Genomic DNA, 72,089 nt, shown 5'->3' on the forward strand with positions numbered 1-72,089 from the left:
GGTTAGTCCCAAAAATAATATAAAAGTGTATAATAAAGCCCATAAACATCCAAAACAGATAATATAATAGCATGGAACAATCAAAAATTATAGATACATTGGAGACGTATCACGCATCCACAGCCACGAGTTTTTCACCAAGTCGGTTCATCGCGCCCATCGCCTCCCGAAAGAGCTCATGGCGGACGACATTCCTTTCGTGCACCGATTTGCGCATACTGCTGACTCTGTCCTCCGCCGTGGGGACCGCTGATGGGGCCCGAAGCAGCTCGCCCCCTTTCAGCGCGGGCCTGGGGATTGGCGCCCGCCCAGTTGCAGGCCAGGCCTCGCGAGGAGCCCGAACGAGTGGAGGCCCGCTGCTTGAAGAGGAGCCCAAGACCGAAGCCAGCCAGCCGCCGTCCATGACCAGGGGAGGAACCCTTGGCATGCTTGTTGTGAAGGAAATATGCCCTAGAGGAAATAATAAAGTTATTATTTATTTCCTTACATCATGATAAATGTTTATTATTCATGCTAGAATTGTATTAACCGGAAACATGATACATGTGTGAATACATAGACAAACATAGTGTCACTAGTATGCCTCTACTTGACTAGCTCGTTGATCAAAGATGGTTATGTTTCCTAACCATAGACATGAGTTGTCATTTTATTAAGGGGATCACATCATTAGGAGAATGATGTGATTGACTTGACCCATTCCGTTAGCTTAGCATTTGATCGTTTAGTATGTTGCTATTGCTTTCTTCATGACTTATACATGTTCCTATGACTATGAGATTATGCAACTCCCGTTTACCGGAGGAACACTTTGTGTGCTACCAAACGTAACAATGTAACTGGGTGATTATAAAGGTGCTCTACAGGTGTCTCCAAAGGTTCTTGATGGGTTGGCGTATTTTGAGACTAGGATTTGTCACTCCGATTGTCAAAGAGGTATCTCTGGGCCCACTCGGTAATGCACATCACTATAAGACTTGCAAGCATTGTAACTAATGAGTTAGTTGCGGGATGCTGTATTACAGAACGAGTAAAGAGACTTGCCGGTAATGAGATTAAACTAGGTATTAAGATACCGACGATCGCTCGGGCAAGTAACATACCGATGACAAAGGGAACAACATATGTTGTTATGCGGTTCGACCGATAAAGATCTTCATAGAATATGTAGGAGCCAATATGGGCATCCAGGTTCCGCTATTGGTTATTGACTAGAGAAGTGTCTCGGTCATGTCTACATAGTTCTCGAACCCGTAGGGTCTGCACGCTTAACGTTCATTGACGATATAGTATTTATGAGTTATGTATGTTGGTAACCGAATGTTGTTCGGAGTCCCGGATGAGATCACGGACATGACGAGGAGCTCCGGAATGGTTCGGAGGTAAAGATTCATATATTGGATGATATGGTTAGGCCAAGCGGTCAGGCCCACGGGGCTATAAGTCGGTGCAAAAGGAGTTTTGCGGAGGCCAGGGGGGCCCCATGGCATCTGGGCCAGACAGCAAGGATTGTGGCGTTTGGCCCTGGAGTCCGAGAAGGACTCTTTCTTTTCGGGTGAAACCGACTTTGTGGAGGTTTTACTCCAAGTTTCGACCCCAAGGCTCAACATATAAATAGAGGGGTAGGGCTAGCACCTAAGACACATCAAGAAACACCAAGCCGTGTGCCGGCTACCCCGTCCCCTCTAGTTTATCCTCCGTCATAGTTTTCGTAGTGCTTAGGGGAAGCCCTGCGGAGATTGTTATTCACCAACACCATCACCACGTGATAACCCACAAGTATAGGGGATCACAACAATTTTCGAGGGTAAAGTATTCAACCCAAATTTATTGATTCGACACAAGGGGAGCCAAAGAATACTCTCAAGTATTAGCAGCTGAGTTGTCAATTCAACCACACCTGGAAACTTAATATCTGCAGCAAAGTGTTTAGTAGCAAAGTAATATGATAGTAGTGATAACGGTAGCAAAAGGTAACCGTAGTAAAAGTAATGTTTTTGGTATTTTGTAGTGATGATAGCAATAGCAATGGAAAAGTAAATAAGCGGAGAACAATATATGGAAAGCTCGTAGGCAATGGATCAGTGATGGAGAATTATGCCGGATGTGGTTCATCATGTAACAGTCATAACCTAGGGTGACACAGAACTAGCTCCAGTTCGTTGATGTAATGTAGGCATGTATTCTGAACATAGTCATACGTGCTTATGGAAAAGAACTTGCATGACATCTTTTGTCCTACCCTCCCATGGCAGCGGGGTACTTATAGAAACTAAGGGATATTAAGGCCTCCTTTTAATAGAGAACCGGAACAAGGCATTAACACATAGTGAATACATGAACTCCTCAAACTACGGTCATCACCGGTAAGTATCCCGATTATTGTCACTTCGGGGTTAACGGATCATAACACGTAATAGGTGACTATAGACTTGCAAGATAGGATCAAGAACACTCATATATTGATGAAAACATAATAGGTTCAGATCTGAAATCATGGCACTCGGGCCCTAGTGACAAGCATTAAGCATCCCTAACGAAACTAACTCAATTACATGATAGATCCCATCCAACCCATCACCATCCAGCAAGCCTACGATGGAATTACTCACACACGGCGGTGAGCATCATGAAATTGGTGATGGAGGATGGTTGATGATGACGATGGCGACGGATTCCCCTCTCCGGAGCCCCGAACGGACTCCAGATCAGCCCTCCCGAGAGGTTTTAGGGCTTGGCAGCGGCTCCGTATCGTAAAACGCGATGATTTCTTCTCTCCAATTTTTTCTCCCCGAAACACAATATATGGAGTTGGAGTTGGAGTCGGAGAGGCAACAGGGGGCCCACGAGGTAGGGGGCGCGCCCCCCACCCTCGTGGAGAGGTGGTGGGCCCCCTGGCCTTCATCTTTTGCGGGTATTTTTCATATTTTCTGAAAAGTTGCTCCATGAAGTTTCAGGTCATTCTGAGAACGTTTGTTTCTGCACATAAATAACACCATGGTAATTCTGCTAAAAACAGTGTCAGTCTGGGTTAGTTCCATTCAAATCATGCAAGTTAGAGTCCAAAACAAGGGCAAAAGTGTTTGGAAAAGTAGATACGACGGAGACGTATCAACTCCCCCAAGATTAAACCTTTGCTTGTCTTCAAGCAATTCAGTTGATAAACTGAAAGTGATAAAGAAAAACTTTTACAAACTCTGTTTGCTCTTTTTGTTATAAATATGTAAAGCCAGCATTCAAGTTTTTAGCAAAGATTATAACTAACCACATTCACAATAATGCATAGGTCTCAAGTTTACTCATATCAATAGCATAATCAACTAGCGAGCAATAATAATAAATCTCGGGTGACAACACTTTCTCAAAACAATCATAATATGTTATAACAAGATGGTATCTCGCTAGCCCTTTCCGAGACCGCAAAACATAAATGCAGAGCACCTTTAAAGACCAAGGACTGACTAGACATTGTAATTCATGGTAAAAGAGATCCAGTCAAGTCATACTCAATGTAAACTAACAGTAATGAATGCAAATGACAGTAGTGCTCTCCAACTGGTTCTTTTTAATAATAAGATGATGACTCAGCATAAAAGTAAATACATAGGTCCTTCGCAGAGGGAAGCAGGGATTTGTAGAGGTGCCAGAGCTCGGTTTTGAAATAGAGGTGAATAATATTTTGAGCGGTATACTTTCATTGTCAACATAACAACCAAGAGATGGCGATATCTTCCATGCTACACACATTATAGGCGGTTCCCAAACAGAATGGTAAAGTTTATACTCCCCCTTCCACCAACAAGCATCAATCCATGGCTTGCTCGAAACAACGAGTGCCTCCAACTAACAAGAGTCCTAGGGGGAGTTTTGTTTGCAATTATTTTGATTTAGTTTGCATAAAGCATGGGACTGGGTGAGGGAGTCCTGGATTAGGGGGTGTTCGGGTAGCCGGACTATACCTTCAGCCGGACTCCTGGACTATGAAGATACAAGATTGAAGACTTCGTCCCGTGTCCGGATGGGACTTTCCTTGGCGTGGAAGGCAAGCTTGGCGATGCGGATATTCAAGATCTCATACCATTGTAACCGACTCTATGTAACCCTAACCCTATCCGGTGTCTATATAAACCGGAGGGTTGTAGTCCGTAGGCAATCAACTCCATATACAACAATCATACCATAGGCTAGCTTCTAGGGTTTAGCCTCCTTGATCTCGTGGTAGATCTACTCTTGTACTACCCATATCATCATTAATCAAGCAGGACGTAGGGTTTTACCTCCATCAAGAGGGCCCGAACCTGGGTAAAACATCATGTTCCCTGCCTCCTGTTACCATCCGGCCTAGATGCACAGTTCGGGACCCACTACCCGAGATCCGCCGGTTTTGACATCGACATTGGTGCTTTCATTGAGAGTTCCTCTATGTCGTCGCCTTTAGGCCCGATGGCTCCTCTGATCATCAACAACGATACGGTCCAGGGTGAGACTTTTCTCCCCGGACAGATCTTCGTCTTCGGCGGCTTCGCTCTGCGGGCCAATTCGCTAGGCCACCTGGAGCAGATCGAAAGCTACGCCCCTGGCCATCAAGTCAAGTTTGGAAGATTAAACTACACGGCTAACATCCGCGGAGACTTGATCTTCGACGGGTTCGAGCCACGGCCAAGCGCGCCGCACTATCTCGAGGGGCATGATCTAGCTCTGCCTCCGGACAGTGTCCTAGAGGCCGCACACGCATCGGTTCCGACCCCTAACTCGAAGCCTATTGCACCAATCGAGGATGAGCGGTTGGACGTCACCTCGGGGGCTTCAATCTGAAAGGCGATCGAGCCGAACGCTAGCCTCGCACTCTGCATGATCCGTGACTCCGAGGATCCGGACTCCTTTCCGAACTCCGAACCCCCCGCGCCCCTGCCGATCGAATCCGATTGGGCGCCGATAATAGAGTTCACCGCCGCAGACATCTTTCAGCACTCGCCTTGTGGCGATATCCTGAACTCTCTCAAGTCTCTCTCCTTATCAGGAGAGCCCTGGCCGAACTACGGTCAGCGAGGATGGGATACGGACGATGAAGAAATTCAAAAGCCCACCCACCACCCACTTGGTAGCCACTGTCGACAATTTAAACGACATGCTCAACTTCGACTCCGGAGACATCGACAGCATGGATGACGATGCAGGAGATACCGACGAACCAACGCCCATAGGGCATTGGACAGCCACCTCATCTCACGATGTGTACATGGTGGATACCCCTAAAGGAAGCGACAACGAGGAAAAAGGGGATGGGACGGGAGATCAACCCCTCGAAAAGCAATCAAAGCGTCGGCGTAAACGCCGACCCAAGCCCCGCCTCGACAAAAACCCAGCCATAGAGCAGGACGAGCCGGTAGACGACGAGCAGGCCTTAGAGCAACCGTCCGAACAGGGCAACACGGATAGAGAAACCGAACATCCCTCCTCCGGCGAAAACGGCATTCCGGACGACCTCACGCCGAATAAACCTATGGAGCAGAAGAATCTCCACGAGAGGCTCGTTGCAACTGCACGCAGCCTAAAAAAGCAGAAGTGGAAGCTAAAAACAGTGGAAGATGCACTCCGGATTAGATGGAGCAAAGTAATCAATACCACAGATAAGTACGGCGACAGTCGCCACACTAAAAGCTATCCGAAAAGAAAGCTGCTGCCTGAATTCGACGAAGAGGCCCTAGAGCCCTCGCATTCAAAAAATGAAAAAGCCACACGGTCGGATAGACGACCCCATAAAGCGGCAAGCGGCACCGCACCTAAATCGGCATGCGACCCACTTAAGGATTCGCATCATGGCCCAGTCAGGTCCATTTATGGGCCAAGAAAGCAAGCTCTCGTAAGCAACGCTATGAAGCCATCATCAGAATCCGGCACACCCAAATATAGGGGCGCCGCACACCCACTATGTTTCACCGATGAGGTCCTGGACTATGAATTCCCAGAGGGATTCAAACCCATAAACATAGAGGCATATGATGGAACAACAGACCCTGGAGTTTGGATCGAGGATTATATCCTCCACATACACATGGCTAGAGGAGATGATCTCCACGCCATAAAATATCTACCCCTTAAGCTTAAAGGGCCAGCCCAGCATTGGCTTAAAAGCCTTCCCGTAAACACAATTGGAAGCTGGGAAGAGCTCGAGGATGCTTTCCGAGCAAACTTTCAAGGGACCTATGTCCGCCCTCCGGATGCAGACAATCCTAGTCACATAACTCAACAACCCGGAGAATCAGCTCGGCAGTTCTGGAATAGATTCCTCACTAAAAAGAATCAGATAGTCGACTGTCCGGACGCCAAAGCCTTAGCAGCTTTCAGGCATAACGTCCGAGACGAATGGCTCGCCAGACACCTGGGCCAAGAAAAGCCAAGAACAATGGCCGCACTAACAAGCCTCATGACCCGCTTTTGTGCAGGGGAGGACAGCTGGTTGGTAAGGTGCAGCCCCAGCGACCCAAGTACATCCGAAACTAGGGATGGAAATGGAAAACCGCGACGCAACAAGGACCATCGCTGGACTAAGGACAAAAGTCCGAAGAGCACGGCAGTCAATGCCGGATTCAAAGGCTCACGACAAAATCAGGAAAAATCGCCCCCGAGGATAACAGGGACGATCCATCCAACCTAAATAAAATCCTGGACAGGATATGTCAGATACACAGTACTCCCGGGAAGCCTGCTAACCATACCCACAGAGACTGTTGGGTTTTCAAACAATCCGGCAGACTCAATTCCAAACACAAGGGGCTCGACACACCAAGCGAAGACGAGGACGAACCCCAAAAGCAGAGCACCAGGAAACAAAAGAACTTCCCACAAGAAGTAAAAACAGTGAATTCACTTCACATAACAAAACGTGCAGCGCCCGTAAAGGTACGCACCACACGGCCCATACCCAAAGGGTCCTGCCACTGGTTGTCAAAACCGATCATCTTCGATCAGCTAGATTATTCTAGGAATATCAAGAATGTAGGCTGGACTGCCTTGATACTCGATCCAATAATTGGCGGACTCCAGTTTTCAAATGTCCTTATGGACGGCGGCAGTGGACTAAACCTGATATATCAGGATACAATCCAGCACATGGGGATAAACCCAGCAAGAATCCGCCGCAACAAAACCTCCTTTCAAGGGGCAATACCTGGTCGGGACACCCATTGTATGGGTTTTCTCCGGCTCGAAGTCATATTCGGCTCTGCTGATAACCTCCGCCGCGAAAAGCTGACCTTCCATATCGTCCCATTCTCAAGTCGCTATCAAGCACTACTGGGATGCGAAGCTTTTGCTCGCTTTAACGCAATACCGCATTATGCATCTCTTACGCTTAAGATGCCCGGTCCACGAGGCATCATCTCTTTGAAGGGGAAGCACTAAAGTGCGCCTCCCCAAGCGGAGGACTGTGCGGCCGCTTTGACAGCCCCACAGCAAAATGGCCTCACCGGCCAAAAAACTTCGAAATAGGTCATTCAAGACCACGAACGCGGATAGACGAGTTCGGTGCAAAATCATCATTGATGCAGGCCTAGAAGCCATATACCCCCGCACTAGGGGCTCCACGCATATACAATAAAAGACAATAAAGCTCAATCTTATATATCTTACTTTATACTTTGCTTATTTTAAACTTTTTCGGCACGACCCGTTTTCAACTCAGTTCCTCTCTTTTACAGATGAACGTCGTGCGGCGCCCGTCCAGGATACGGCACAACGGAGACACAGGCGCAGACGTGCAGTAGGGACCCATCCTAAAGGATTCTTTTTAGATTAAGACCCTGCGTAATCCTTTTTTACTGTGTCTTGTTGCTACACATCCCCTGGTTTTTTCCTTTCTGATATAACCAAGGAGGAGGCTGGCGTCTTGGCATGTGGCCATGTCAGAATTTTTGCACGTACCTGGACACTAGGGGCTTTTTTAATAAAGAGTGTTGTTTCGCCCGCACTCATAAAGTCCGAACACCTTAGGGAGTGTTCGGCGTCGCGAGTTTTGGCATTATATGCATCAGCTCCGAATCATGTCTTTGGTCAAATGTTGGGTTGCCCGGCTCCTGAGTTCGGCTACCTTACGTTCCGCTCTATCAGCTAAGGTAGCACCAGGAGAACTACTGCGATTGTGCCCCGGTTCGGCCGGGCGAGCACCTCAGTAGAGAAAGCCGAAAACTGACTGTCATGATGTAGAGTGAGACTGGTCAGCCACTCGATGACCTATCGGAATCTATCGGATTCCTCCGCTTTAACGAAGAGCCGCTTCCCGGTCAGGCACATACGCGCCCCGAACTCGGACGAGCGCAGTTGCCACCAAGGGGCTACCTAAATAGTCTCACTGTCAAACTCCTATGGCTAAGTGAAAATGTTAAAGCATTATAGTCCGGTTGCCTGGCCCGCTGCGCTATCACCTCCTTTGTAGGACCAAGACGTTGGGTTAAGTGTGAAAATGCGTCTTCTGCGAGCACCCCCGCACTATGTGCGTGGGGGCTGAAGCCAACGACTGCCATCTTTCAGATTCTATATATATATATATATATCTTAAAACGGCCGCACAGGAGGTGTTCCCAATACTTCGAGGCACAAGTATAAAAAGGCCACTACAGTTTATCAAAATAATACTTTATAATTACATATGCTATCATAACATAGCATCTTTCGGGCACTGCGTCTCTATTACACGAGCGCCTTCAAGAACTTCCTGAAAATAGTGCTCGGAGGGTACTCGGCTTTTGTCCGAATCTCGGAACGCAACAACGGTGGTCTCCATCTCTGCCTAGTATGTCTTAACACGGGCAAGAGCCATCCTAGCGCCCTCAATGCATGCTGACCTCTTCATTGCATTTATGCGCGGCACCGCGTCAAGGAATTGCTGCACCAAGCTGAAATAACTCTTCGGCTCCGATCTCCCCGGCCACAGGTGACCCATGACGTACTTCATGGCGAGTCCAGACAACCTATTCAGTTCGGCCCATTGAGCCAAACGATCATCCACTGCCAGTGGACGCTCTGGATTGTGAAACTGCGACCAGAAAAGCTTTTCCACTTCGCGATCTTTCTGATCTCGAAAGTGTTCGGTCGCATCAGCAGCACTCGCTGCCAAGTCCAGATAGGTATCCTCCACACTCCACATCCGGTCCAACGGAGCAAACTTCGGATCACAAAATTTCCTTCGCAGCATAAAGGGCTTTCCAGCCGCAATCTGTTCGGCCTGACGCAGCTCCTCCTTCACAGCTCTCATCGCAGAGCGCGCGTCCTTGGCATTGGCAACGGCCTTCTCTAAGTCCGTCTGTTTCGCCTGGTCTTCTTTTTCAAGAAGTCTGCAACGGTCTGTAGCGCTTTTTAACTTTTCGGCCATCTCGGCCATCTCTTCCTTGCTTTGGCAATGAGCAACCTGTTTGGCTCTCAGCTCTTCAAGGGCTTTCCTGGTGGCCGCATCACTTTCGCTGGCTTGTTCTTTAGCTCGGGCAAGTTCTGCCCTAAGACTCCCCACAGCGGCCGCACCATCTGCGTCAAGCACACACATCGTAAGACACAGGCATAAAACTGTTCTTACCTGATGCCGCCCGAGGATTTACATACCATGAGCCTCATCAAGCCACTTATTGACAAGCGTGATGTCGGCATCTGCCGCGTCCAGTTGCCGCTTTAGTTCGGCAAAATCGTCAATTCGGCTCGATTCCGGACACCCTGCCGCCTACATTCAAAGGCGACATCTTAGACCTGGGATTATGATCCTCCGCGTGCCGTCATTTCTTGACGACGCGCAGAGTCTCAGGGGCTACTATCTACACAGGGCGCATCTTACTCATGCGCAACTGACAAAAGTATACATTATCTAATGTACCTCGAAACCCGTCAGTAAACTTTTGATGGCCTCATACAATCCGCTCTCTATGGATGAAATCCTTTCAATCACCGTGCCCATCAATGCGCGGTGCTCCTCTGAGATAGAAGCTCACCCCAGCAGAATCTTTAGCTCCTCCGGCCGAGCACCACATGGTGCCGGGCTCGTCCCATGACCTCTTTCGAAGGCCGGACGCGGAGAACCTCGGGGGGGCGCATAGCCACCTTCCGCCCCTGCCGGATTTGGAGAAACCCTCCGCGACGACACCTCAGGGTCGCCCGCCTCGCTAGGCGGCACGGCAGGGGGAGGCGTCCCGCTCTCCATCATCTCCAGAAGGAGATCCCCCAAAGACGAGCTCTGCTGAGAAGGGCTGAGGTCCGAGCTACAAGATAAAGGTTTGGTTAATCTTCTCAGATATAAATCAAGGACTTCCCTCATCCCTCAAAAGGAAAAACTTTTCTCCACTTACGGCTCGCTGGAGGGCTGATCCCCTTGAGGGCGTAGTCCGGCCGAGGAACTCCCCGGCGTCGGACCCTCTGACAAGGATTTTCTCCCCTGTTTCGAGGCCATGGTTTCCGGGTCGTCAGAGGCGGCTCTCTTCTTCCCCTTAGGAGAGGAATTGTCGGTTCCTCCCTTCGGAGCAGCCTCCTTCGAGGAGGCCATAGCTTCCTTGTCCTCCCCCTCCAAAGGCATTATCTCCAGCATCCTGACCAGCACGGGATCTGGCCTGGTTTCAGGAAGGGGAGCCGGACACCTGATCAGCTTTGCCTTCGTTATCCACTCCTGTTTAAAAGGACGGCTCTTTTAGGGGCAAGTTTATGACAATTATACGGATAGAAGGTCCGGGCACAAGGTTGCTTACTTGAGTATCCGGGCGATTGCAGCTTAGGCCTGCGTCCTCGGTTAAATCCGGACACATCTCTTGTGATCCGAAGAACAGTCTATACATCTCCGCGGGAGTTGCGCCCATAAAGTTTTGGAGAGCTCGCGGTCCCTATGGATTAAACTCCCACAGGCGAAGGGGGTGACGTTTGCCGGGCAATATTCGGCGAATCAGCATGACCTGCGTCACCTTGACCAAGCTGAGGTCTCCTTACAAGAGATCCTTAATTCGGCCCTGTAACAGGGGCACGTCTTTGGGCAAACCCCAATCTAACCCTCTGTTAACCCATGACGCTAGCCGTGGTGGGGGACCCGAGCAAAAGGCAGGAAGCGCCACCCACTTGGTGCTCCGGGAAGCGGTGATATAAAACCACTCTCGTTGCCACAAGCCTAGCTCCTCTTGAAAAGAGCCCTCGGGCCATGGAGCATCAGCATTTTTGCTTATAACAGTGCCTCCGCACTCTGCGTGTCGTCCCTTGATCATCTTCGGCTCCACTTTGAAAGTCTTGAGCCATAATCCGAAGTGAGGGGTAACACGGAGGAACGCTTCGCATACAACGATAAACGAGGAGATATGGAGGATGGACTCCGGAGCTAAGTCGTGGAATTCTAGCCCGTAATAAAACAGCAGTCCCCTCACAAAGGGGTCCATCGGGAAGCCTAACCCCCGAAGGAAGTGAGACACGAACACTACGCTCTCACCGGGTTGGGGACTGGGGATAGCCTGCCTTTGAGCAGGCAACCTGTGCGAAATTTCGGCGGTCAAGAACTTAGCCTCTCTCAACTTTAGCACGTCCTCCTCCGTGATGGAGGAGGGCATCCATCGACCTTGAAGGTCGGAACCGGACATTGTCAAAGGTCTGAGGCGCCCGGAATCTGGAGCCTAGGGTGTTGGAACTCGAGGCGACGGGCGAACTTGTTTTGGGATTGGAGAAAAGGAGTAAGGCCCTGGTCTCTTTATAAGAGGTTGAATACCAGGAGCCCTCCCCGTAACCGTTTGGTACTCGCCTTTAATCGAGAAAACATGCTAACGGGCACGATTGGGTTACCCACGTCCGTATTGATGAGAATCCCGTAAAAGGGGGGCACACGATCTCTGCTTTGACAAGACGTGCCAAGGAAACCGCCTCGCAAAACACACCGAGGTGGAAAAGTGAAAACGATTCGAGTGAAGGACTTGGCTGTAGTGTGATGACGCACTGCGGAATACGTCAGCAGATTTGATATTATTCTCTCTGTGGCAATATGTGGAAGCTTATTTTGCAGAGCCGGACACTACTCTTGGTGTTTACAATCTTCTATGAAGGACTTGGAGGAGGAACCCGCCTTGCAATGCCGAAGACAATTTTCGCGCCGGACTCGTCGTCATTGAAGCCTGGTTCAGGGGCTACTGAGGGAGTCCTGGATTAGGGGGTGTTCGGGCAGCCGGACTATACCTTCAGCCGGACTCCTGGACTATGAAGATACAAGATTGAAGACTTCGTCCCGTGTCCGGATGGGACTTTCCTTGGCATGGAAGGCAAGCTTGGCGATGCGGATATTCAAGATCTCCTACCATTGTAACCGACTCTATGTAACCCTAACCCTATCCGATGTCTATATAAACCGGAGGGTTGTAGTCCGTAGGCAATCAACTCCGTATACAACAATCATACCATAGGCTAGCTTCTAGGGTTTAGCCTCCTTGATCTCGTGGTAGATCTACTCTTGTACTACCCATATCATCAATATTAATCAAGCAGGATGTAGGGTTTTACCTCCATCAAGAGGGCCCGAACCTGGGTAAAACATCGTGTTCCCTGCCTCCTGTTACCATCCGGCCTAGACGCACAGTTCGGGACCCACTACCCGAGATCCGCCGGTTTTGACACCGACATTTATCTCGTGAGTGAGGAGCGGAGTCCACTCCTCTTGAGAATAACCCGCCTAACATGGAAGATACAGACAGCCCTAGTTGATACATGAGCTATTCGAGCATACAAAATAGGATATTTATTTGAAGGTTTAGAGTTTGGCACATACAAATTTACTTGGAACGGCAGGTAGATACCGTATATAGGTAGGTATAGTGGACTCATGTGGAATAACTTTGGGGTTTAAGGGATTGGATGCACAAGCAGTATTCCCGCTTAGTACAGGTGAAGGCTAGCAAAAGACTGGGAAGCGACCAGCTAGAGAGCGACAACAGTCATGAACATGCATTAAAATTAATCAACACCGAATGCAAGCATGAGTAGGATATAATCCACCATGAACATAAATATCATGAAGGCTATGTGGATTTTGTTTCAACTACATGCGTGAACATGCGCCAAGTCAAGTCACTTAAATCATTCAGAGGAGGATACCACCCTATCATACCACATCATAACCATTTCAATAGCATGTTGGCACGCAAGGTAAACCATTATAACTCATAGCTAATCAAGCATGGCACAAGAAACTATGATCTCTAGTTGTCATTGCAAACATGTTTATTCATAATAGGCTGAATCAGGAACGATGAACTAATCATATTTACAAAAACAAAAGAGGTCGAGTTCATACTAGCTTTTCTCATCTCAGCCAGTCCATCATATATCATCATAATTGCCTTTCACTTGCACGATCGAATGATGTGAATAATAATAATAGTGCACGTGCATTGGACTAAGCTGGAATCTGCAGGCATTCAATAAACAGGAGAAGACAAGGCAATATGGGCTCTTTTGTCAGATAAACAATAATGCATATAAGAGCCACTTCAACAATTTGATTATGGTCTTCTCCCATCGACCCCCAAAGAAAAGAAAAGAAAAGAAATAAAACTATTTACACGGGAAAGCTCCCAACAAGCAAAAGAAGAACAGGAAATATTTTTGGGGTTTCTTTTTAATTACTACTACAAGCATGGAAATTAAACTGATTAAAAGCTACAACTAATTTTTTGGTTTTTCTTAAGGTTTATTAAACACACAAGAAGAAAGCATGAAAAAGGAAATAAACTAGCATGGATGATACAATGAAAAAGTATGAGCACCGACATCTAGCAATGAGTGTGTGAACATAAATGTAATGTCGGTGGGAAATACGTACTCCCCCAAGCTTAGGCGTTTGGCCTAAGTTGGTCTATGGCCATGGCTGGCCTGGCGGATATCCATAATAGTAGCTGGGGTCGTACTGCGATGCAGCGGCTATCGCCTGCTGGGCTGCAGCGTGGCGACGAGCGGCCTCCGCTCTCCTCTCGTACTCATCAGCCTCCTCTCTGGTAATGGTATACCTTCCTATTGCCTGATAATCAAAGAAGGCAGGAGCAGGGAGAGTAATATGGACAGCACGGCGTCTGTCAAAGATTAGTCGATACTGGAGAGGTGATTCATTCCTCTCAACAAACTGGTGGTGAACCATAGCATTAAAGTCTAGGTAAGCAGGTGGTAATTTAATATCATCTTCGCGTATGGCTACACCAAGAAACTTAGCTATGCGGGTTGCATAAATTCCTCCAAAGAAATCTCCATTAAATCTATTAAGATGCAACCTACGTGCAACAATGGCTCCCAAATTATAAGATTAGTCTCTAACACAGCACTCCTAAGAATACTGAGATCGGGGACACACATGTGACATGCCTCATCTTTACCATTGATGCATCTACCTATGAAGAGAGCAAAATAATGTATAGCAGGAAAGTGATGCTCCCTATGGTAGCTTGTGTAATATCTCTAGATTCTCCCACCGTTATGCTAGCAAGAAAATCTCTAAATTCAGATTTGCGAGGATCCCTTATACTACCCCATTGTGCAAGTTTGCACGCAGTGGTAAAATCCTCTAAGTCCATAGTGTAAGAATTATCATAAAGATCAAACAGGACAGTTGGAGAATTTTTATTTTCGGGGTATTTTTATATTGCATGGATAATCAGATAAGAGACAGAAAAATATTTATTTTTATTTTATTTAATATAAATAATAGAAAGTAAAAGTGGGGTATAGAAGGTTGTGCCTTCTAGTTTCATCCATCCCATGGTCATCAAAAGGAATCCACTAACAAGGTTGATCAAGTCTTGTTAACGAACTCATTCCGAATAACATGGAACTGGAGAAATTTCGAATAACACTATGTTACCTCAACGGGGATATGCACATCCCCAATAATAAGAATATCATATTTCTTCTTGACAGTAGGAAGAGGAAATTCAAAACCTCCAAATATAATCGATGGAATTTTTCCAATAGAGTTGATACTATGAACTTGAGGTTGTTTCCTCGGAAAGTGTACCATATGCTCATTACCATTAACATGAAAAGTGACATTGCCTTTAGTGCAATCAATAACAGCCCCTGCGGTATTCAAAAAGGGTCTTCCAAGAATAATAGACATACTATCGTCCTCGGGAATATCAAGAATAACAAAGTCCGTTAAAATAGTAACATTTGCAACTACAACAGGCACATCCTCACAAATACCGACAGGTATAGCAGTTGATTTATCAGCCATTTGCAAAGATATTTCAGTAGGTGTCAACTTATTCAAATCAAGTCTAAGATATAAAGAGAGAGGCATAACACTAACATCGGCTCCACGATCACATAAAGCAGTTTTAACATAATTTCTTTTAATGGAGCATGGTATAGTTGGTACACCGAGATCTCCAAGTTTCTTTGGTATTCCACCCTTAAAAGTATAATTAGCAAGCATGGTGGAAATTTCAGCTTCCGGTATCTTGCTTTTATTTGTAATGATATCTTTCATGTACTTAGCATAAGGATTGGCTTTGAGCATATCAGTTAGTCGCATATGCAAAAAGATAGGTCTAATCATTTCAGCAAAGCGCTCAAAATCCCCATCATCCTTTTTCTTAGATGGTTTGGGAGGAAAAGGCATGGGTTTCTGAACCCAAGGCTCTCTTTCTTTACCATGTTTCCTAGCAATAAAGTCTTTCTTATCATAACGTTGATTCTTTGATTGTGGGTTATCAAGATCAACAACAGGTTCAATTTCTATATCATTATCATTACTAGGTTGAGCATCATTATGAACATTATCAATAACATTACCACTAGTTTCAGGTTCATTACCAGATTGTGTTTCAGCATCAAAAATAGAAATATCATTTGGATTCTCACGTGTTTCAACAATAGGATCACTAGAAGCATGCAAAGTCATATCATTTTTCTTTTTCTTCTTTTTAGAAGAACTAGGTACATCTATATTATTTCTCTGAGAATCTTGCTCAATTCTCTTAGGGTGGCCTTCAGGATACAAAGGTTCCTGAGTCATTCTACCAGTTCTAGTAGCCACTATAACAACATTATCATTATTCTTATTATTTAATTCATTGAGCGAATCATTTTGAGCTTTAAGTACTTGTTCTACTTGAGTGGTAACCATAGAAGCATGTTTACTAATAAGTTTAAGTTCACCTTTAACATTAGCCATATAATCACCCAAGTGTTCAAGCATATTCGAATTGTATTTCAATTGTCTACCAAAATAAGCATTAAAGTCTTCTTGCTTAGCCATAAATTTATTAAACTCATCTAAGCATGGGCTAGCAAATTTAGTAAATGGGATTTTAGCTTTATCATGCCTGTAGAGAGAGTTTACCTTTACTGCCTGTGTCGGGTTATCAAGACCATGAGTTTCTTCAATAGGTAATGGATTAAGATTATATGTTTCTTCAACACGCGGTAAATTAAGACCATGTATTTCTTCAATAGGAGGTAAATTGTTAACATCTTCAGCTTTAATACCTTTTTCTTTCATAGATTTCTTTGCATCTTGCATATCTTCAAGACTGAGAAATAGAATACCCCTCTTCTTCAGAGTTGGTTTAGGAATAGGCTCAGGAATTGGCTCCGGAGGTGTCCAATTATTTTCATTTGTCAACATATTGTTCAATAGAATTTCAGCTTCATCCGGTGTTCTTTCCCTGAAAACAGAACCAGCACAACTATCCAGGTAATCTCTGGAGGCATCGGTTAGTCCATTATAGAAGATATCAAGTATTTCATTTTTTAAGAGGATGATCAGGCAAAGCATTAAGTAATTGGAGAAGCCTCCCCCAAGCTTGTGGGAGACTCTCTTCTTCAATTTGCACAAAATTATATATATATATATATCCCTTAAAGCAGCTTGTTTCTTATGAGCAGGGAAATATTTAGCAGAGAAGTAATAAATCATATCCTGGGGACTACGCACACAACCATGATCAAGAGAATTAAACCATATCTTAGCATCACCCTTTAATGAGAACGGAAATATTTTGAGGATGTAAAAGTAACGGGTTCTCTCATCGTTAGTGAACAGGGTGGCTATATCATTCAATTTGGTAAGATGTGCCACAACAGTTTCAGATTCATAACCATGAAAAGGATCAGATTCAACCAAAGTAATAATATCAGGATCAATAGAGAATTCATAATCCTTATCAGTAACAAAGATAGGTGAAGTAGCAAAAGCAGGGTCAGGTTTCATTCTAGCATTTAGAGATTGCTTACTCCATTTAGCTAATAACCTTTTGAGTTCATTTCTATTTTTGCAAGCTAAAATAGCTAAAGAAGCTTCTTGATCAAAAACATAACCCTTAGGAATAACAAGTGATTCTTCATCATCACTTTCATCAGTATCATCAGATTCAATATTTTCAATTTCTCTAGCCCTAGCAAGCTGTTCATCAAGAAAATCACTAAGTGGCACAATAGTATCAGGCATAGAGGTAGTTTCACCATAAGTATCATGCATAGCAGAAGTGGCATCATCAATAACATGCGACGTATCAGAACGAATAGCAGAAGCAGGTGTAGGTGTCGCAAGCTTACTCAAAACAGAAGGTGAATCAAGTGCAGAGCTAGATGGCAGTTCCTTACCTCCCCTCGTAGTTGAGGGATTGATCTTGGTTTTTGGATCTCTCAAGTTCTTCATAATGATAAGCAGATATATATCCCAAGTGACTCAAAGAATAGAGCTATGCTCCCCGGCAACGGTGCCAGAAAATAGTCTTGAAAACCCACAAGTATAGGGGATCGCAACAGTTTTCGAGGGTAAAGTATTCAACCCAAATTTATTGATTCGACACAAGGGGAGCCAAATAATACTCTCAAGTATTAGCAGCTGAGTTGTCAATTCAACCACACCTGGAAACTTAATATCTGCAGCAAAGTGTTTAGTAGCAAAGTAATATGATAGTAGTGATAACGGTAGCAAAAGGTAACCATAGTAAAAGTAATGTTTTGGGTATTTTATAGTGATGATAGCAATAGCAATGGAAAAGTAAATAAGCGGAGAACAATACATGGAAAGCTCGTAGGCAATGGATCAGTGATGGAGAATTATGCCGGATGCGGTTCCTCATGAAACAGTCATAACCTAGGGTGACACAGAACTAGCTCCAGTTCGTTGATGTAATGTAGGCATGTATTCCGAACATAGTCATACGTGCTTATGGAAAAGAACTTGCATGACATATTTTGTCCTACCCTCCCATGGCAGCGGGGTCCTTACGGAAACTAAGGGATATAAAGCCTCCTTTTAATAGAGAACCGGAACAAAGCATTAACACATAGTGAATACATGAACTCCTCAAACTACGGTCATCACCGTTAAGTATCCCGATTATTGTCACTTCGGGCTTAACGGATCATAACACATAATAGGTGACTATAGACTTGCAAGATAGGATCAAGAACACTCATATATTGATGAAAACATAATAGGTTCAGATCTGAAATCATGGCACTCGGGCCCTAGTGACAAGCAATAAGCATAGCAAAGTCATAGCAACATTAATCTCAGAACATAGTGGATACTAGGGATCAAACCCTAACAAAACTAACTCGATTACATGATAGATCTCATCCAATCCATCACCGTCTAGCAAGCCTACGATGGAATTACTCACGCACGGCGGTGAGCATCATGAAATTGGTGATGGAGGATGGTTGATGATGACGATGGCGACGGATTCCCCTCTCCGGAGCCCCGAACGGACTCCAGATCAGCCCTCCTGAGAGGTTTTAGGGCTTGGCGGCTGCTCCGTATCGTAAAACGCGATGATTTCTTCTCTCCAATTTTTCTCTCCCCGAAACACAATATATGGAGTTGGAGTTGGAGTCGGAGAGGCAACAGGGGGCCCACGAGGTAGGGGGCACGCCCTACGGGGGCAGGCGTGCCCCCACCCTCGTGGAGAGGTGGTGGGCCCCCTGGCCTTCATCTTTTGCAGGTATTTTTCATATTTTCTGAAAAGTTGCTCCGTGAAGTTTCAGGTCATTCCGAGAACGTTTGTTTCTGCACATAAATAACACCATGGTAATTCTGCTGAAAAAAGCGTCAGTCCGGGTTAGTTCCATTCAAATCATGCAAGTTAGAGTCCAAAACAAGGGAAAAGGTGTTTGGAAAAGTAGATACGACGGAGACGTATCACCACGCCATCATGCTGCCGGAACTCATCTACTACTTTGCCCCTCTTGCTGGATCGAGAAGGCGAGGACGTCATTGAGCTGAACATGTGCTGAACGTGGAGGTGCCGCTACTTGATCGGGACGGATCGTGAAGGTGTACGACTACATCAACTGCGTTGATAAACGCTTCCTCTTATGGTCCACAAGTGTACGTAGACAACACTCTCCCCTCTCGTTGCTATGCATCACCATGATCCTGCGTGTGCATAGGAATTTTTTTGAAATTACTACGTTCCCCAACAGTGGCATCCGAGCCAGGTTTTATGCGTAGATGTTATATGCACGAGTAGAACACAAGTGAGTTGTGGGCGATACAAGTCATACTGCTTACCAGCATGTCATACTTCGGTTCGGCGGTATTGTTGGATGAAGCGTCCCGGACCGACATTACGCGTACGCTTACACGAGACTGGTTCTACCGACGTGCTTTGCACATAGGTGGCTGGCGGGTGTCATTTTCTCCAACTTTAGTTGAACCGAGTGTGGCTACGCCCGGTCCTTGAGAAGGTTAAAACAACACTAAATTGACGAACTATCGTTGTGGTTTTGATGCGTACGTAAGAACAGTTCTTGCTCAGCCCGTAGCAGCCACGTAAAACTTGCAACAACAAAGTAGAGGGCGTCTAACTTGTTTTTGCAGGGCATGTTGTGATGTGATATGGTCAAGACATGATGCTATATTTTATTGTATGAGATGATCATGTTTTGTAACCGAGTTATTGGCAACTGGCAGGAGCCATATGGTTGTCGCTTTATTGTATGCAATGCAATCGCCCTATAATGCTTTACTTTATCACTAAGCGGTAGCGATAATCGTAGAAGCATAAGTTGGCGAGACGACAACAATGCTATGATGGAGATCAAGGTGTCGCGCCGGTGACGATGGTGATCATGACGATGGTTCGGAGATGGATATCACAAGCACAAGATGATGATGGCCATATCATATCACTTATATTGATTGCATGTGATGTTTATCTTTTATGCATCTTATCTTGCTTAGATCGACGGTAGCATTATAAGATGATCTCTCACTAAATTTCAAGGTACAAGTGTTCTCCCTGAGTATGCACCGTTGCGAAAGTTCTTCGTGCTGAGACACCATATGATGATCGGGTGTGATAAGCTCTACGTTCAAATACAACGGGTGCAAGACAGTTTTGCACATGCGGAATACTCAGGTTAAACTTGACGAGCCTAGCATATGCAGATATGGCCTCGGAACACTGGAGACCGAAAGGTCGAGCATCAATCATATAGTAGATATGATCAACATAGTGATGTTCACCATTGAAAACTACTCCATCTCACGTGATGATCGGACATGGTTTAGTTGATATGGATCACGTGATCGCTTAGAAGATTAGAGAGATGTCTATCTAAGTGGGAGTTCTTAAGTAATATGGTTAATTGAACTTTAATTTATTATGAACTTAGTCCTGGTAGTATTAGCATATCTATGTTGTAGATCAATAGCTCGCGTTTTACTCCTTTGTTTTATTTTTGATATGTTCCTAGAGAAAACTAAGTTGAAAGATGTTAGTAGCAATGATGTGGATTGGATCCGTGATCTGAGAATTATCCTCATTGCTGCACGGAAGAATTATGTCCTTGACGCACCGCTAGGTGACAGACCTATTGCAGGAGCAGATGCAGACGTTATGTACATTTGTCTAGCTCAATATGAGGACTACTTGATAGTTTACTGCACCATGCTTAACAGCTTAGAATCGAGACTTCAAAGACGTTTTGAACGTCATGGATCATATGAGATGTTCCAAGAGTTGAAGTTAATATTTCAAGCAAATACCCGAGTTGAGAGATATGAAGTCTCCAACAAGTTCTATAGCTAAAAGATGGAGGAGAATAGCTCAAGCAGTGACCATGTGCTCAGATTGTCTGGGTACTACAATTGCTTGAATCAAGTGGGAGTTAATCTTCCAGATAAAATAGTGATTGACAGAATTCTCTAGTCACCATCACCAAGTTAGTAGAACTTCGTGATGAACTAAAGTATGCAAGGGATGAAGAAAATGATTCCCAGGCTTTTCATGATGATGAAATCGATGAAGGTAGAAATCAAGAAAGAGCATCAAGTGTTGATGATTAACAAGACCACTAGTTTCAAGAAAAGGGCAAAGGGAAAGAAAGGGAACTTCAAGAAGAACGACAAGCAAGTTGCTGCTCAAGTGAAGAAGCCCAAGTCTGGACCTAAGCATGAGACTAAGTGCTTCTACTGCAAAGAGACTGCTCACTGGAAGCGGAACTGCCCCAAGTATTTGGTGGATAAGAAGGATGGCAAAGTGAACAATGCTATATTTGATATACATGTTATTGATATGTCATTTACTAGTGTTTATAGCAACCCCTCAGTATTTGATACTGGTTCAGTTGCTAAGAGTAGTAACTCAAAACGGGAGTTGCAGAATGAACAGAGACTAGTTAAGGGTGACGTGACGATGTGTGTTGGAAGTAGTTCCAAGATTGATATGATCATCATCGCACACTCCCTATACTTTCAGGATTAGTGTTGAACCTAAATAGTGTTATTTAGTGTTTGCGTTGAGCATGAATATGATTTGATCATGTTTATTGCAATACGGTTATTCATTTAAAGTCAGAGAATAATTGTTGTTCTGTTTACATGAATAAAACCTTCGATGGTCATACACCCAATAAAAATAGTTTGTTGGATCTCGATCGTAGTGATACACATATTCATAATATTGAAGCCAAAAGATGCAAAGTTAATAATGATAGTGCAACTTATTTGTGGCACTGCCGTTTAGGTCATATTGGTGTAAAGCGCATGAAGAAAATCCATGCTAATGGGCTTTTGGAATCACTTGATTATGAATCAGCTGATGCTTGCGAACCATAACTCATGGGCAAAGATGACTAAGACTCCGTTCTCCAGAACAATGGAGCGAGCAACTGACTTATTGGATATAATACATGCTGATGTATGAGGTCCGATGAGTGTTGAGGCTCGCGGTGGGTATCGTTATTTTCTGACCTTCACAGATGATTTGGGCAGATATGGGTATATCTACTTGAAGACACATAAGTCTGAAACATTTGAAAAGTTCAAAGAATTTCAGAGTGATTTGGAAAATCATCGTAACAAGAAAACAAAGTTTCTACAATCTGATCGCAGAGACGAATATTTGAGTTACGAGTTTGGTCTTCAATTAAAACAATGTGGAATAGTTTCACAAACTCATGCCACCTGGAACACCACAGCGTAATGGTGTGTCCGAACATCATAACCGTACTTTATTTGATATAGTGCAATCTATGATGTCTCTTACCGATTTACCACTATCGTTTTGGGGTTATGCATTAGAGACAACTGCATTCACATGAAAAGGGCACCATCTAAATCCGTTGAGACGACACCGTATGAACTATGGTTTAGCAAGAAACCAAAGTTGTCGTTTCTTAAAGTTTGGGGTTGCGATGCTTATGTGAAAAAGTTTCATCCTGATAAGCTCAAACCCAAATCGGAGAAATATGTCTTCATAGGATACCCAAAGGAGACAGTTGGGTACACCTTCTATCACAGATCCGAACGCAAGATATTCATTGCTAAGAATGGATCCTTTCTAGAGAAGGGGTTTCTCTCGAAAGAAGTGAGTGGGAGGAAAGTAGAACTTGATGAGGTAATTGTACCTGCTCCCTTATTGGAAAGTAGTTCATCACAGGAATCTGTTCCTGTGACTACTACACCAATTAGTGAGGAAGCTAATGATGATAATCATGTAACTTCATATTAAGTTACTACTGAACCTCGTAGGTAAACCAGAGTGAGATCCACACCAGAGTGGTATGGTAATCCTGTTCTAGAAGTCATGTTACTAGACCATGACGAACCTACGAACTATGAGGAAGCGATGATGAGCCCAGATTCCGCAAAATGGCTTGAGGCCATGAAATCTGAGATGGGATCCATGTATGAGAACAAAGTGTGGACTTTGGTTGACTTACCCGATGATCGGCAAGCCATAGAAAATAAATGGATCTTCAAGAGGAAGGCAGACACTGATAGTAGTGTTACTATCTACAAAGCTAGACTTATCAAAAAAAGGTTTTTGACAAAGTTCAAGGTGTTGACTACGATGAGATTTTCTCACTCGTACCGATGCTTAAAAGTTTGTCCGGATCATGTTAGCAGTTGCCGCATTTTATGAAATCTGGCAAATGGATATGAAAACTACATTCCTTAATGGATTTATTAAAGAAGAGTTGTATATGATGCAACCATAAGGTTTTGTCAATCCTAAAGATGCTAACAAAGTGAGCAAGCTCCAGCGATCCATCTATGAACTGGTGCAAGCATCTCGGAGTTGGAATATATACTTTGATGAGTTGATCAAAGCATATAATTTTATACAGACTTGTGGTGAAGCCTGTATTTACAAGAAAGTGAGTGGGAGCACTACAACATTTCTGATAAATATATGTGAATGACATATTGTTGATCGGAAATAATGTAGAATTTTCTGGAAAGCATAAAGGAGTATTTGAAAGGAGTTTTTTCAATAAAGACCTCGGTGAAGCTACTTACATATTGAGCATCAAGATCTATAGAGATAGATCAAGACGCTTGATAAGTTTTTTCAATGAGTACATACCTTGACAAGATTTTGAAGTAATTCAAAATGGAACAGTCAAAGAAAGAGTTCTTACCTATGTTACAAGGTGTGAAATTGAGTAAGACTCAAAGCCCGGCCACGGCAGAAGATAGAAATAGAATGAAAGTCATTCCCTATGCCTCAGCCATAGTTTCTATAAAGTATGCCATGCTGTGTACCAGATATATTGTATACCCTACACTGAGTTTAGCAAGGGAGTACAATAGTGATCTAGGAGTAGATCACTGGACAACAGTAAAAATTATCCTTAGTGGAATAAGGATATGTTTCTCGATTATGGAGGTGACAAAAGGTTCGTCGTAAAGGGTTACGTCGATGCAAATTTTGACACTGATCCAGATGACTCTAAAGTCTTAATCTGGATACATTTTGAAAGTGGGAGCAATTAGCTAGAGTAGCTCCGTGCAGAGCATTGTTGACATAGAAATTTGCAAAATACATACAGATCTGAATGTGGCAGACCCGTAGACTAAACTTATCTCACAAGCAAAACATGATCACACCTTAGTACTCTTTTGGTGTTAATCACATAGCGATGTGAACTAGATTATTGACTCTAGTAAACCCTTTGGGTGTTGGTCACATGACGATGTGAACTATGGGTGTTAATCACATGGTGATGTGAACTATTGGTATTAAATCACATGGCGATGTGAAATAGATTATTGACTCTAGTGCAAGTGGGAGACTGAAGGAAATATGCCCTAGAGGCAATAATAAAGTTATTATTTATTTCCTTATATCATGATAAATGTTTATTATTCATGCTAGAATTGTATTAACCGAAAACATGATACATGTGTGAATACATAGACAAACATAGTGTCACTAGTATGCCTCTACTTGACTAGCTCGTTGATCAAAGATGGTTATGTTTCCTAACCATAGACATGAGTTGTTATTTGATTAGCGGGATCACATCATTAGGAGAATGATGTGATTGACTTGACCATTCCGTTAGCTTAGCATTTAATCGTTTAGTATGTTGCTATTGCTTTCTTCATGACTTATACATGTTCCTATGACTATGAGATTATGCAACTCCCGTTTACTGGAGGAACACTTTGTGTGCTACCAAACGTCACAACGTAACTGGGTGATTATAAAGGTGCTCTACAGGTGTCTCCAAAGGTTCTTGTTGGGTTGGCGGATTTCGAGATTAGGATTTGTCACTCCGATTGTCAGGGAGGTATCTCTGGGCCCACTCGGTAATACACATCACTATAAGCCTTGCAAGCATTGTAACTAATGAGTTAGTTGCGGGATGATGTATTACAGAACGAGTAAAGAGACTTGCCGGTAACGAGATTAAACTAGGTATTAAGATACCGACGATCGCTCGGGCAAGTAACATACCGATGACAAAGGGAACAACGTATGTTGTTATGCGGTTCGACCGATAAAGATCTTCATAGAATATGTAGGAGCCAATATGGGCATCCATGTTCCGCTATTGGTTATTGAACAGAGAAGTGTCTCGGTCATGTCTACATAGTTCTCGAACCCGTAGGGTCCGCACGCTTAACGTTCGTTGACGATATAGTATTTATGAGTTATGTATGTTGGTAACCGAATGTTGTTCGGAGTCCCGGATGAGATCACGGACATGACGAGGAGCTCCGGAATGGTCCCGAGGTAAAGATTCATATATTGGATGATATGGTTAGGCCAAGGGGCCAGGCCCACGGGGCTATGAGTCAGTGCAAAAGGAGTTTTGCGGAGGCCAGGGGGCCAAACGCCGGAGACCCTGGCGTCTGGCCCTGGGCCAGACGCCGAGGCCCATGGCGTCTGGGCCAGACACCAAGGATTGTGGCGTTTGGCCCTGGAGTCCGAGAAGGACTCTTGCTTTTCGGGTGAAACCAACTTTGTGGAGGCTTTTACTCCAAGTTTCGACCCCAAGGCTCAACATATAAATAGAGGGGTAGGGCTAGCACCCAAGACACATCAAGAAACACCTAGCCCTGTGCCAGCTACCCCATCCCCTCTAGTTTATCCTTTGTCATAGTTTTCGTAGTGCTTAGGTGAAGCCCTGCGGAGATTGTTATTCACCAACACCGTCACCACGCCGTTGTGTTGCCGGAACTCATCTACTACTTCGCCCCTCTTGCTGGATCAAGAAGGCGAGGACGCCATCAAGCTGAACGTGTGCTGAACGAGGAGGAGCCGTACATTCGGTACTTGATCGGGATGGATCGTGAAGGTGTACGACTACATCAACTGCATTGATAAACGCTTCCGCTTACGGTCTACGAGGGTACGTAGACAACACTCTCCCCTCTCGTTGCTATGCATCACCATGATCCTGCATGTGCATAGGATTTTTTTTGAAATTACTACGTTCCCCAACATGTTGTATTCCAAGCAAGACCGCGAAGGAAATACGGCGAGGGTGTGAGCTCAAGACGCCTTGTCAACGGGCTGGCCTCCCCGGTTGACTCCACGTCGTGAGCACCGCGCGGTCTTGCAGCTCTCAAGTCTAGCGGGAGAAATGAGGCGAGAGGAGGTTGCTTCTCAGGAGATTCCGCGGCCTTGGCAGAAGGGATCCTGAAGAGACATCGTCAGGAAGGGAAGCAACACGCGGAGAATCACCAAGATAAGGTACTTACTTGTCAACAGCGATGTACTTTCTCTGTTTTAACGGCCCGAAGGTGCCGCTGCCGCGGCTTGGGGACCCCTTCCTCTTGCGGAGCTCTTCGAAGTCCACACAAAGCCGACCGAAGCGCTGGACATGGCGGCCAACACGAGGCACAACCGGAGAAGCGCTCGAAGGGGCAACCTCGGGAGCGTCAAGCTGAGGGGAGCTATCGGGCTCTGCCTCGCAGCGACCTGCCGAGGCCTCAGGAGCCTCGGCCTCGGGAGTCGCGGGCTGCATCGCCCCCTCAACTGTCGCCCCAGGGCAAGAATCACGAGTTCCCGAGGATGACGCCTTGGGAGCCCTAGGCGGCATCAACACCTCGGCACCTGCGCCATCAGCCTCCAGCGGTGCTCTCCCCCCTGCATCCACACTTGGAGCGAGCTCGACGCCAGCGGCAAGGAGGGGAACCACGTCGACGGGGTTCTCACGGGGCCCCACCAGACCGACTGGACGCAGCCCCTACTCATCGAAGGAGGGCATACGCTCCACAAATTCCACCTTGTTCAAGCAGCGATACAGCAGGAAACTCTTCACCGGCATGTCATCTGGCAACGGGACACCCGTCAGGACCTTGAGCACCGTTCGCCGCGCCTCAAGGGGGAGCCCAGACTCCTAAAGTCTCATGTGGTCCTTGCTGCTGAGCAAGGCCCGCATTGGTCGGGAATGGCGCTGAAGCGGAGCAACCCGGCGCCGGACGAACTCCTTCACCACCAAAGGCGCAGTCACGCCAAGGTCTTTTAGCCCCTTCAGCTTGAGCCAGACAGGGACAAGGCGCGAATCAGCGAGCCTTTGATGGCACCAACCGGAGTTGGGAATGGCAGGCGCCAACGGGGAATGGAGCAAAGGGTTGAGCACTCCGACATCAACAAATACCCACCGTGTCCAAAACTCGCTCGTGGATGGTGGAAGCTCAAAGTCAATCCCCGCGCCTGCCGTCGCCGCCACGGCCTGGAAGCTCAGGCACCCCGAGCTCTGCCGAGGATCAATCAAGTGCAACGAGAAGAAGTGGCGGAGAAGGGCCACGGAAGGAGCAATGCCCACCATGGCCTCGCAAACAAAGGCGAAGACGACAAGAAGGGTCATAGATTGGGGATCAAGGTGCAGCATGTGGATCTGATAATGGGCAAGCACTGCGTTGAAGAAGGCGGAGAAAGGTGGAACCAGGCCAGCCCAAAGGGCGCCGATGAAGAATGGGACCTCGGTGGTTGTCCGGTCGATACAAGCACAAGACGCAGGCCAAGCCACCACCCTCCCCACTCATTGAAGCTGGAGGCGAGCATGGGACACACCTTGTCCATGGCTTCTTGGTTGAGCACCAGTGACCTGCCAATGACAGGCTCAGTGGCCGGGCGTAGCTCGACGGAGGACAGGGGACTCTTCCCTTTCTCCGATTGGTCCAGTGCCATGGCAATGGGAGCATTGAGCTCAGATTGGATCGGGGGAAGAGGCTGAGCTTCGAGGAAGCAGAAGAATTGGGGAGTGCGCCGCAACAACGAGAGGGAAACCGTGTAGACCGCGGTGGCCGCCTAGCTAGGCGGGTATCAAGGCAGCGTGGGGAAGCAGAGACGCCCATGTCCAATCAACTGCCACACGTCGACCATGGCCACAGGCTGTTGGGGCCCGCGGCGCTCCGCACTTGCCCTTTGGCTTCGCCTCGAAGCCAAGCCCGAGCGCGCCTTAAGCCCGGGGGCTACTGTCGGTGTTCTGGGAACGGGGGTCCCCAGACTTGCCTGCCTGCGGCCCACGGCATGGCTCTACGAGCAGGGCCGTATGGCCCATCTTCAACAAGCATTCAAGACCCTCGCGAGGGGCCAAGCCTTGCAAGGCGGACGACACAAGACCTCCTCGGGAGCGGCCTCACCAGGCTGGCTCGCGAGGGGCGGAGAGATCAAGGCCAGGCAAACCTCATGAGGTTCCAATGACGTGAGACATGACGATCGAGACCAGGCAGGCGCCAGCGCGCACAGTGTCCTTGTTTCCTCTTTGGTGCTAAGGAGGCAAGCGCAGGCGAGGAGTACAGAGGCGTCAAGAAAAGGTTTCCATATCGGTGCAACAAGACCAAGACCAGCAGGACGGCAAGATGGAGGTCACCATGGAGCCCAAGGCGGCATCACCACCAGAGCCTTTGGCAGACGAAGACTGCTTTTGTCAGGATAACTTGTACTAGCTGTCCCCTTTCAAATTGGCCATTGTTGGCTCCCTTCCCGCTCAATATTTGGGGATAGGACCAGGGCCTCTATAAATAGGATTAGCCACCACAGTAGGAGAACGGAGCCTCAGTCATCTCATCTTGGACTAGATCCAACCCATCCTCACACCCACCAAGCACAAGAACACCTCACCTCAGGAGGCTGTTCTTCCCCTTGTACTGTTAATCCTCAGCTCGAGAGGCAATCCACCACACCACACTGGAGTAGGGTATTACACCGAAACAGTGGCCCGAACCAGTATAAATCTTGTGTCTCTTGTGTTGCGAGTTCGTCGAGCTTGCCTTTGAGATCGTGGCGAGGTTGAGGGCGTGAGTTGGTAGGGGGAGATCTTCGTGCGCACCCCAGTGTTTGAACCTTGTGGGTTTTACCGGAACCCGAGATCCGACATGATCTATGCCAACTCAACAAACACCATCGGAGACACCTGTAGAGCATCTTTATAGTTACCCAGTTACGTTGTGACGTTTGATAGCATACTAAGTGTTCCTCCGGTATTCAAGAGTTGCATGATCTCATAGTCATAGGAACATGTATAAGTTATGGAGAAAGCAAATAGCAACAAACTAAACGATTATCGTGCTAAGCTAACGGATGGGTCAAGTCAATCACATCATTCTCTAATGATGTGATCCCGTTAATCAAATGACAACTCATGTCTATGGTTAGGAAACATAACCATCATTGATTCAATGAGCTAGTCAAGTAGAGGCATACTAGTGACACTCTATTTGTCTATGTATTCACACATGTACTAAGTTTCCAGTTAATACAATTCTAGCATGAATAATAAATATTTATCATGATATAAGGAAATATAAATAACGACTTTATTATTGCCTCTAGGGCATATTTCCTTCAGCTTCTCAGAGACAATTGATAGCTCATCGACGAACCGGGTGATAAACAAGTAAGTTGCATGGGGGATTTGAAATATGCCTTCATGGATGGCCTTCCTACGCGCTGACCAGGTCACCCACAACGTAACAGAGAGCTTGACAAACATGTCATGAGATAATAGTTCCATCAACGTAAAGATCCATTGTTTGGCATTGGTTTCTGTGGTCTCTGCTAATTTTTGTGCTAACTCGTCATCAACTAGTGCCCATATGCATCGTGACATAGTGCAGTTGACGAGAGAATGCTTCCATGAATCTGGAGCTCTACAAATGCCACATGCTGCTGAATCTGTCATATGTCTATGGGCCCTAACATCGTTCGTGGGTATCGAATGTTTAGAGAGGCGCCATAAGAACATCCTGACCTTCCCTAGAACCTTAGTATTCCAAAGAGTTTTCCATGACTTCTCTTCCATGTTCGTCCGGGACAAGCCAGCGGTGCCATCAAGCCATGCCTCCCTCCTTTGCATGGTTGAAACAAGCATTCTATAAGCTGACTTCACCAAGAAATTGCCATTCTTTTTTGAAATTCCAACTCCCAAAATCTGAGATATTTCTTATGCATAGGGGGATCCCGAGAATAACTGAAACATCCATTGGCATAAAGACCTCCTCCACTCGTTGTCTGATCCATGTTGCGGACGTTGGATCAATCAGCTCGGACACTAGAGTGGGCCGCTTATGTGAGATACAACCGTATGGGTGTAGCATCTCATCCCGTGGCAGCCAATTATCGTTCCATATGTTCGTTGTAGTTCCATTGCAAATTCGTTTGATTAAACCCAGTTTCAGAGTGTCCCTTCCCTCTATCATAGCCATCCAGATTTGGCTTGGATGATTTCCCAAAACAGCTTCCAGAATTATGGTGTTTGGGAAGTAAACAACTTTCAAAATTCGGCCACTTGGGGACCCTGGATTCTGCAATAATCGCCATGCCCGGCGGGCTAGCATTGCTAGATTAAATAGCTCAAAATCTTTGAAACCTAAACCTCCCATACCTTTAGGTTGTGTCATTGTTTTCCAGGATACCCAATGTGTCCTCTGCTTGCCATCTTTAGACCCCACCAGAACTTTCTGATCATCATGTTCAAATGCTCACATAAACCTCTAGGGAGTTTGAAACAAGACATAGAGAAAGCCGGCACTGCTTGGGTGACAAATTTAACAAGAACTTCCTTTCCAGCTGATGACAGGGCCTTCACAATCCATCCCTGAATCTTGCTCCATAGGTGATCTTTGAGATATTTAAAAGCACCATTCTTAGACCCTCTAATGTCCGATGGCATCCCAAGATACTTTTCATTTAAAGTTTCGTTCTGGACATTTAGACTGGTTTTAACTTCCCATCTTGTACTATCTGGCACCCCCTTGCTAAAGAAATAGAGGATTTAGCACGATTAATGTGCTGCCCTATGGCCTGACAATACAGATCCAAAACCAGGTTCGCCTCATTAGCTCCCTCACCGTTTGCCTTGAAAAATAGCAGACTGTCATCAGCAAATAACAAATGGTTTACCGGTGGCGCCGATGATGCCACCTATATACCTTGCAAGTTGGATGACTCTCTTCTAGATTTAAGTAGGCACGACAGGCCCTCTGCTGCTAGCAAGAACAAGTAGGGAGATATTGGGTCCCCTTGTCTTATTCCTCTTGATAAACTCTTCCAATCTCTTACCATTAAACATGACAGAAAATTTTACCGTGGTCACCAGACTCATCACAATGTCCACCCATATGTTGGTGAAGCCAAGTTTGACCATAATTGCCCGTAGGTATGACCACTCCAGTCTATCATATGCCTTCATCATGTCAAGCTTCAGCGCACATGACTGGTGTATTTTTGCCTTGTTCCTCTTCATAAAATGTAAACATTCATATGCTGTTATGATATTATCTATGATTAACCTCCCTGGAACAAAGGCTGATTGCTCCTCTGATATTATATCAGGTAAAACTACCTTTATACGGTTAGAGATCACCTTGGATGCTATCTTGTAAAGGACATTGCATAAACTTATTGGGCGAAACTGAGCGAGGAGTGTGGGGCTTTTTATCTTCGGAATCAAAACTAGCACTGTCTCATTGATACTCTCGGCTAACTCCTTTCCTTCACCAATTTTTAGAACCACTTTGGTTACCTTGTCTTTGCATATATCCCAATGCCTTTGGAAAAAGTGGGCTGGGAACCCATCCGGCCCCGGCGCTTTTGTTGGGAACATCTGGAACAAAGCGGTTTTAACTTCGTCTTGGCTATATGTAACACCCCGGATATGATTTACCTAATATGTAATCCAACTCTTGCCGTTTCCGGCGTTAAGTTATTTTATTTTCTTGGGTTCGGGTTTTTGTCTCTGTGTGTTGTTATCGTTGTCATGCATCTCATATCATGTCATCATGTGCATTGCATTTGCATACGTGTTCATCTCATGCATCCGAGCATTTTTCCCCGTTGTCCGCTTTGCATTCCGGCGCTCCGTTCTCCTCCGGTGGTCATTTCTACCTTTCTTTCGTGTGTGGGGATTAAACATTTCCGGATTGGACCGAGACTTGCCAAGCGGCCTTGGTTTACTACCGGTAGACCGCCTGTCAAGTTTCGTACCATTTGGACTTCGTTTGATGCTCCAACGGTTAACCGAGGGACCGAAAAGGCCTCATGTGTGTTGCAGCCCAACACCCTTCCAATTTGGCCCAAAACCCACCAAAACCCTCTCCATCATCTAGAGCGTTCGATCACGATCGCGTGGCCGAAAACCGCACCTCATTTGGACTCTCCTAGCTCCCTCTATGCCTATATATAGACCCCTCCTCGAAATTCCGGATCCCCTCCTTCCAAACCCTAAAAAATCTCATCGCGCCGCCGCCGGACACGTCCGTCCCGGGCGGACGAAGTCACGCCGCCGCCCCGCACCAGTGGCGTAGCACCACGTGGCGCCTCACCGCCCCCGCGCCGCCGGCCCGCTTGGGCCATTGCCGGCCCCCGAGGCCCGCGCGCCCACCGCCGCCACCTACCTCGCCTGCCGGCCTGCCTCGCCTCCTCGCGCCGCCGCACTTCCCCTCGCCGGACGCCGCACTCCCTTGTCGCCGGTGACCGCTGCTGCAGCTCCGGCCGCCGCCCCCGCCGCGCAAGAGCCGCCCGAGTCCGCCGCCCTCCGCCGCGACTCCTCCCCGGCGACCTCTCCCCCGTCCGGCCGCCTCCACCGTCGTCGCCTTCGTCAAGTCCGGCGACGAATCCGGCCATCCTCGGGAACCGCGCCGCTGCTACAGTACCCTCGGGCTGGATCTGGAATCGTTTCGGTTGACTTTTGCCTCGAAACCCTAACTTTTTGCATTTTTCATCATGTTGTATCTCCGCATCCGTAGCTCCATTTTGGACATATAGCATATCAAAATGTTTGTCTCAGAGAGCACATCATTTCATCTCATTGCATCATTTTCATTTGAGTTCATCTTGATGCCCGAAATGCTGTTGGAAGAGTGCTAATTGAGATAATTGTCACATCTGCTGCTCCATTTAGATATTTGTTTTTTTTGCCATGATTAATGTGTGCATGTTATGCCCCTGAGCTCTACATATATTTTGTTTTATGCTTTGCCATCTTTCCAGAGGTGCAACCCATGTATTTTTTTTTTGATGTGTGTGGTGACTAGCACAAGCTTGCAAAGTGGTGCATTCGTTAATGCTAATTTCAGGGACTTAGCAATTCCACTAAGTCCTTGATCTGTTTATTTCAATATGTCATATATTCATGTTGTTTCCTAGTGATCCGTGCCTATTTTAAGGATGATCAGTAAGGATGATTTGTTAATCTTGTAGTACTCTATCCATCCATGTCTTTGTTTGCAATTATGGAGCACCCTAGTTTGAGTCAATCGAGCTCTACTTTTGCTATTTTGTGAATCTGGGCAGATTGTCTACTTGTTAGCGATTTTGCCGAGGATGTTGTAGTTGATCCGTGCATGCTATGTTATTGTTCTTGCCATGTCTAGCTTGTTTAATGTATATTCTTGATGGGTGTATGCTTAGATGGTCATGACTCGCTCTGTAGTGAGTGTATCGAGCTCATAAACATGCCTACTTGATATCTGATTTGCATGCTCCAGTTTTTCACTAAGTCTGTGATCTGATTATGTTTTTGCCATGTTCACATGCTTGCGAATGTATTTTCCGATCCCTTTTAGCTCAAGGTCACTAAGGGACTTTTGTTAAGCTCTTTGAGTAGCTCCATGCCATGCTTTACTTTGCCATGTTCAGGCCCTGTAGCATATCGTTTTCATGCTCCAAAGTGTGCTACCTGATCTGAAATTCCAGACAAGTGTTAATTTCACTAAGTCTGAAATCTGTTTACCAAATGCATTTTTGCCATGCTTGTTTGAACCTGTTAATGGATGAATTGGCCGTAGCTCAGTGTTCATCTTTTGTTAAGCATCATGAATGGGTCCCTGCCATGTATTTTGTTGTCATGTTTGAGTGTTGTAGCATGTTTAACTTGTTGCATTTAGATGGCTACTTGTTGTATATCACAGACCGTTGTCATATTTGAATTGCTTGCCATTTCCAAACCGTGACTCCGATTCCGGTGATCTTTATATCATTTTCAAGCGTTTTCATCTCACCTTTCCAGTGGCACACTTGGATTTCTAAGTTGAGGCCAGGTTCATTCATTCCTTGTCAAATCTTGCATATGCATCACATATCGCATCCCGCATAGCATACCATGATTGCATCATGTTGTTTGAGTTTGCACGTGGTTGATTGTGTTCCGTTTGCTTGTTTGTCTTTTTTGGGTAGAGCCGGGAGACGAGTTCGCTAACGAGGAGCCCGTTGAGTTTGCTTTCGAGGATCCAGTCAACTCTGACAACTTTGCAGGCAAGATGATCATACCCTCGAAATCACTACTATCTTTGTTTTGCTAGATGCTCGCTCTTTTGCTATGCCTATGCTACGATGCCTACCACTTGCTTATCATTCCTCCCAAATTGTCATGTCAAACCTCTAACCCACCATGTCCTAGCAAACCGTTAATTGGCTATGTTACCGCTTTGCTCAGCCCCTCTTATAGCGTTGCTAGTTGCAGGTGAAGATTGGAGACCGTTCCTTGTTGGAACATTATTTATTTGTTGGGATATCATTATATTATCTTGTTATCTTAATGCATCTATATACTTGGTAAAGGGGGGAAGGCTCGGCCTTTTGCCTAGTGTTTTGTTCTACTCTTGCCGCCCTAGTTTCCGTCATATCGGTGTTATGTTCCCGGATTTTGCGTTCCTTACGCGGTTGGGTGCTAATGGGAACCCCTTGATAGTTCGCCTTGAATAAAGCTTTTCCAACAATGCCCAACCTTGGTTTTACCATTTGCCTCCTAGCCCCTTTTTCCCTTGGGTTTCCGGAGCCCGAGGGTCATCTTATTTTAACCCCCCCCCCCCCCCGGGCCAGTGCTCCTCTAAGTGTTGGTCCACCTGTCAGCTGCCGGTGGCCACCAGGGGCAACTCTGGGGTGGCCTACCCGTACCTAGGACAATCTGAGTGTGCCCTGAGAACGAGATATGTGCAGCTCCTATCGGGATTTGTCGGCACATTCGGGCGGTGTTGCTGGATTTGTTTTAACTTGTCGAAGTGTTTTGTAGAACCGGGATACCGAGTCTGATCGGAATGTCTCGGGAGAAGGTCTATTCCTTCGTTGACCGTGAGAGCTTGTCATGGGCTAAGTTGGGACTCCCCTGCAGGGATTTGAACTTTCGAAAGCCGTGCCCGCGGTTATGGGCAGATGGGAATTTGTTAATGTCCGGTTGTAGATAACTTGAACCTTAACTTAATTAAAATGAATCAACTGTGTGTGTTACCGTGATGGTCTCTTCTCGGCGGAGTCTGGGAAGTGAACACGGTGTTGGAGTAATGCTTGCCGCAGGTTGTTCTTTAGTTACTCGTTCGCGCTTTGCCTTTCTCTTCTCGCTCTCTTTTGCGAACAGGTTAACCACCATATATGCTAGTCGCTTGCTGCAGCTCCACATATTTTACCTTGCTTTACCTATAAGCTTAAATAGTCTTGATCGCAAGGGTGCGAGATTGCTGAGTCCCTGTGGCTCACAGATTACTTCCAAACCAGATGCAGGGTCTGATGACTCCGTTCCAGATGACGCGCTTGAGCTCAAGTGGGAGTTCGACGAGGACCCACGCTGTTACTATGTGTCTTTCCCTGATGATCAGTAGTGGTGCCCAGTTGGGGCGATCGGGACCGTGTCGCATGTCGGGTTGATCTTTTATTTTGGCACCGTAGCCGGGCCATGAGTGATTGGATGATGTAATGCTATTTATATACTTTGATTGACGTGGCGAGTGTAAGCCAACTATGTATCTCCCCTTTTATTGTCTATATTACATGGGATGTTGTGAAGATTGCCTAACTTGCGACATTGCTTTCAATGCGGTTATGCCTCTAAGTCGTGCCTCGACACGTAGGAGATATAGCCGCATCAAGGGCGTTACACTATACGGTGCATTTAAGACTTGTTTCATCTCTGGAGTTACCTTTCTTGGGACTGTATGTAGCACTTGATCCATGTTATGAGTCCCCTCCGAGGTATATAACTCCTTATAAAACGCCGTGGTCAGTGCCTCCATCTCACCGCTATAGTCATCTGCCCATCTTGCAGTGCTTTAATTTGATTTTTCCTTCTTCGTCTACTTGCTTTGAGGTGGAAAAAGTAAGTGCTTTTGTCTCCATGAGCCAGCCAATCAAGTCTTGCTCTTTGGCGCCATAAAATCTCCTCCCGGTGGAATAATTCAACGAGCCTATCAGTCACTTTCAACTCTGCATGGCATGGCCCTGTGCGGCCTGGGATCTGGTGCAGGATCTACAGCTGGCATTTCAGTTGGTCTATTTCTTGTCTCACGCTGCCGAAGTGTGTATACTCCCAATTGGTCAGGTCAGCCGACAACCCCTGCAGCTTTGCATGCAAAGAATCCACCGAATCTCCTGTCACACACGCCCATCCATTCTCCACTATTGCGGGCAGTGCCTCATCGCGTTCCCAGCATAACTCGTATTTAAAGGGACGGAGGCCCCGGCTGCATGCATGCACGTCGTGCAATCGGAGCAAGATAGGGATATGATCGGACGATGCTGCACTTTTATGTTCAATATTTGCATTAGGGAAGGTCAAGACAAAAGCTGAATTAGCAACGCCTCTATCCAGTCGAACCCTAGTATAGGTCATCCGATGTCTGTTAGCCCACACGTATCCAAGGCATCGCGAAACGAGTCCATCTATGCCTGACTTCGGTTACCAACTCCATCATTCTCATGGGCATGGATTACCTCATTGAAATCACCCATGGCTATCCATGGTAAGGTGCTTACTCCTGTAATTCCTCGGAGCGTGTCCCACGTTTTATACCTTTGGTTGCCTTATGCCTCCCCATAGACAAAAGTCACTCGTATTTGTACATCAACAATATCCTCCACAGCAACATCAATATGATACTCTGAATAACCAAGAACTTCAACTTTTATTGAATCTTTCCAAAAAATCCCAAGACCCCCACTTCTACCAGAACTACTAACTGCATAGCTTTTATCAAAACCAAGAGTACCTACTAAATTCTCAACACGAGATCCCTATATTTGAGTTTTTAAGATACAAAGTATAGAGGAGGCATACTCACGAAGCTCTCGAACTGTCGCGGGTTTGCCACCCCCACGATAGTTCCAACATAGTATACTCATTGCGCGGGGTGCGACCCCACTTGGGGCCCGCCAATCGCGCATCAGACGGTTTGTTTGTTGTTGAATTCTTATCCTTCCCCTTCTCAGTTATCTGTGGAGTTTGTTTGTTCCTCTTTGACTCTTGTTTTGATGAGGGGCTCGCCAGCACAGGTGGAGGCGGAAGGGCAAGCAGAGTGTTGCCCTCTAGCTGAAGATTAGTGGTTGGCTTCATTGTGGCTGGGGCTTGCGGGGCTCCCCTTTTCTGTTTTTATCAGCGTACTCCATCTCAAAGTCACCAGGCTTGCCCATTGAGAGGTCATCCTCGTAGGGCTACTGTTCTTGGGTATTCCCTCTCCCTCGTCCTTTTCCAGTGCTTGATCGACCCCTGCCTCGGCCACCTCCCGAGCCCCTTCCTTCACCTGGACCACGCGCTGGTCCTCTGAACCAAGAGGTCTGCAGATCCTTGAACGCCAATGCTTCAGGAAGATGGATGCCATTGCCGCACTCATACTTGTGACCAAGATGACCGCACACAACGCATCAATCTGGGAGTCTTTCATATTTGCCCCTATAAATCTCCCTGACTACCCCCTTCTGCCTCTTGATGAGGAGTGACACCGCGTTCTTGAGCAGCTTGTCAACATCTATTCTTATGCGGACTCTGAAAAAGTTACCTTCAAAGTCTTGAGATTTTGGCTCGGCAAAAGTAAACTCTCCCGCTGTCGAGGACAACGATTTTATCTTGCAGAAGTACCCTTTCGGCAGATCATGGATTTGGATCCATATCTCCACCTTGTTCATCTCTATCATGGATGGTTTTGTGAAGCCATCATATGATGCGATTACCACAGTTTTCCCCTTGAAGGTCCAAGGCCCCTCCATCACACGTTCCCAGTCGCCTAGGCATGAGAACTGAAAGGGTGTAGAGGTTTTCTTCCAACGGGCGAAAATTCACCTGTTACGCGAGATCCCATGCCGCGCATATTGCGGAAGAACCAGTACTGGATATATGATTTATCCGTATGAACGCGAGCTAAAGCCATCCATCTTGTAGCCTCCTCAGGAAGTTCATTTGCTTCAATCACCACATTTTCTAATTCGTCTTTCTTCAGACCAAGTTCCTTCATCATCGCCTCCATGTCGCTCACGGCCGCGGCCGAGCTTGAAGACAGATCTGACATCTCTTAATAATCTGGCGCGAAGAAGAAATCTGTTCCGCGAGCGGTGAGAAAGCGAGGGAGTCCGGCCTTTGGGCGCATCGACGGGTTGTCGCTGGATTTTCCGGGCCCCAGGACGCCGGGGCCGCAAGAGCGACCGAACTGTTTTGTTGTGCAGCGACCAACCAACCCATGTGCGTGAGAGCGACGCGAGTCCTCTTTCTTGACCCCCGGCGGCCGGCCAACTCCGACTTGCCTAATTTCCGCCGCCCACGGCCAGCACCATGGATTCAAAAACTTGTCCTGTAAACACGCTGTTTTCCACGCCGCATCACGGAGAAAGCTTGCACGTAGCTCAACCGGGTGGTCCTTTCGAGGGATCGCACAGGTGGTCGGCTATTAGCACGAAAGAACCCGGTTCTCCTTCCCCCGTTGGAGAAACAATACAGAAAAAAAAAACATTTTTTCTTGCGGAGAAACATTTTAAAATAGCATGGGAATTCGATTTTGAAAACGGCATCCAAAGAGAATATCCAACTCACGGCCTCACGCTCACGCACGCCGTCACGCCTGATGAGTTTTCAAAATCAAAAGTAATAGAAAGAGGAGGCCTGCGATCTGACGTGGAGAGCCTAGGACTCGTGACGGCGTGACAGCCACATGTCTCCGCGACAGCCGGCCCCATCAGGACCGTCCAATATAAAACTGGCGGACGGATCTCGTCGCGCGCACCGCATCTACCAAATCAGGCGAAGAGACCGGTGACACCTCCTCAGCCGTCCGATGGCCCGACCCGACGCCCCCAGAGCCGATCGGGCCGTCCGAAGATCTTCTTGGCCAACACCCTAAAATTATTCGCACCCCACGGCTCCGTGGCCCGTCCCTCCCCCTTATTAATACCGCGGCCGCCCCGCCTTCGCCTATTATCCTCCGCCACTCCGCTCTCCCAAAAGTTCTTCTTGTTCCGCAAACCACACGAAGAAAAAAAAGCAAAGGTGAGAACAGCCCCTCTCGATCTCGACGACGCCCCTCCCCTGTTCGTAAGCTCGCCGAAATTTGCCTTTTAGTTTCCTCCGATCAATCGCCGGATCTGACCGCCCAGGTCCTATTCATCGAATCTGAATTTTAGAGCAAGAAAAATACAGCCTTTGTCGTTTGATTAGTTATAGGGGGTTGTTACGCTTTAATTCGTGCTCTTGGCGCTTTAATTCGTGCTAATGGGATCGATTTCGGTCGAGATACGCGTCCCGATCTGGTGATTTAGCGCGGGTTAATGACGCCTAGCGCAGATCTGCCTGGATTCGCTGCACGTGACCTGATTTTGTGTGCGGTGGTTTGCTTGATTGATTTTGCAGGAGATGGCGACCACGAATTGGACGCTCCCCGACCACCCCACGCTCCCCAAGGGGAAGACGGTGGCCGTCGTCGTGCTCGACGGATGGGGCGAGGCCAGCCCCGACCAGTACAACTGCATCCATGTCGCCCAGACGCCCGTCATGGATTCGCTCAAGAATGTAGGTTACCCGCACCTGTGCCCAGCTGCACATATTACCTTCATCTATTTAATGTGATTATGGTTGCATGCATCCTTTTGTCGGATTTAATGTGATTAAGTCACATACTCACTCCCGCTGTAGATTAAGCATCCTGATTGCAGTTGTTGCTCTGGTTTGAGCATGATGATGAATCTGATGTGAATGTTGGACCCTTCACTATAAAAAATAGTGTCAATATCGTGCAATCGTAGCTAGTGCACACTGTAATTCTTGAGTCTCGATACAATGTTTGTTTACATTACTACCGTAATTCATATGTTGCATCCAACCTGAACTTGTTCGGATGTACTGTAGTTTTTTGCATGCTAAATTTTTACCCCCTAACTTTGCTTGAGATGAGCAATTACTAAGCTTAACTCCGTTTTAGGGTGCTCCTGAGAAGTGGAGACTAGTGAAGGCTCATGGAACTGCCGTTGGTCTCCCAAGTGACGACGACATGGGCAACAGTGAAGTTGGCCACAATGCTCTTGGAGCTGGCCGAATCTTTGCTCAAGGGTATGTGTTTTTCCCCCTTTGAAATATGTATTCTCCGCTGTTAGTACCGAGCAGTGCAATTTTTTGTTACAAGTTCTGATACAGTAGTGAAAAAGGACACCTGACTTCAGCTGGATTCTTGATAGTATCAATATGGTCTTCTAGTTTTGCATCGTCGTCAATATTGTTTGTAACTCTGCTAGGAACCATGTCTTGTGGATGCTTATTAGTTTTTTTGCTTTAGTTATGTTACATAGTTTGCTGTCTAACTGTTTGAGTCGTTTGCATAACCATGTGCTAGACTTTATCAATTACTATTGTCCCATTATATTCTGTTTCACTTGTATGCTTCTTTCACATTTTGTTTTCAACAAAGCTAATTAAGTTACATTATATACTTAATTTCTATAGTGCGAAGCTTGTTGATGCTGCTCTTGCTTCTGGGAAGATTTGGGAAGACGAGGGGTTCAATTACATCAAGGAATCTTTTGATAAGGGTACTCTGCACCTTATTGGTTTGTTGAGTGATGGAGGCGTTCACTCCCGGCTAGACCAAGTGCAGGTTAGCTTAGCAATCATTGTGATGAACGCCAGACGGTCTTGTGATGATTTGTCAAATACTAAATTGCTCTGTTTTGTTTCACTTTATTTTCAGTTGATTGTGAAAGGTGCCAGTGAGAGGGGAGCAAAAAGAATTCGCCTTCACATTCTTACTGATGGGCGTGATGTTTTGGATGGCAGTAGTGTTGGTTTCGTAGAGACAATTGAGAACGATCTTGCTCAGCTTCGTGAGCAGGGTGTTGATGCACGGATTGCATCTGGTGGTGGAAGGATGTATGTTACCATGGACCGCTACGAGGTATACTCTCATTTTATAGTTTAGCTTTGTGAGGTGCAATTTTGTGTTATATTTTAGTTGGAAAAATACACATTTTCCTGGTGAAATTGAAGTCATGTATTTTGATGCATTGCAGAATGACTGGAGTGTGGTCAAGCGTGGGTGGGATGCCCAGGTACTTGGAGAAGCACCACACAAATTCCAAAATGCACTTGAAGCTGTGAAGACTCTAAGAGCAGAGCCCAAGGCCAATGATCAGTATTTGCCCCCCTTTGTGATAGTTGATGAGAGTGGCAAATCGGTTGGTCCTATAGTAGACGGTGATGCAGTCGTGACTTTCAATTTCAGAGCTGATCGCATGGTTATGCTTGCGAAAGCACTCGAGTTTCCTGATTTTGATAAATTTGACCGTGTTCGTGTACCAAAAATTAAGTACGCTGGGATGCTTCAATATGATGGTGAGTTGAAGCTTCCAAGCAAGTACCTTGTTTCCCCACCTTTGATTGAGAGGACATCTGGTGAATACTTGGTGAAGAATGGTGTCCGCACCTTCGCTTGCAGGCAAGTACCTAGTTTTCCATTCTATTTGTTCCAATGCTAAGGCACTTGGTTCTTCATGTTCATCTCTATACTATAATTTCTGGTCATTAGTTAGTCATGACTCGGGTGTTTGATTACATGGAACATTACTTATGTGAGGTTAGCATACTCCCATTGAAAACAAATGTGGGTCAAGTACTGTGTAAAATGTGAATACACAAGTCAGATGCAAAGCTTTATATTTGTTGCCAATCATATATCAATCACCAAAATAGGAAAGTGATTTCTTTGGTTTGTTTTACTTTCTGGAACCTATTAGTATAGTTTGTCTGGGGGCAAAGCTTAACTACAGGGTCCGTAATTGAAATTATCTACATTTGAGTACTTTTTTCTGAAAGTCCATTCAGCGTTTATTGACCTTATGACTCCCCTATTCTCATAATTGTGAGGGAATTATTATTTTTGCAAACCGTTATTTCAGTTGTTTTGAGGTCTAAAGTTTGTTCTGTGCTTCGAAATTTATCCTATGTTTCTGCACATTTGTATTTATGAGTTCTTTTTATTTGTTCATAACAGTGAGACAGTGAAGTTTGGCCATGTCACATTTTTCTGGAATGGAAACCGTTCGGGATACTTTGACGAGACCAGGGAAGAGTATGTAGAAATTCCCAGTGACAGTGGTATCACATTCAATGAGCAGCCCAAAATGAAGGCACTTGAAATTGCTGAGAGAACTCGGGATGCTATCCTCAGTGGGAAGTTTGACCAGGTAAGGAATTTGGAAAGGTGTAACACGCGACATCCTTGGTTTGCCCCCTTAAATTTACATAACATGTTATATGCTTGTAGGTGCGTATTAACCTGCCAAACGGTGACATGGTTGGTCACACTGGTGATATTGAAGCTACAGTTGTTGCTTGCAAGGCTGCCGATGAAGCTGTCAAGGTGAGAACAAACAAGAAACTTCAATGTTTTGTTTACATGATCTATATCCTGAAAGTTGAATTGGGGCACAGTTTCAGTGACAAATTCTCTGAATTCTACCTCATTTGCCTTTTACTTATCTGTATCATTGGTTCCCCTTGAAAACAGATGGTCTTGGATGCTGTGGAGCAAGTTGGTGGTATCTATCTTGTCACAGCTGATCATGGAAACGCAGAGGATATGGTTAAGAGGAACAAAGCTGGCCAGCCGATGCTCGACAAGAGCGGTAGCATCCAGATTCTTACCTCGCATACGCTTCAGCCAGTAAGTGCAATGGCCTTTGATGCTCTTCCTGTAAGACCAGTTTTAAGTGACGATATTTATCGCTTGGTTTTGACCTGCCTGCGAACTTTGCAGGTCCCTGTTGCTATCGGAGGCCCTGGTCTCCACCCCGGAGTGAGATTCCGCTCCGACATCCAGACACCTGGGCTCGCCAACGTTGCCGCCACCGTGATGAACCTCCACGGCTTCCAGGCTCCTGCTGATTATGAGACGACCCTCATCGAAGTCGTCGACAAGTAAAAAAACAATGCGCTCTTTGAAGCCAAAATTGCTGTAGCCAATTTTGTCGCTATAGTTTTGGGGTTGGTCAAGGAATGATCGCATCATTGAATAATTTGAGATTTGACAGCACGCTTGCTCGAACTCATCATGTGTAACATTGAGAAAGGTGGATTTTACTTGCAGTTAGCTCTATTTTGTAATTTGGGGTTTTGCCATGCGGGTTTGCTTAACAGACCGATAGCGATTTTTGCTCAGCTATATGTATGAGATTTCATCTTCAGGTAAACGCCCGATAATAGCGTTCTTATCCTCGCTCTCCCTTGAGCCTAAATAGTCCCCTTCCCCAAGCAATGAAGGAAACGGGGAAAATTTCAAAGCCAGACTGCTTTGTAAGCCGTGACTCACAGAACTGGTGAGGGCGGGGCGTCGACCTGTTGGCTGGGCAGTTGTGGTTGCTGCCAGATCAGCTGAATTCGAGTCCCGGCTTGGACGCACCTTGCATGCCAAACTCCAACTCCCTTTGGAAGAGCTCCGTGCACTAACCCCAGGTTGTGCCTCAGCGGGCGAGTGTTGGGTCGAGTGGTCTGGCTAGCTGTTGGGGCCAAAAGTACAATTGGTGTTACATGCGTGCTCTTCAGCGAAATAAGGAAATAATGAGAAGCTAAACCTCGTCTGTCTTTCGATCATCAGTGATCGGCCATCGCATGGGGCCGAGGGCAGGATAGGGTCATACAAAGCAAAAACACTCTTTTATCCTTGAATTCCTTCGCCTGTCATGGTGACACAGATGACGGTTGAGCAGGAAGACGACGGTGCGCCTTGGCTGGCCATGACGAAGATAAGAATGTGCGGGAGGGTCGTGGTAGACACATAGGTGACAACGGCGGTGTGTGTGGGTGACAACAGAGGAAGCAACAGTTAGGCCAGTGCTCATCAGGAAGACGAGGACAGTGCTGATCCGCATGTGTTCGACCATGAATTAGTCCTCAACAACACGCCCATAGTCCATACGGACCGTGAACTATCTCCCCTAATAATAAAGCATCTATTGCTTCTGATGATACGTCATCTAATTTGCCTCTAAAGTTGCTAAGTATTACCCACCAATGCTACCTATAAGTAAGGAAAAACGATTCAGTTTTTTTCTCGCGGCATTCGCCTCTGGTTTATCTACGGGCGGTGTCCAAAAAGTAGCATAAGGACTCCCATAGCGCATTGGCTGGACCGAGCCCTGGCTCTCTCATCTTTTTCAACTTTTTTGTTTCTTTTTCCTGACATATTAAAATGGTCTCAAAATATTTATCTTTCAAACACTAACTCAAAATATAACATGTTATATATGAAATGGTCTTTAAAAAAATTATCTTTCAAACACTAACTCAAAATATAACATGACAATAAAACCTGAGAAAAAAACACTACCTCAGAATATAACATGTTATATATGAAAAAAACCCTGAAAAAATGTGTATAAGTTTTAAATATACATACGTATATACCTAAAAAATCCTTTCGCCGGCCTAAATTTTTACGTCTAACAGATTAAAATGGTCTTTGAAATATTTATCTTTCAAACGCTAACTCAAAATATAACATGTTATATATGAAAAAAAACTGAGAAAAATGTGTATAAATTTTAAATATACATACATACCTAAAAAATCCTTTCGTCGACCTAATTTTTTGCGCCACATTCGTTCGAGTCAGGCACAAACAATACACACGTTTTTTTTGCTCATTTCCCTTTGATATTCCATATGAATCTGTTGAACGTGGACACAGGACTCTAGATATATACATGTATAAAAATATCAGGACCAACACGGTTCTTGAAAAAATAGGCTCGCCTCAGCAAAGCCGTCGCCGCCATCGAGCGCGGACGCAACGATCTAGACGTCATGCAACACGTTTTCGACCAGGTACATTAGTACCACTATATTGACCGCTTCAGCCGCTGCTTCCATCAATCAATCATCAATGGTATAATGGACCCTCGATGATCACATCGTATGCACATATTAGTGTAGGGAGTTGGCCATCTTGTGATTGACCATACCATTTATACGTGTATGCACTTCATGGAGAGACCGGGAGAAGAAGTACTGCTACCGCAACTTTTGATTTCCCTAAACATACTTGTGATTTGGCATAGTCTACAAGTTTACAACGAGGTGGGGAGCTTGTAGATGTTGGGAACCAGGCTGGCTCCGCATGCCTCGCTTCCCTCGAGTGGGAGCTCATAGGATAAGCAAGTCTCTCGCTGGGAGGCCGACACGGTCATCAATGTCGAGTCGGTCACTCACATATCTTCTTTGACTCAGAGCTCAAGCTGATGTACATGCCTTTGCCTGTTGTCCAACTGACCATCAACTGCAACAACACCTGCAGTAACGCATGTCGCAAAATCTAAGTAGATGCTTTCTACCGGACCATACATTATTTGACACGTACTCCCTCTGTAAAGAATTAAGCGCTCTTATAACTCTTTATAAAGGAAGCGCTATTTTTCAAGTTGAATATATTTGTAGGTAACCTACATCTTTTTTACCCTTCATCGTCGTTGGTACCAAAATTTTCCATGTGCATGATCCCACACAAATATATTCGATGCAACATCACAGCCTTCTATTGCAGCTATAATGATTACCATCAAGGAATGTGGACACTAACTCCACGAGGAGCATTTGGTTATATAACCCAGATACAAGCAAATCAGAATCATTAATTGTGCTGACAAGGAAAATAAAACAGATCGAGGCTCCAATTATTAAGATGACACTCAGAGTAGGCCTTGACCTCCGCCTCTCCTTTCTAACTGGCATTTGCTCAGTATGACGATGGAAACCACAAGGCCGTGTACATAATAAAACTTGCAAAAGGGCAGAAGGATGAATAGGTTGATGACAGTGATGAGACGGAGCAATTGTGATAAGTGACGAAACATAATTTTGTTATCCCGTTGCAAGGCACGGGCTCTTTTGCTAGTTCAACACTCAAATACAGACTGAAGCAGCAAAAAGCGCCATAACAGTCGATACAGACCGAAATCACTAGTTGAGGAGTACTTGTTGCAAAGATCACTCCAACTCCCCTGGTTGCGGCCAGTGGCGCACATGCAGAGCGCCACTTGTCGCGACCTAGGAGTTTTTCCTTTTTTCTAGATCCGTTTATTCAAAATGTTTTATCTCTCAAACCATGCGTCCAAATCTCGAATCGCTTTCACCGTTGGATTCCTCGCGTCGAGATCTTCAAAACTAGATCCCATGTTGCTAGGTTTTGACGAACTTTTTTTTACGAAAAAACGAAGAACGAAAAAACCGAACCGGGAGCACGAGTTTTTTCCCTTTCCGAAAGAGACACGCCCATGCCTCTCACGAAATCACAACCGTGATTCTCGCGGAAGGAAATCCTTGACTCCCGCGGAAGGAAAAAAAAAGAGAAAACACGTTTTTTTCGTTTCCGAGGAGGCACGACCGTGACTCTCGCGAAAGCACAACCGTGCCTCTCGTAGAAGCAAAATCGTAACTCTCACGAAAGGAAAAAAAAACAGAAAAGGTGTTTTTTTCGTTTCCGAGAGGCACGACCGTGACTCTCGCGAAAGCACAACCGTGCCTCTCGCGGAAGCAAAACCGTGACTCTCACGAAAGAAAAAAAAAGAAAACGTGTTTTTTTTCCGGTTTCCGAGAGGCACGGCCGTGACTCTCGCTAAAGCATAACCGTGCCTCTCGGAGAAGCAAAACCGTGACTCTCGCGAAAGGAAAAAAACAGAAAACGCGTTTTTTTCGTTTCCGAGAGGCACGGCCGTGACTCTCGCGAAAGCACACCTGTGCCTCTCGCGGAAGCAAAACTGTGACTCTCGGAAAGAAAGAAAAACAGAAAACACGTTTTTTTCGTTTCCGAGAGGCACGGCCGTGACTCTTGCGGAAGCAAAACCGTTCCTCACACGGAAGCAAAATCGTAACTCTCGCGAAAGGAAAAAAACATGTTTTTCGCGCAATTTTTTTTCAAATTTTTTTATCAAAAAGCTAAGGAAGACCGGTGGAAAACCAAAACGTCAAAAAATAGAAAAAATCGTTTAAAAAGCCAAAAATGCGTGCCAAAAAATAAAAAACAAAATCCGGAGGGAGCGCCCAAAGCGCGACACGTGACGAATGACTGAGAGCGCGCTAAGTGGCGTTGATCGTTGCGAGGCTCCCGAAGGAGCGCTCGTTAACTAGCTGCTCTGGGAGCTTCCTGTACACATCGCGACCATATAGAAATTTATTGCGTACAAACTTGGGGTGATAAGGTTTTTTTTAATACAATACACACACAAGCGCTCATATATACGCGTATACACTCACATTATGAACGCACGCGCGCGCACACACACCCTACCTGTGGTAGAAGAAGGAGAGGACCAAAACTCTCCTGACAAGGTCAAGGTAACCCCACGTTCAAATCCTCCTCTTTTCACTCCGTCTACTCCTTGTGATGAGTATCTTGATGCGGAGGATAATTGTGATGATGATGATGATTTAGATGATCCTATGCTTGCTAAACTAAATAAGTTCACGTGCTCCCTTAAAGGAAAGAAGCTCACTATGTTTCGTATGCTTATAGAGATGGTGAGTAAGCACACCATTACCATTAAGGAACTCAAAACCCTCGTCAACAAGGAAAATGAAAAGTATGAAATCCTTGAGAGGAAAGTCCAATATGAGGAAGCACGAAATGATGAACTATGCCTAAAAATTGGTGCAAACATTGATGTTCATGCAAAAAAACTTGCCTCCTTGAAAAAGGCCAAGAACTCTTGCAAGGAGTTGATGAATGATAAAAGTAAGCTTATGGAATCTCATGCTTGTCTCCCTAAGGATTGTGAGCTTCTATCCATTTCCCTCAAGACTAAGGAAGAGGAGCTCACTCTTCTTACAAAGAGTTTTGAGACGCTCAAACTTACTTATCTTGAAACTCTAGCCAAGGTTTACTCTCACCTATTATCAATGTTGATGCTTGTACTAAATCTAGTGGTGACCTAACATCTATTCTTCAGGAAAACCGTTTTCTAAAGGCACAACTCTAGAGAAGACTCATGACATGTGCTCAAGGACAAAAGAACCTTAATGAGGTATTGAGCCAAATGAGGTGTTTGCCAAGGAAGGGCTTGTGTTTGACCCAAGCACAAGCAAGAAGAAGACGTCTTCTCAAAAGTGCACCACCCCTCTCAAAGAAACATTTGTATGAGAAGGGCACAAGGAGAAAGGTAAGGTTGTGAGTGGGAAGGCCACCAGCGGCATGCCCACTCTCAACAAGCCAAAAGAGTTCATGCCTCCATCCTATGTACTTTGTAAAACAAAGGATGGAGAAGTTTATGCGAAATTTGTTGGTCCTCGTAATGCATTCCGGTTTTATGCTATTTGGGTCCATAAGACCCTTGTGACTAACTTGAGAGGTCCCATTGCAAAATGGGTTCCTCTAACCAAGCCATAAATTGTGTGTAGGTTGCTTTCTCTGGTGGAGTCAAATGGTTGATCGATAGTGGATGTACCAACCATATGACCGGAGATAGCAAATTGCTTTTCGATTTCATGGAAGCTATTCAACCATTTATGAGCATTGTGTTTGGTGGAGGATCAAAAGGACAGGTACTTGGGTTGGGTAAGGTGCCTATCAAAAATGACATGTCTCTTGCAAATGGCATGCTTGTCCAATCCCTTAAATACCACTTGCTTTCCATTCGCCAATTGGCTTCCGTTGGTTATGATACACTATTTGGACTAACAGATGTGAAAGTCTTTAAGAGAGATACTCTCGAAGTGGCCTTTGTTGGAGAGTTGGATGGCAACCTTTACACGGTTGATTTCTTGAAAGAGAGCACATTCCATGCAACTTGTCTAACGGCCAAATCCGACAAGGGGTGGCTATGGCATCGCCGGCTAGCCCATGTCGTCATGACAAATCTTCAAGATCTCTTAAAGGGTAATCACATCCTTGGACTAACCAATGTTTCTTTTGAGAAAGATCGTATCTTTAGTGCATGCATAGCGGGGAAGCAACATCAATCAAAGTACCCACCCAAGAATATTGTATCTACTTCAAGGCCTTTGGAGCTTCTTCACGTGGATCTTTTTGGGCCTCCTTCATGTGATAGTCTTGGTGGGAAAAAGTATGGACTTGTCATTGTTGATGATTACTCAAGATATACATGGGTGTTTCTCCTCAAGTCCAAGGACGAGACGAAGATCACCTTCATTGATTTTGCCAAGCAAGCCCAATGCAAGTTTGACAAAGAAATTTTGGCAATAAGAAGTGATAATGGCTCCGAGTTCAAGAACTACACCTTGGAAGAATTTTTTTAGTGATGAAGGGATTGAGCATCAATATTCCGCACCCTACACTCCTCAACAAAATGCTGTAGCCAAGAGGAAGAACCGTACACTTGTGGAAATGGCACGGTCCATGTTGGATGAATACAAGTCACCACATAGTTTTTGGGCCGAGGTTGTCAACACCGCATGCCATGCATCAAACCGGCTCTTCCTCCGCACGATATTGGAGAAGACTCCATATGAGCTCCTAACCGGGAACAAACCAAATGTCAAGTACTTCCGTGTATTTGGGTACAAGTGTTTCATCCTCAACAAGACAGAATGGTTAGGAAAATTTCAATCCAAAACAATTGAGGGGATATTTGTTGATTATGGATCAAGCTCTCACGCCTATAGAGTCTACAAAAAATCCAATGAATGTGTTGTAGAAACTTGTGACGTGGTGTTTGATGAATTTAATGGCTCCCATGGGGAGCAAGTTGATCTAAGTGATGCAGGTGAAGAAGATCCCTCGCAAGACATTTTGACCATGGGTGTTGGTGCTCTTCTTCCAATGGAACGAGAACTGTCGGTGTCAAAACCGGCGGATCTTGGGTAGGGGGTCCCGAATTGTGCATCTGAGGTTGATGGTAACAGGAGACAGGGAACACAATGTTTACCCAGGTTCGGGCCCTCTCGATGGAGGTAAAACCCTACATCCTGCTAGATTAATATTGATGAGTATAGGGGTTATAGGAGTTTATCTACCATGAGATCGTAATGTCTAAAACCCTAGAAGTCTAGCCTATCTGATTATGATTGTCCCTACAGACTAAACCCTCCAATTTATATAGACACCGGAGGGGAATAGGGTTATACAAAGTCGGTTACATAGAAAGGAAATAGTATGTCCGGCCGCCTGGCTTGCTGTCCATGCAAAGAAGAGTCCTATCCGGACACGGGAGAAAGTCTTCCATCTTGTATCTTCATGGCCCAATAGTCCGGCCCATGCCCAACAGACCGGACGCCCGAGGACCCCTTAGTCCAGGAGTCCCTCGGTAGCCCCTGAACCAGGCTTCAATGAAGAGGTGTCCGACGCGCAGATTATCTTCGGCATTGCAAGGTGGGTTCCTCCTCCAAATACTTCGACACAGTCTTCGAACACAAAGATCATGTCCAGATCTGCAAAACAAGTTCCACACGCCACTGCAGAGAATATAATATTTCACGAGTCCAATCTGCTGACAATTTTTCTGTGACGTGATATCACGTCATCACCTGGTTATTATATCGAACCGTTTTTTTCTCGCTCACCGTTCCACGTTCCGAGATGTGGTTTCATTGGCACGTCTTGTCAAAGCACAGATCGTGCCCCCTTATTGCGGGATCCTCATCAACACGGGCATGGGTATTCCAACCGTCCGGTTGGCATGATTCCTTATGAATAGGCAGGTTTCAAGGTCGAGGAGGAGGTGTTTGATATTTATTGCCTTTATAAAGGGACTAGGGCCCGTCTGGCTTTGTTACGCCAACCCTTTCCTCATCCTCTCCAACCTCGAGCTCCAGCGCCTAAGGTTTCGATTGTTTCAAGCTTCCCAGTCATGGCCGGCCCCAGTCCTCAAGGTCGGCGGGTGCCCTCCTCCATCACAGAGGAGGACATCGCGAAGCTCCGGGCAGCCAGATACCTGACCGCAGAAATCCCCCACAAGCTTCCTGCTCAAGGGCAGGTTATTCCTACTCCCAGATCCAGCGAGAGGGTCGTATTCATCTCCCACTTCCTCTGAGGGCTAGGGTTTGCCCTACACCCCTTTGTTCGAGGGCTTATGTTCTATTACGGGCTAGATTTTCATGATCTAACTCCGGACTCCTTCCTTCACATCTCGGCATTCATTATCACATGCGAAGCTTTCCTCCGTATTGCCCCACACTTTGGCTTATGTCTTAAGACCTTTAATGTGAAGCCGAAGGTAATCAGCGGGGTACGAGCAGAGTGCGGTGGTGCTACAGTGGGCAAACTTATCAACGCTCCCTGGCTAAAAGGATCCTTCACAGAATCTTCCGACTTATGGCAACGGGAATGGTTTTACATCACTGAACCCCGTGGCACCAAGTGGGCGGCTATACCTGCGTTCCGATCTGGCCCTCCAATTCAACTCGCATCATGGGTTAATAAAGGGTTGGAATGAGGATCATCCGATGAAGTGCAGACTCTACAGAGCCCCATCCGGAGTCTCCTTGAGAAGAACACCAAACTCATCGACGTGATTCAAGTAATGCTAGTCCGCTGAGTCCTCCCGTGCCAAAGACGGCCCCTCCGTATGTGGGAGCTTAATCCAGAAGGATCACGGACCCTTCAGCACTTCTTCGGTGTGACGCACAAAGGAATGTGGAAGTTATTTTTCGGGAAACGAAAACAGTTGCCGGACACTACAGAGGACATCGGCCTTGACTGCAACCATCCGGATACCTCGGTAAGCACTCGATTCTCGAACACAACTTATATACGCATCTCATAATAAGATGCTGAGAAAACCATCTTCTTCCAGGGCTGGATAAAGAAGGCAGAGCGAATCAGGTGTTCGGCTCCTCTTCCCGAAGACTCAGCTAGTCTCGTTCTAGCAAGGATGCTGGTCCCGGCGCCATACCAAGCGCCACGGGAAGAGGAGAGCAAGAAGAGTGGGGGAGCCGAAGGCGGCTTCCATCCTGGAGGTGACCACACACTGTGTTCGGGGAGACTAGGGCTCCCTCTCCCGAACACAAAAGGGAAGGAGAAGCTGACATCCCTTCTTCCTATAGTAAGAAAAGGGCCGCCTCCAAGAGTTGGGAGGTAAGGGCTCCTAAGCGGGGCCAAACGCCCCTGCCGAGTGGTTCAGGTTCGGAAGGTGTTATTGTCGCACAATCCCTTCATAAGGACAAGCCTCCAGCCGAATCGTAAGTGAACAAAGATATTTTGAACATACCCCGTTCCTTCTTTCTTTCTTTGCAAATGTAACATCTAGAATATGCGTTTTGTAGTCCGGCATGCAGTCTTCCTCAACAATCCTCCTCCTCGGGGGACCTCTTACCTGAGATGATGGAAAGAGAAACGCCTCCACAAGCTTCCTCGCCCAACAGGGCGGACGACATCGAGGTGTCGTCCCGGAGGGTCTCTCCCGATCAGGGGATAATAGAGCCAGCGCCCCAAGGTGAAACTTCGGCCGCCCAGAGTCCGAAGTGTGCGGTCCTTGTAAGGGTTAACAATAAAGGCTCCAGACTATTCGGTTTACAGCCGGAGACGACTCTAGGGTCGAGTAAACATACCCAGTCAAAGGGAGTCTGTACTGCCATAGCTGCTTCCAGGAATCTGAATGCGCCAGATACACTAACGGACATGTTACGGTATTCGTCAATCTCAGATGGTCATCATACTTTGATGGGTACGGTGGTTGAGAGGATTCTGTCCGCGAAAAGCGGATTGAATGAAGCCTTCATGGGCATGCTAAGAGGCTTTGAGGTATGTAATATTATATTTTCGATTGTGTTCTACACGCAAAATGTACCTTTGTATAGATAGTAGTGAAGGAAATATGCCCTAGAGGCAATAATAAAGTTATTATTTATTTCCTTATATCATGATAAATGTTTATTATTCATGCTAGAATTGTATTAACCGGAAACATAATACATGTGTGAATACATAGACAAACAAAGTGTCACTAGTATGCCTCTACTTGACTAGCTCGTTGATCGAAGATGGTTATGTTTCCTAACCATAGACATGAGTTGTCATTTGATTAACAGGATCACATCATTAGGAGAATGATGTGATTGACTTGACCCATTCCGTTAGCATAGCACTTGATCGTTTAGTTTGTTGCTATTGCTTTCTTCATGACTTATACATGTTCCTATGACTATGAGATTATGCAACTCCCGTTTACCGGAGGAACACTTTGTGTGCTACCAAACGTCACAACATAACTGGGTGATTATAAAGGTGGTCTACAGGTGTCTCCGAAGGTACTTGTTGGGTTGGCGTATTTTGAGATTAGGATTTGTCACTCCGATTGTCGGAGAGGTATCTCTGGGCCCACTCGGTAATGCACATCACTATAAGCCTTGCAAGCATTGCAACTAATGAGTTAGTTACGGGATGATGTGTTACGGAACGAGTAAAGAGACTTGCCGGTAACAAGATTGAACTAGGTATTGAGATACCGACGATCGAATCTCGAGCAAGTAACATACCGATGACAAAGGGAACAACGTATGTTGTTATGCGGTTTGACTGATAAAGATCTTCGTAGAATATGTAGGAGCCAATATGAGCATCCAGGTTCCGCTATTGGTTATTGACCGGAGACGTGTCTCGGTCATGTCTACATAGTTCTCGAACCCGTAGGGTCCGCACGCTTAAAGTTCGATGACGGTTTTATTATGAGTTTATGTGTTTTGATGTACCGAAGGAGTTTGGAGTCCCGGATGAGATCGGGGACATGACGAGGAGTCTCGAAATGGTCGAGACGTAAAGATCGATATATTGGACGACTATATTCGGACATCGGAAAGGTTCCGAGTGATTCGGGTATTTTCGGGAGTACCGGGGAGTTACAGGAATTCGTATTGGGCCTTAATGGACCATACAGGAAAGGAGAGAAAGGCCTCAAAGGGTGGCCGCACCCCTCCCCATGGGCTGGTCCGAATTGGACTAGGGAGGGGGGCGCCCCCTTCCTTCCTTCTCCTTTTCCCTTCCCTTTCCTTCCCTCCTACTCCTACTACTTGGAAGGGCTCCTAGTTCTACTAGGAAAGGGGCAATCCTACTCCCGATGGGAGTAGGACTCCCCTAGGGCGCGCCATAGAGAGGGCCGGCCCTCCCCCTCCTCCACTCCTTTATATACGGGGGCAGGGAGCACCCCAAAGATACAACAATTGATCTCTTGATCCCTTAGCCATGTGCGGTGCCCCCCTCCACCATAATCCACCTCGATCATATAGTAGCGATGCTTAGGCCAAGCCCTGCGTCGGTAGAACATCATCATCATCACCACGCCGTCGTGCTGACGAAACTCTCCCTCAACACTCGGCTGGATCGGAGTTCGAGGGACGTCATCGGGCTGAATGTGTGCTGAACTCGGAGGTGCCGTGCATTCGGTACTTGATCGGTCGGATCGTGAAGACGTACGACTACATCAACCGCGTTGTGCTAACGCTTCCGCTTTAGGTCTACGAGGGTACGTGGACAACACTCTCCCCTCTCGTTGCTATGCATCACCATGATCTTGCGTGTGCGTAGGAAATTTTTGAAATTACTACATTCCCCAACAATCTGAGCCTAGGTTTTATGCGTTGATGTTGTGCACGAGTAGAACACAAGTGAGTTGTGGACGATATAAGTCATACTGCTTACCAGCATGTCATACTTTGGTTCAGCGGTATTGTTGGATGAAGCGGCCCGGACCGACATTACGCGTACGCTTACGCGAGACTGGTTCTACCGACGTGCTTTGCACACAGGTGGCTGGCGGGTGTCAGTTTCTCCAACTTTAGTTGAACCAAGTGTGGCTACGCCCGGTCCTTGCGAAAGTTAAAACATCACCAACTTGACAAACTATCGTTGTGGTTTTGATGCGTAGGTAAGAACGGTTCTTGCTAAGCCCGTAGCAGCCACATAAAACTTGCAACAACAAAGTAGAGGACGTCTAACTTGTTTTTGCACGGCATGTTGTGATGTGATATGGTCAAGACATGATGCTAAATTTTATTGTATGAGATGATCATGTTTTGTAACCGAGTTATCGGCAACTGGCAGGAGCCATATGGTTGTCGCTTTATTGTATGCAATGCAATTGCACTGTAATGCTTTACTTTATCACTAAGCGGTAGCGATAGTCGTGGAAGCATAAGATTGGCGAGACGACAACGATGCTATGATGGTGATCAAGGTGTCGCGCCGGTGACGATGGTGATCATGACGGTGCTTCGGAGATGGAGATCACAAGCACAAGATGATGATGGCCATAGCATATCACTTATATTGATTGCATGTGATGTTTATCTTTTATGCATCTTATCTTGCTTTGATTGACGGTAGCATTATAAGATGATCTCTCACTAAATTTCAAGATAAAAGTGTTCTCCCTAAGTATGCACCGTTGCCAAAGTTCGTCGTGCCCAGACACCACGTGATGATCGGGTGTGATAAGCTCTACGTCCATCTACAACGGGTGCAAGCCAGTTTTGCACACGCAGAATACTCAGGTTAAACTTGACGAGCCTAGAATATGCAGATATGGCCTCGGAACACTGAGACCGAAAGGTCGAGCGTGAATCATATAGTAGATATGATCAACATATTGATGTTCACCATTGAAAGCTACTCCATTTCACGTGATGATCGGTTATGGTTTAGTTGATTTGGATCACGTGATCACTTAGAAGATTAGAGGGATGTCTTTCTAAGTGGGAGTTCTTAAGTAATATGATTAATTGAACTTAAATTTATCATGAACTTAGTCCTGGTAGTATTAGCATATCTATGTTGTAGATCAATAGCTCGCGTTTAGCTCCCCTGTTTTATTTTTGATATGTTCCTAGAGAAAACTAAGTTGAAAGATGTTAGTAGCAATGATGAGGATTGGATCCGTGATCTAAGGATTATCCTCATTGCTGCACAGAAGAATTATGTCCTTAATGCACCGCTAGGTGACAGACCTATTGCAGGAGCAGATGCAGACGTTATGAATGTTTGGCTAGCTCAATATGATGACTACTTGATAGTTTAGTGCACCATGCTTAACGACGTAGAATCGGGGCTTCAAAGACGTTTTGAACGCCATGGAGCATATAAGATGTTCCAAGAGTTGAAATTGGTATTTCATACTCATGCCCGTGTCGAGAGGTATGAGACCTCTGACAGTACTTTGCCTACAAGATGGAGGAGAATAGCTCAACCAGTGAGCATGTGCTCAGATTGTCTGAGTATTACAATCGCTTGAATCAAGTGGGAGTTAATCTTCCAGATAAGATAGTGATTGACAGAATTCTCTAGTCACCATCACCAAGTTAGTAGAACTTCATGATGAACTATGATATGCAAGGGATAACGGAAATGATTCACAAGCTCTTCGTAATGCTGAAATCAACGAAGGTAGAAATCAAGAAAAATATCAAGTGTTGATGGTAGACAAGACCACTAGTTTCAAGAAAAGGGCAAAGGGAAGAAGGGGAACTTCAAGAGGAACGTCAAGCAAGTTGCTGCTCAAGTGAAGAAGCCCAAGTCTGGTCCTAAGCCTGAGACTAAGTGATTCTATTGCAAAGGGACTGGTCACTTGAAGCAGAACTGCCCCAAGTATTTGGCGGATAAGAAGGATGGCAAAGTGAACAAAGGAATATTTGATATACAGATTATTGATGTGTATTTTACTAGTGTTCGTAGCAACCCCTTGGTATTTGATACTGGTTCAGTTGCTAAGAGTAGTAACTCGAAACGGGAGTTGCAGAATGAACACAGACTAGTTAAGGGTGAAGTGACGATGTGTGTTGGAAGTGGTTCCAAGATTGATATGATCATCATTGCACACTCCCTATACTTTCGGGATTAGTGTTGAACCTAAATAAGTGTTATTTGCTGTTTGTGTTGAGCATGAATATGATTTGATCATCTTTATTGCAATACGGTTATTCATTTAAGTAAGAGAATAAATTGTTGTTCTGTTTACATGAATAAAACCTTATATGGTTACACACCCAATGAAAATGGTTCATTGGATCTCGATCGTAGTGATACACATATTCATAATATTGAAACCAAAAGATGCAAAGTTAATAATGATAGTGCAATTTATTTATGGCACTGCCGTTTAGGTCATATTGGTGTAAAGCGCATGAAGAAACTCCATGCTGATGGACTTTTGGAATCACTTGATGCTTGCGAACCATGCCTCATGGGCAAGATGACTAAGACCCTGTTCCCCAGAACAATGGAGCGAGCATCTGACTTATTGGAAACAATACATACTAATGTATGCGGTCCGATGAGTGTTAAGGCTCACGGCAAGTATTGTTATTTTTTGACCTTCACAGATGATTTGAGCAGATATGAGTATATCTACTTAATGAAACACAAGTCTGAAACATTTGAAAAGTTCAAAGAATTTCAGAGTGAAGTGGAGAATCATCGTAACAAGAAAATAAAAGTTTCTACGATATGATCGCAGAGGTAAAATATTTGAGTTAAGAGTTTGGCCTTCAGTTAAAACAATATGAAATAGTTTCACTACTCACGCCACCTGGAACACCACAGTGTAATGGTGTGTCCGAATGTCATAACCGTACTTTATTAGATATGGTGCGATCTATGATGTCTCTTACCGATCTACCACTATCGTTTTGGGGTTATGCATTAGAGACAGCTGCATTCACGTTAAATAGGGCACCATCTAAATCCGTTGAGACGACACCGTATGAACTATGGTTTGGCAAGAAACCTAAGCTGTCGTTTCTTAAAGTTTGAGGTTGCAATGCTTATGTGAAAAATTTTCAACCTGATAAGCTCAAACCCAAATCGGAGAAGTGCGTCTTCATAGGATACCCAAAAATAAAATGTTGGGTACACCTTCTATCACAGATCCGAAGGCAAGATATTCGTTGCTGAGAATGGATCCTTTCTAGAGAAGGAGTTTCTCTCGAAAGAAGTGAGTGGGAGGAAAGTAGAACTTGATGAGGTAACTATACCTGCTCCCTTATTGGAAAGTAGTTCATCACAGAAATATGTTCCTATGACTACTACACCAATTAGTGAGGAAGCTAATGATGATGATCATGTAACTTCAGATCAAGTTGCTACCGAACCTCGTAGGTAAACCAGAGTGAGATCCGCACCATAGTGGTACGGTAATCCTATTCTAGAGGTCATGTTACTTGACCATGACGAGCCTACGAACTATGAGGAAGCAATGATGAGCCCAGATTCTGCGAAATGGCTTGAGGCCATGAAATCTGAGATGAGATCCATGTATGAGAACAAAGTATGGACTTTGATTGACTTGCCCATTGATCGGCGAGCCATTGAGATTAAATGGATCTTCAAGAGGAAGACGGACGCTGATAGTAGTGTTACTATCTACAAAGCTATAATTGTCGCAAAAAGGTTTTTGACAAGTTCAAGATGTTGACTACGATGAGAGTTTCTCACTCGTATCTATGCTTAAGTCTGTCCGAATCATGTTAGCAATTGCCGCATTTTATGAAATCTGGCAAATGGATAAACAAAACTGCATTCCTTCATGGATTTATTAAAGAAGAGTTGTATATGATGCAACCAGAAGGTTTTGTCAATCCTAAAGGTACTAACAAAATATGCAAGCTCCAGCGATCCATCTATGGACTGGTGCAAGCATCTCGGAGTTGGAATATACGCTTTGATAAGTTAATTAAAGCATATAGTTTTATACAGACTTGCGGTGAAGTTTGTATTTACAAGAAAGTGAGTGGGAGCACCAGAACATTTCTGATAAGTATATGTGAATGACATATTGTTGATCAGAGATAATGTAGAATTATTCTGCAAATCATAAAGGAATGTTTGAAAGGAGTTTTTCAAAGAAAGACCTCTATAAAGCTGCTTACATATTGAGCATCAAGATCTATAGATATAGATCAAGACGCTTGATAAGTTTTTCAATGAGCACATACCTTGACAAGATTTTGAAGTAGTTCAAAATGGAACAGTCAAAGAAGGAGTTCTTGCCTATGTTACAAGGTGTGAAGTTGAGTAAGACTCAAAACCCAACCACGGCAGAAGATAGAGAGAGAATGAAAGTCATTCCCTATGCCTCAGCCATAGGTTCTACAAAGTATGCCATGCTATGTACCAGACCTATTGTATACCCTGCCCTGAGTTTGGAAAGGGAGTACAATAGTGATCTAGGAGTAGATCACTGGACATTGGTCAAAATTATCCTTAGTGGAATAAGGATATGTTTCTCGATTATGGAGGTGACAAAAGGTTCATCGTAAAGGGTTACGTCAATGCAAGTTTTGACACTGATCCAGATGACTCAAAGTCTCAATCTGGATACATATTGAAAGTGGGAGCAATTAGCTAGAGTAGCTCCGTGCAGAGCATTGTTGACATAGAAATTTGCAAAATACATACGGATCTGAATGTAGCAGACCCATTGACTAAACTTCCCTCACAAGCAAAACATGATCACACCTTAGTACTCTTTGGGTATTAATCACATAGCGATGTGAACTAGATTATTGACTCTAATAAACCCTTTGGGTGTTGGTCACATGACGATGTGAACTATCGGTGTTAATCACATGGTGATGTGAACTATTGATGTTAAATCACATGGCGATGTGAACTAGATTATTGACTCTAGTGCAAGTGGGAGACTGAAGGAAATATGCCCTAGAGGCAATAATAAATTTATTATTTATTTCCTTATATCATGATAAATGTTTATTATTCATGCTAGAATTGTATTAACTGGAAACATAATACATGTGTGAATACATAGACAAACAGAGTGTCACTAGTATGCCTCTACTTGACTAGCTCGTTGATCGAAGATGGTTATGTTTCCTAACCATAGACATGAGTTGTCATTTGATTAACAGGATCACATCATTAGGAGAATGATGTGATTGACTTGACCCATTCCGTTAGCATAGCACTTGATCGTTTAGTTTGTTGCTATTGCTTTCTTCATGACTTATACATGTTCCTATGACTATGAGATTATGCAACTCCCGTTTACCGGAGGAACACTTTGTGTGCTATCAAACGTCACAACGTAACTGGGTGATTATAAAGGTGCTCTACATGTGTCTCCGAAGGTACTTGTTGGGTTGGCGTATTTCGATATTAGGATTTGTCACTCCGATTGTTGGAGAGGTATCTCTGGGCCCACTCGGTAATGCACATCACTATAAGCCTTGCAAGCATTGCAACTAATGAGTTAGTTGCGGGATGATGTGTTACGGAATGAGTAAAGAGACTTGCCGGTAACGAGATTGAACTAGGTATTGAGATACCGACGATCGAATCTCGGGCAAGTAACATACCGATGACAAAGGGAACAACGTATGTTGTTATGCGGTTTGACCGATAAAGATCTTCATAGAATATGTAGGAGCCAATATGAGCATCCAGGTTCCGCTATTGGTTATTGACCGGAGACATGTCTCGGTCATGTCTACATAGTTCTCGAACCCGTAGGGTCCGCACGCTTAAAGTTCAATGACGGTTTTATTATGAGTTTATGTGTTTTGATGTACCTAAGGAGTTCGGAGTCCCGGATGAGATCGGGGACACGACGAGGAGTCTCGAAATGGTCGAGAAGTAAAGATCGATATATTGGACAACTATATTCGGACATCGGAAAGGTTCCGAGTGATTCGGGTATTTTCAGGAGTACCGGGGTGAGGGAGTCCTGGATTAGGGGGTGTCCGGATGGCTGGACTATACCTTCAGCCGGACTCCTAGACTATGAAGATATAAGATTGAAGACTTCGTCCCGTGTCTGGAAGGGACTTTCCTTGGCGTGGAAGGCAAGCTTGGCGATACGAATATGTAGATCTCCTACCATTGTAACCGACTTTGTGACCCTAACCCTCTCCGGTGTCTATATAAACCGGAGGGTTTTAGTCCGTAGGACAACATACAGAACAACAATCATACCATAGGCTAGCTTCTAGGGTTTAGCCTCTCCGATCTCGTGGTAGATCTACTCTTGTACTACCCATTTCATCAATATTAATCAAGCAGGACGTAGGGTTTTACCTCCATCAAGAGGGCCCGAACCTGGGTAAAACTTCGTGTCCCTTGCCTCCTGTTACCATCCGGCCTAGACGCACAGTTCGGGACCCCCTACCCGAGATCTGCTGGTTTTGACACCGACATTGGTGCTTTCATTGAGAGTTCCTCTGTGTCTTCACCATCAGGAAGGATGCCTCGCCCCATCTTTAAAGACGGCACCGTTGCTAAGGGAGCTTTGGCTGTCGGCCAAACCCTCCGGCTAGGTGGTTTTCTTATGACCGCCTGTTCGGCTTCTGCGCCGACGATGACCTCTCGAGCCATCGAAAACAATCTTCATGTCAGCTCAGAACTTGCCGAGCAGTTAGATCCAATGGAGCTCTCCTCCATAAACGAGCTCTTGGATCGCATCGCCGCCCTGGGAGTCGCTACGGATTACGACTAGATTGGGCCTAAACCCGATCTGAGAGAGATTAACTCTCCCCAAGTCACCCATCACGTTGCCGTGGTAGAGGGATAGTGCGGCGACCCTTCATCTATCTTAAGGACTAGCTACGTCCGGATTCCCGATCCATCCAAGCCGGATACCCGCAGAGGGGAGGATATCACCCAAGACCTAACTTAGAGTCAGGCGACGGGCTGGATTCATTGGACAACATCCAGGAATCCAAATTTTTGAGTTCAGAAATCCCTCGGCCTGTGAGCATCAGATTGGGTGAGGCTTCGGATTTAATTCCACCCACCCACCCAAACATAAGCGATCTATCCCAAATCAGGCAATAGCCCGAAGAAACAGTACATCATTACTGGGCCAGATTCCTCCTGGTTAGGAACATGATAAGGAACTGCCGCGAGGAAGACGCAATCTCAATCTTCCGCAATAATTGCACGGACAAGGGAATCCTCAACGCCATAAGTCGCCGTGATATCACACGTTTCGCTGACTTGGCATCCATTGTACGAAAGTACTGTGCGATGGAAAGTGCCTAGAAAACCGAAATAAAATTTTGGGACGATCCGACCCTGAATACAAACCTAGTCCGAAATAAAAGGGTGCATCATCGCCAGACACCCGGGTCAAACACCAAAAAGCAAAAACCCTCTACATGGCATGGAACCGTACTGGAAGGATGGCTTAATGGCCCCTGTAAAATTCACAGTACAGAGGATGCCACACCAACTCACAGCCTTAGAGCATGTTGGATACTCCGACAGGTGGCCAAAATTGGCGAAGATCTCCTAATTCTGGAGGCCACAGAAAGCCACCCCAGAGACACCAATACGGTATTAACAGTCTTCGAGACTTTCGCATCAAATAATATGCGAAAAAGGACACTCCGCAGCCTTGCCGAAGTCTACCAAGTAGCAACAATAAACCCATGGAGTGACACGGCTATTACCTTTAACGACAGTGATGAACCTAAATTCCGAAAAGCCCGAGCACCAGCCGCATTGGTCCTCAGTCCAATAGTGGATGGCTTTTGTCTTACCAAGGTACTCATGGACAGCGGTAGCGGATTGAACCTCATTTATGAGGAAACCCTTCAAAAAATGGAAATAGACTGGAACCGCATTGAGCGAAGCAGCACAACCTTTAGAGGAATAATCCCCAGTCGGGAAGCGCGCTGTACAGGAAAAATCACACTAGATGTGGTGTTCGGCACGCCGGGTAATTACAGGTCCGAAGAGGTCACGTTCCATGTGGCTCCGTTCAGCAGCGGTTATCACGCTCTGCTAGGGCGGGAAGCGTTTACAATCTTCCAAGCAATACCCCATTACGGGTACATGAAGCTCAAGATGCCCGGGCCTAACGGGATCATCACTCTCGCTAGTGATCCGGACATAGCACTCCGCGCCGAAAACAAGACAGCCGCACTGGCCCTCGAGGCACTATCCGAAGCCCTAGCGGCTGAGGAACTGACTACGCTGCGCTCCATGGTGAATAGGGACGATGTGGTACTCGACAAAAGATCCAAGTCCACCTGCTTTAAACCGGCGGACGAAATAGTCAAATTCCAGGTCCATCCAACGGACCCCAACAAAACAGGTTCCATCGGGGCACAGTTAAACCCTGATGTAGAAGCCGCACTACGAGAGTTCCTATGAGAGAACTGGGACATTTTCGCCTGGCACCCTTCAGACATGCCAAGAATCCCACGCAGGCTGGCCGAGCACAGCTTAAATATCCTAAAAGGATTCAAACGTGTCAAACAAGCTCTTCGGCGTTTTTCCGAACCCAAGAGACAGGCCATGGGAGAGGAGCTAGCAAAGCTATTGGAGGCCGGATTCATCAAAGATATAAAACATCCGGACTGGCTCGCAAACCTGGTGATGGTACCAAAGAAGGACAAATCCTAGCGCCTGTGCGTTGATTTTAAAGACCTTAACAAAGCTTGCCCAAAGGATCCCTTCCCCCTCCCCCGCATCGATCAAATTATCGACGCTACCGCAGGACATGATTCGTTGTGTTTCCTCGACGCATATTCCGGCTACCATCAAATCAAGATGGCAGAATCAGACCAAGCCGCAGCGGCATTTATAACACCATACGGCCCATTCTGCTTCAGCACAATGCCCTTCGGGCTCAAAAACGTCGGCGCAACATATCAGCGCATGATTCAGACATGTGTGGCAAACCAGGTCGGCAAAACAGTGGAGGCATATGTAGATGATGTGGTCGTCAAAACAAGACATGTCGAATCTCTAGTAGACGACTTAAGGCTCACATTTGATAACCTCCGAACATACGACATCAAGCTCAACCCGGAAAAATGCGTTTTCGGCGTTCCAGCCGGAAAGCTCTTGGGCTTCATTGTATCCGGTAGAGGAATTGAAGCAAATCCAGCCAAGATCCGAGCTCTGTCACAATTGGATATCCCAAAAGACCTCAAACAAATACAAAAGTTAACCGGATGCGTGGCGGCTCTAAGCCGCTTTATCTCCCACTTGGGAGAAAAGGCCCTACCCCTTTACCGCCTCCTTCGGCGCACCAAACACTTCGAATGGACGGATGCAGCCACGGCCGGACTCGACGAAATAAAAGCCATATTGGCAACAAACCCAGTTCTGGCCACGCCAAACATTGGCGAACCAATGCTATTGTACATTGCAGCAACACATCAGGTTGTAAGCGCAGTGCTCGTCGTCGAACGAGAAACGGACGGACACAAATTCCCCCTTCAAAAGCCGGTCTATTATGTGTCCACTGTCCTCACTCCGTGCAAATCACGGTACCCGCATTATCAAAAGATTGCTTACGCGGTATTCATGGCATCCCGGAAGCTACAACACTACTTTCAAGAGTGTTCAATAATAGTAGCCTCGGAAGTACCACTTAACGATATTATAAACAACCGTGACGCAATAGGCCGGATTGCAGAATGGGCCATTGAGCTCCTCCCGTTCGACATAACTTATAAGCCACGGCGAGCCATCAAGTCGCAAGTTTTGGCCGACTTCGTCGCAGAATGGACGGAGGCCGAACTCCCTAAAGAGTACGGCACATATTCAAATTGGATCATGCATTTCGATGGCTCCAAGATGTTGGCCGGACTAGGGGCTGACGTCGTTTTGACGTCCCCCACAGGAGACACAGTTCAATATCTACTCCAGATTATGTACACAAACTCCAACAATGCAGCCAAATATGAGGCCCTTTTACATGGTCTCCGGATGGCAGTATCCATGGGCATTCAACGCCTAGAGGTGCGCGGGGACTCGAACCTCGCAATATCCCAAATAAATGGAGACTTCGATGCCAAGGATCCAAAAATGGCAGCTTACCGCAACGCCATTCTAAAAACACCAGCTCGGTTCGAAGGGCTTGAATTTCACCATATAGCCCGGGAAAATAATCAGGCGGCAGATGTCCTGGCACGCATCGGCGCAAAACGCGATGTAGTCCCCCCAACATCTTCTTGGAAAGGCTGTTCAAGCCATCCGTAGTATGGGAAGGGGAGCCGAACAATAACAGCCCGGACCCAACCGCACTGCCTGGCACCGAACATTCTGACACAATCGGAGGCTCTGCCAATGAAATAACACCTTCAGCTCACGTAATAATGGCCGTCATCGCCCTGTGGACAGAACCATTCCTTGCCTACCTTACTAGGCAGGAACTCCCCGAGGACCAAAATGAGGCACGCTGCATAGTGCGGCGATCCAAAGCCTACGAAGTCCACGAGGGAGAGCTTTATAAGAAAAGCACTACCGGAGTCCTTCAAAGGTGCATCTCCGAAGAGGAAGGGCGGAACTTCCTGGCTAAAATTCATGCCGGACTCAGCGGTCATCACGCTGCAGCTCGGTCCCTTGTAAGCAAGGCCTTCCGTACAGGCTTTTATTGGCCGACGGCCCGGGCAGACGCCCAGGACTTAGTCCAACGATGCGCCGGTTGCCAGCTCTTTGCAAACCAAAGCCATATGCCACCCACCGCCCTCCAAACTATCCCCATCACTTGGACCTTCGCGGTCTGGGGGCTTGACATGGTTGGACCCCTTAAAGGCAAAACCCACAAGAAAAAATACTTACTGGTCATGGTGGATAAGTTCACCAAATGGATAGAAGCCAAGCCTGTTAAGACGGCCGAATCCGGACCAGTGACAGACTTTATATCGGGGTTGTACACCATTACGGCGTCCCCCACAGCATCATCACTGATAACAGCACGAACTTTACGGCCGACGAGGTAAAACTCTGGTGCAAAAACATGGGCATCAAGCTCGATTATGCTTCCGTCTATCACCCACAAACTAACGGCCAGGTCGAACGTGCAAATGGTCTTATCATGCGCGGCATCAAACCCAGATTAGTGCGGTCCCTCAAGGAATCTAACACGCACTAGGTAGAGGAGCTCGACTCCGTACTCTGGGGGCTATGGACCACGCCGAATCGCACCACCGGATACACACCATTCTCTATGGTGTACGATGCAGAGGCAGTTTTGCCTTGCGACATAATTCATGACTCACCTCGAGTGCACATGTACGAAGAAAGAGAGGCCGAGCTCGATCGGCAGGACAATTTGGACGCATTGGAGGAGGAGCGTGACGTGGCAAAAGCCCGTTCCGCATTCTATCAACAGCAGGCTCGAAGATACCAAAGCAGAGAAGTACGGGCCAAAAATTACAATGTTGGCGAACTAGTTCTACGCCTGCCGGACAAGAAAAAGGCAAACTCCAGCCCAAGTGGGAAGGTCCCTTCATAATTGACCAAGTCCTGACTGGTGGAGCGTACCGCCTGCGAGATGCATCGGATAACCGACTCGAGCCGAACCCATGGAACGCAGCCCGTCTCCGAAGATTCTATGCCTAGCGCCGGACTCTGTGTTCGTCTCCTTCCTCTGTCCATTTTTTATATACTGTCCGTCTTACATTTCTCTCCTTCTCCCCTTCCTTTATCTTATAACCTTTAAAGGCTCATCAAATGACGTGCTATCCGCACTCATTAAACCCGGGGGCTTCTTTTAACAGAAGCTTATTTATACGGGCTTCATGCCCAACACATGTGTTACACTTCCGCATGTACCTTTTATTTCACCATTATATGCATCGATATGACTTAAGTTTTGGCCAAGCTGGGTTGCCTGGCTCCTGTGCTTACCCCTACGTTCCCGATTATTCGGCTAGGCGGTAAAGGGAGCACCTCTGCGATTGTTACTGCCGGATCAGCCGGATGTGTACCTCAGACTGGGTGAAGCCGAAAGCTAGCGTTCTTAAGGGAATATTCGGTCGGTGACCTAAAAGATGATCTTTTCACTTATTTATTTATGCGCTCCCAGATGCTTTTTCCCGCGTCTTTTTCGCAGAATGGGCATGCCTCCCAGGGAAAGGAACCCCTAACAAAACTATTCTCCCTGGAAGATGTTTCTTACTAACCATGTAATATAACATAACTAGTCGGGCACTTGTCTGTTCACGCACTAATGACCCCTACGCCTGGTCTCCATGCATTCCCCAGTTCTTATATAACCGCATGGGAATTCGGACACACTCCGGACCGTCAGGTCCTGAGGCTGAAGCGAAAAGGTCGGCCATGACAAACGATCTACAATCCGGCTAGAAGGCATTATAAATGTCAATTAAATTACATAGTCATTCTGACTGATTGTATTCCTCTTCAATACCATCTAACAGGCTGTCTAATTTATAGTCCTACTGGGAATACTTTGCGGCCAATTCTACTTGGCCGTATACTAAGCTTACAGGGATCTCCTTCCCATCGGGCCCCACAGGACCGACCTTGGCCATGTGGTTGGGGTCAGCCTTTGTGTACCGCGTCTTCACCATGGCCCAGGCCTCCCTAGCGCCTTGACGGCAGGCTGATTTCTTCCACAATCGGAAGCGCCGCCGTGCTCCCTTTAGCTTCTCCGCAAGCTCTCCAAGACCTTCGAGCATGGAGATGGATGGCCACAGGGCCTAGGCGACGCCTTGCATCGCCTGCCGAACTCGCTCGAGCAGTTGCAAGAGCTCGGGAAGAAGGTCACCCATAGAACTGGGCATCTCCTCTGCAGGACGGCCTGTTAGCACACCTACAGACATTACTCTGTTAGTCGACTTCCCGGCCGAGCTTTTTTTTCAAAGGTTCATTCAAGCACTTACTAAATATGCCGCGCCGAAGCCGCTGATTCTCCTTAACGGAGTCTGACAGCTGGGCACGAACATCTTTCAGTTCGACACCCAGCTTGGTGTTGGCATCTTGGAGATCGTTCTTCTCCCGCCTCACCTTTGTCAGCACCTTCTCACCAGCCTTCAGCTGGCGTAGGAGGTGTTGCCTTTCCGGATTCAATCCGGCACCATCTGCAATTTCATTTGTCAGATTCGCACCCATGCCGTGCTTCGCAAAATACTTATCTTTCGAAGTGTATATTACTAGAGGGGGTCTCCTTGGGCTCCCCTGCCGCGGCTAGTGCGGCCTCAAGTTGGGCTTTGCACTCTTCCAGCTCCTTGGACAGTAGGGAATTCTTTTCTGTAAGAACCTGCATAACAAATGATCCTTAAATCAGTTATTCTAACTGTTTCAAGTCTCGGGGGCTACTGGTATACATATATATATAATTACCAAAATTTTCTTACCCGTATGTCTTTTACATATTTCTCCGTGGCTCTGGTTAGACCATTTTGAGCGGCACGGAGGTACGCATCTCCCGAATTGAAGGCATCTAATGCCTATTGGGAGAAACAAGCATCGCAAAGAATTATCCGGCGACGCCTGTGGTTCATGGCACTCTCCACCTCAGAATGGGTGGCAGACAACCTGTCCACATCCTCCGTCGGAGGAGCGTCCGGTGCGCGCCTTGTGTTCGCCTCCACCTCCGGACCAGGCTTTGGAGCCTGGCTGGTGGAGGCACGATTGGTAGCCTCTCCGGATATAGTCCGGTGGGGTCCCTTTGTCCTAAAGAGAGCACGAGTGTTAATATGCCTTGCAGGTATAACACTTGGGATAAGGGGGCGCGCCATACCTTCGCGCTGACGCCTCAGTCCGGACTGCACCTCTTTTCTGCCCACGGGGCCCTGCGGCCCCTCGCTGGCTTGTCGCCGCAGGTTTGGCCTCCCGTCTCAAAAACCTCCCCTGCAAAGCTCGGTTGTAATCAGGAAACTGAAAACACGAGAGGGCGGACCCCTATTTGGGGTACTGGGACTTTGATCTCAGTTACCTGGGAGGCTGGGATTAGCCCTGGGTAATCGGCCGTAATGGCCACCAAGGCGTTGTCCTTGCTCAATTGATGGAACACTCCATCAATCAGCTCCACAGATAAGTCCGGATCCTCTTGAGAGGCCGGGTCGAGGGACCGTCCTGGGTCCTCGGGTTGTGGAGGAGGGCTGTTTATTTCTTTAACAGCCTGGCGCAGTTCCTGCGTGTCGTTAGACTGAATATTTAAAATGAGAATATAAGATGGATGGGCAAGTAAATGTGACTACTTACCCAGCTTGGGGATTGTACATAGAAAATCCACCCTATGGGTCGACGCGGAGAAATTCCTCCTCTTCTCCCTTGTACAAAGCGGACAAGGTCTTTGTTAGAGCCGCAGCCGAATCCGGCCCCTTACGGCCGTAGCGGGTGGCGTCGTCCTCCCCGTTGAAGTCCCACATGGGGTGGCCTCTATACTGTAGCGGCTGCACCCCTCGCATGATGCATGCGGCCATGACCCCGATCATGGTCAGTCCGGAATGAGCTAACAATCTTATCCGGCCCATCAGGTAATGAACGTCCTTGTCACTTTCCCTCTGAGGGCTCCGTGGACGCCAACTTAGGCGCTTCTTTAGTGGAGCACTGTCGAACTCAGGGAGGCCGATCTGGACAGGATCCGGCAGCGGGACGTCCTCTATGTAAAACCATTCCGAAGGCCAGTCCTCAGATGCCTTCTTCGGGGTTCCGGATAGATATCCGGTCCCGGCGATGCGCCACACTTCGGCTCCGCCCACTTGATATATTGACCCCTTCTGAGAATGGGGCACAAGGCAGAATAGCTCTTTCCACAGCCCGAAATGAGCCTCAACACCCAAGAACAGCTCGCAGAGGGATACGAAGCCCGCGATATGCAATACGGAGGCAGGCGTAAGATTGTGTAGCTGGAGGCCATAGAACTCCAAGAGCCCCCGAAGAAACGGTTGGATTGGAAATCCAAGCCCTCTTATTAAATAAGGGACAAGGCATACCCGCTCTCCTTTGGAGGGATTAGGGGCACTCTCCGCTTGCTCTCCGCCATTATAGATGGCAATACCGACTCGAATCAGGACCATATAGGCCGGGGGGAGAAATCCCTTGGTCTGGAGCGTCACTAGCTCGCTATGCGGGATAGAGCATCTCTCCCAATATCCAGGCTGAGGGTTGGAAGGGCGAAAGGAGGAGTTGCGACGGCTGGCCATGGTGGAATGGACCTTTGTCGGATGCGCTCTGATGAACACTCGCGAGGGGGAGAAGGTGTGGTTTGGATCTAAATCCTCGTCCCCTTAAATGGGCGGCTCATTTATGCAGCTAAGGGTGTGGATGTAAAAACACTCAGACTTTTCATATTCGTTTGACACGTGGGAGATGGCCATTATTGGGCGTAGAAGCCAAGGAGCGCAACATTCACAAGAAACCGGACTTTATTCAACAGGTACACGAAATTTGGAGGAGAACCCGCCTTGCAATGCCCAAGACAATCTGCGCGCCGGACTCATCGTCATTGAAGCCTGGTTCGGGGGCTACTGAGGGAGTCCTGGATTAGGGGGTGTCCGGATGGCCGGACTATACCTTCAGCCGGACTCCTGGACTATGAAGATAAAAGATTGAAGACTTCGTCCCGTGTCCGGAAGGGACTTTCCTTGGCGTGGAAGGCAAGCTTGGCGATACGGATATGTAGATCTCCTACCATTGTAACCGACTTTGTGTAACCCTAACCCTCTCCGGTGTCTATATAAACCGGAGGGTTTTAGTCCATAGGACAAAATACAGAACAACAATCATACCATAGGGTAGCTTCTAGGGTTTAGCCTCTCCGATCTCGTGGTAGATCTACTCTTGTACTACCCATATCATCAATATTAATCAAGCAGGACGTAGGGTTTTACCTCCATCAAGAGGGCCCAAACCTGGGTAAAACTTCGTGTCCCTGGTCTCCTGTTACCATCCGGCCTAGACGCACAGTTCGGGACCCCCTACCCGAGATCCGCCGGTTTTGACACCGACACGGGGAGTTACGGGAATTCGTATTGGGCCTTAATGGGCCATACGGGAAAGGAGAGAAAGGCCTCAAAGGGTGGCCGCACCCCTCCCCATGGGCTGGTCCGAATTGGACTAGGGAGGGGGGCGCCCCCTTCCTTCCTTCTCCTTTTCCCTTCCCTTTCCTTCCCTCCTACTCCTACTACTTGGAAGGGCTCCTAGTTCTACTAGGAAAGGGGGAATCCTACTCCTGGTGGGAGTAGGACTCCCCTAGGGCGCGCCATAGAGAGGGCCGGCCCTCCCCCTCCTCCACTCCTTTATATACGGGGGCAGGGAGCACCCCAAAGATACAACAATTGATCTCTTGATCCCTTAGCCGTGTGCGGTGCCCCCCTCCACCATAATCCACCTCGATCATATCGTAGCGGTGCTTAGGCGAATCCCTGCGTCGGTAGAACATCATCATTGTCACCACGCCGTCGTGCTGACGAAACTCTCCCTCAACACTCAGCTGGATCGGAGTTCGAGGGACGTCATCGGGCTAAACGTGTGCTGAACTCGGAGGTGCCGTGCGTTCGGTACTTGATCGGTTGGATCGTGAAGACGTATGACTACATCAACCGCGTTGTGCTAACGCTTCCGCTTTAGGTCTACAAGGGTACATGGACAACACTCTCCCCTCTTGTTGCTATGCATCACCATGATCTTGCGTGTGCGTAGGAAATTTTTGAAATTACTACGTTCCCCAACAAGTAGCCCCTGAGACTCTGGTTGGCGCCCAAAGGTAGGCAATCAGAGGATCGAAAAAGATGATCTCAGGTAATAATCTAATGACTGAAAACACATGCTGTTACCTCCATGACGACTGCCCACGCTACGGAGGTTGCAGGTCTGGAGCATAAGCTTGATGAGGTGGATAACAACATCACGCTTATTAACAGGCGACTCGATGAGGCGCAAGGCATGTGTTAGAATATGTATAATAACACATGCATGAAGCTAGAATTATGTTCTGAGACATGCGTATCTGCAGATGGTGCTGCCGCAGTTGAGACCCTTCGGGCTGAACTTGCCCGAGCCAAGG

At 46.4% G+C, this 72,089-nt stretch overlaps 1 protein-coding gene across 2 annotated transcripts; it reads left to right on the forward strand.

The window, feature by feature from the left end:
* Positions 1-39,273: 39,273 nt before the first annotated feature.
* On the forward strand, positions 39,274-43,530 carry LOC125545145 (2,3-bisphosphoglycerate-independent phosphoglycerate mutase). Of its 2 annotated transcripts, none has more exons than XM_087513378.1 (10): positions 39,274-39,429; positions 39,790-39,948; positions 40,358-40,485; positions 40,876-41,026; positions 41,120-41,323; positions 41,439-41,867; positions 42,423-42,611; positions 42,692-42,787; positions 42,935-43,090; positions 43,184-43,530. In XM_087513378.1, the coding sequence occupies exons 2-10, from the start codon at positions 39,793-39,795 to the stop codon at positions 43,346-43,348; spliced, it is 1,674 nt and encodes a 557-aa protein (XP_087369504.1). In that variant the 5' UTR covers positions 39,274-39,429; positions 39,790-39,792; the 3' UTR covers positions 43,349-43,530. The 2 variants fall into 2 exon arrangements, with proteins under 2 accessions (XP_087369504.1, XP_087369505.1); XM_087513379.1 differs by lacking the exon at positions 39,274-39,429 and adding an exon at positions 39,454-39,474.
* The last annotated feature ends 28,559 nt before the right edge of the window (positions 43,531-72,089 follow it).

The sequence above is a fragment of the Triticum urartu genome, chromosome 3A, assembly GCF_056163025.1.
Source record: "Triticum urartu cultivar PI428250 chromosome 3A, HENAU_Tu73, whole genome shotgun sequence".
NCBI lineage: Eukaryota > Viridiplantae > Streptophyta > Magnoliopsida > Poales > Poaceae > Triticum > Triticum urartu.

Bases quoted from the DNA above. Each gene is read 5' to 3' on its own strand.
- LOC125545145 (XM_087513378.1), top strand. From the start codon at position 39,793: ATGGCGACCACGAATTGGACGCTCCCCGACCACCCCACGCTCCCCAAG. The intron at 42,788-42,934 runs GTGAGAACAAAC...CCTTGAAAACAG, and splicing joins CTGCCGATGAAGCTGTCAAG to ATGGTCTTGGATGCTGTGGA. The intron at 43,091-43,183 runs GTAAGTGCAATG...CGAACTTTGCAG, and splicing joins CCTCGCATACGCTTCAGCCA to GTCCCTGTTGCTATCGGAGG.